Source organism: Cetorhinus maximus, unplaced genomic scaffold, assembly GCF_964194155.1.
Source record: "Cetorhinus maximus unplaced genomic scaffold, sCetMax3.hap1.1 HAP1_SCAFFOLD_622, whole genome shotgun sequence".
NCBI classification, from domain to species: Eukaryota; Metazoa; Chordata; class Chondrichthyes; order Lamniformes; family Cetorhinidae; genus Cetorhinus; species Cetorhinus maximus.
This window is the reverse complement of record NW_027596564.1, coordinates 129,836-201,924: the sequence shown is the minus strand read 5'-3', so window position 1 is coordinate 201,924 and position 72,089 is coordinate 129,836. Positions and strand designations below refer to the sequence as shown.

The following is a 72,089-nucleotide window of genomic DNA, read 5'->3' as shown; positions in this document are numbered from 1 at the left end:
TTCTGTGATTTATCTCTTCTCCCAGATCTCCTGTTATGGAACCCCACTTAGACACTGACCTTCCAACGAGCATGTGGCTTTCTTATTCTTCCCACTAAAATGTACGCTTCACACTCATCTATTATCTGGCACTTACATGCGCATCTTGCAAGTTCATTAATGTCTTCCTGTGATTTGTTGAGGTGCTGCACTGTATTAACTGCAACCCTTGCATCCCTTACAATTTCAAAATTTGCGGAATGCATTACTTTTAATTACCAACCCAAAATGTAATGGTAACAACACCAATCCCATCTTTTGCCAGAGTAACTACCTTTAACTCCTACAATGTTTCCTGTTAGCCAGCTTGCTAATAATTCTATCACTCTCAAACACGTCAAGGAATACTTATTAACGGAAAGATATGAGATTAAGGCAGCATTTAACCATCATATCTCGTGTCTTTCACCCCCATGAACTTCCTTTGGTTCCCTCTTACTACACCCAATCATGGGGTGAAGCTAAAGGAGGCTGAGGGACAACATGTCAACAGGTTCAGAAAAACTGAAATTAATCTATTCAGAAATGAAATGTGCACATGGTTTCAGCTTCTTCAAATCCGAGGATTTGTAAGTGGAAATCTAATGATAAGTATCCAACTGTTTTCAATTGAACCATGCTAAGCCCAGTGTTCTGACAAGTTGTATAATTAGGGCAGTAGAGAGGGCTCTACACTGTATAAGGGGTGGGGGGAGGGGTCATGTGAGAGGACATGTGGTAAATTAAAGGGAAACGACAGGGTAATAGAGCAGGGTAGCAATTTGAGTAATGGTAACCAGTGTGGCAGGAAGGGACAAGGGTGTACCTGCAGATAAGGCCAGAGATTACAAAAATGGTAGAAAAGACAAATTAAAGGCTCTGCATCTGAATGTGCGCAAGATTCAGAACAAAATTGAGGAATTGTGAGAACAAACAGGAGTAAATCTGTATGACCTGATGGCCAGTAGTTGGTTGCAGGGTGCCCAAGGCCTGGACCTGATTATGAAAGGGGATTTGACCCTTCAGAAAGACAAGAAGCTGGGGTCAGGTGGTGAGGTAGCTCTGTTAAATATGGATGATATTCCTACAATAGAGAGAGACACGACCTTAGCTCAATAAATATGATGCAAAATCAATTTGTGTAGAGATAAGAAATAGGAGAACTAAGAGGTCACTTGTGGGACTAGTTTATAGGCCCACTAACAGTTGTCACACTATAGGACAGAGTACATGGTAAAAAAATAAATGGTGTGTGTAAGAAAAGGACTGCAATAATCAAGTAATCTACATGTAGGAAAGATGTCTTGCTGCAATTTAGAGAGCCTTGGCAAGACTGCATCTGGAATATTGTGCACAGTTTTGGTCTCCTTATCGAAGGAAGGATATACTTGCCTTTAGATGGAGGCAACAGAGGTTCACCAGACTAATATAAAAACAAAAAACTTCACATGCTAGAAATCTGAAATCAAAACAGAAAATGCTGGAAATACACAGCAGGTCTGGCAACAACGAGAAGGAAACAGAGTTAACATTTTGAGTCCATGAGACTTCTTCAGAGCTGGAGAGGTAAAAATGTGATGGGTTTTATGCTGTTGAAAAGATGTGGGGGAAGATGGTGTGCAGCAGGTGGAGCAAAGTAGGAGATGAGGAGAGATTAAATGACAAAGAGAGTAGTAATGATAGTATTAGAGACCAAAGCCGATGCTGGTAGCAGCAGAATGATTAGCCCTGTCTGAAGCAAGATGATGCATTAGTAGCAGAACAACGGTCAGCACTTCCTGAAAGCAAAACTTAACAAAAAGATACAGACTGGCATTTGGGGCTGGGTGGGTGGCGTCGAAAAAAAAAATCCAAATGGAGTACAGAGTTCGTGGTCTGAAGTTGTTGAACTCAATGTTCAGTCCAGAAGGCTGTGAAGTGCCTAAATCAGAAGATGAGGTGCTTTTCCTCCAGTTTGCTTGACCTTCACTGGAACATTGTGCAGGCCGAGGACAGAGGATGACAGCAAGATGGCAAATTGATACGGCAAGCGACAGAAAGGTTGGGGTTTATGCTTGTGGACTGAGAAAAGGTGTTCCGCACACCAGTCATCCATTCTGTTTTTGGTCTCCCCAATGTAAGCAGCGAATGCAATAGACTAAAGTGAATCAAAAGCAAGAGAAATGCTGCTTCACCTGGAAGAGGTGATTGCGGAGAGTGGTGGTGAAGGGGCAGATGTTACACCTCCTGCGATTTCATGTGAAGGTGCTGTGGGAAGGGGATGAGGTGTTGGGAGTGACAGAGTGGCCCAGGCTGTCAAATTGCACATTGCTCTCCTGGCCTTTGGATTCCTCTCTACCCCACCCTTGATTTCCCCACTTGGTGGAAGCTCCTCCACAAACAGATGTTGACACTCAGCTAGAGACACAAAAATAAACTACTGAACAATGAGAGAGGGGGGAGGGGGGGCAGAGAGTTAAAAAATGCTGACCAATGAGGGAGGGGGAGAAACCAATCCCAAGGTAAATACAGTAACATTTTCAAATGGCACACGATCAGACCTAAAAGCTGCAGGAATCCCCTCCAGTTTGAACACGATTTGCTCTGTTGCCCCTTTGGGGATACAATAAACTCTGGGCCACCGCCCAGACTCTGGAGCAAAAAGGCAGCAAACAGAACAAGAGTAGAAACGAAAGTCGGAGCTTCAGCCCAGACAAAGCGCAATTTTATTTCAACAATATCTCCAACTCCTGCACAAAAAAAATGTTCTGGTGAACATTTCAATCATGAAGCGGCAGAGCCGCGGTTACATTGCGGAAGGGCTGGAAAATCGGATTTGCAAAAAACATTGGCGAATGGGGCAAAAAATGACGTTTCTCAAGTTAAGCAAAGGCTTGATCGTATGATAATGGCGCAGTGTGTAAGGACAGGGAAACGTCAACAGAAACCGTAACACACACACACACACACAACAAAATAGGTCGAATTAACGTTTCAGATCGAGGTGGGATTTCATCAGAAGTGTTGAAAGATCGAAATGGAGGAGCTATTAAGTCAGTGGAAAGGGCAGGAAGAACAAAAGGAAAGGTCTATGCAGGACAGGGGAGACTAAATACTACAAGATTTCATGATGCAACAGCCAAAGAGAGTGGTAAATGGGTATAGTTAGGAGGAGCAAAACTGTCCAGACGAGACTATGTAACAACCACCTGAATGCAAAGAAGGTATAAAGAGACAAGACTAATCCAGCAAAGCAAAAACTAGAACAAGATGGAGGCAGAGGTTATGATCTAAGATTGTTGAACCCAACAATATCAAAGCCAAATATTGCAGATGCTGAATCTAAGGTTGTTGAACTCAATGTTGATCCCAGAAGGCTGTAACGGACAAATTGAACGATGAGGTGCAGTTACTCGAGTTAATTGAGCAGGCTTACAACGTTCCACAAAACAGTTCACCATGAAGTTATTATCCATATTCCACCATGTTTTAAATAAGTGACCATTGCAAGAAGGAAAACACCAATACCAGCCTTTCCAATGTCTAACACAATCATATTTGTACAACATTTCAAATACCATAAAAGACTGTAATAAAACTAACCAACCCATTTCACAGCTATGTAAAAACATAGCTGTACATGGAAAAAGGGAAACAAGAATAGATGGTATGGTGCAAGCAAGCAGCATGGAAGTCGCACCACCTCTGGACAACATGCTACACAGTGTCATGAAATGCGTTGATCTTTTGTCTCCCTGGGGGCTAAATTTGCAGTCTGTGTAGATTGTAATATTTAAAAGGTGCAGGGTGTTCCAATGCCTGTTACAATGATTCCTGCTGAGTAACAAGGGTGGGACCCTATTGGGAGTGTTTTGATAGGTCCCCAGCTAAGTTCAAGGGTCAGTACACAGCTCTTCTTGAAGCAGTCAGTTTCATGAAGTCAGCTTGCAAGTGTCACAGACACGAGGACAGGAACAGGTCTCAGTCAATTTAAAGAAAGCTGTGGGGAGCAGACCTTAAGTGGGCTGTAGGCAGTGGTACTCTTCTTGGCATGGCCATAGATCTGAAAGTATGTTTGTGAGCTAGTGTTGGACTGTACTGGGGAATCCAATGAGAATGAATCTCAGAAGGCGAGATTGAAACCCTGTAAGGTGGCTATTGTTAAAGTGCCCAAGTGGGAGTGACTTTTGGAGAGAATTCCAAGGAGAGTTCTGCAAAGGTGGAGCTGGGAATCCCTCATGGGGCAGAGTTTTAATGAGATTGTTTGACTGGTGTTTACTGATGTCTGGGTGGGTTCTTGAGAAATCCATGGGCTGTGTCTTGGTTGCCTCTGCCATTTACTCTGTAGTGTGGTGTGTTCGACCACAGTTCATCTGTTAATTCACATGTATCTCATACTTACCCTGAATGTTAGAGTGTAAGACAGATTTGAAAATGTTTTATCTTTCTGAACTTGTGTAGTAATATTTGTTTTTGTTTGTTCAAAATCCAAGGAATCTCGTGGCTTTATTCCAAAAGAAAGTGTCTTGAATCTCAACCTTTATCTACAAAACGTTATTAGTCCCTAACCGGATCTCCCCCCACATCCCGGGTCTGGCCAAGGATTGTCACAACAGCAATGCCCAAATCTTATTCTGAGAAATGGCTGTGAACAGAGTGTGGAAAGAGTCAGAATTATAAATGAAAAGAAGGGACATTAATGAAGATAGAGCAATGTTTGGTTTAGAAACCAGGCCCACTCTTTTCTGTTGCAATGTATCCAACACAAACACACACACAGCCCTCCCTTCTAGCTATTTTCTGGCTCGGACTCACTCTTTAATCTTCTCTCTGCTCTAAATCACAATAAGGTAATAGCAATTATAGTCTCCATTTACACATTCAAATATATTTTACTTCCTCGTCCTCCTCAAGTTACATAGATCTGAACCATTCAGTTTGCTTCCCTTTCCACAGATGCTGACTAAGTGTTTCCAAGAGCTTTCAGTTTTTTTTCAGATTCCCAGCATTTTGCTACATTGTTTGAGTGTATACGTGCGCGCACTTGCACATGGTGATCATGTCATACTGGAGTAATGCAATTCCTTCTGGAGTCTGCAGTCAAGTGAGAAGGATGAGGGTTTGCTATTGATTTTATCTTGTCCATGATCAGTTGCAGGCCATCTGGAGCATGCAGGTTGACTCAGAGTGGCCAGGGCAGGAGTCTTCCAGGATGTTGTGTCTGCAGCTTCCCTTTTTTTCCCGATAAGTTGCTGGATTCCTGACATTCAACATAGGAGTGTCTGGTCATATAGTACATTTCCAATTGCACTACAGCCACCTCCAATGGATGTGCTGCATGGCTATCATCTTACATGTTTAGAAGGATGCCCAGCCGTGACGAATGCTTTAGAGAAGGTGCAAAAAAGATTCACGACCATGATTCCAGGGCTGAGGAACTTGAGGTGGATAGATTAGAGAAGCTGGGACTGTTATTCTAAGTGATGTGAGTCCCACACTTCTGTGCAATCGAACCATTCCTTAGCTGAAGCATTCATTCTTCATTTGGCTTCCCAACATTACAAATATCACTAAACCTCATGTGTCAAACCTGCTGCAGTCTTTGACAGAACCTCTAGCTCGTACATCTGGGATTAACATACGGTGTATGTTAAAGTCACTCACACAACAGCTGGAATAGATCCAGGAACCAACCAACTTCTTCCCAAAAAATATACTTTATTGATAAAAATTTGCAAAAGAAAACAGTTCAAGTTTGACATCATATTTGAGATTGTTATCGTAAATTGGTCATCAGTGTAGTCATTAGCACACTCAATGTTGTTCAGTAAGTGCTGCCCAATCACGGGATCACATCGGACAGTTTTGCAAGTGTGGGCTGGTTGTGTACTCTGCCTATTATGAGCAACCAAAGGAACAGGCTGTTTGATTCCATCAGCTAATCGCTGAGACATATATGGTAGTAAAAATGCTTATTAAGTGAAACATTTTGCTGCCGGTGGGCAGTAGGCATTTTATTTTCAACTGTGTGGTATTTTGAATCATTCATCTCTAGCATAGCTAGAATTTCATTCTGCAATATTCTACAGGTTGAGTATCTGTTATCCGAAATCCTCGGGGCCAATCGCATTTCGGATTTCAGATAATTTTGATTTTCGGGATACCACATATGGAACTGGGCCTACTTACATTACAATAGTCCAAGCCTAAATTGAATAAAATGGCCAGAAAAGTAAGATGTATCACTGAATAATAAATGCAGGGTACCTGTCATACTACCCATCCATTGCAATTCTGCTTGTAGGAGAGGGTTCAGAGTGTTGATGTTCTCTCCTGGGAGGCATTCTTGAATACTTTCCCCAGCTTCATTTGCATCATCAACATTGGCTTTTCTTTCATAAGTTTGTCTTTTGATTGACATTATTTCTTGCTCACTTATAATTGCACATTCTTCGAGTGCATCTATCAACCTGTCACACATCTTAAGAATATCATCCATGGACACTTTCTCTACTGGGTTCACTCATCAACACTGTATTTATCAAGTTGATCTTGATGTAACACCATTCCTGCAATCTCCCTGTCAGTCAAAGAATGCACATTGGGAGCATTGTTAACGGTGTTAAACACTTCTTCGATATCCTCAGCCTCCAGTGTATTCACACATTCCTTTCATATGCATCTAGAATACTCAAGGAGCTAGTTTACCAGAATTTTTTCCCATGTTCACATGAAAATCTTCAAAGTTCTTTGTCAATATTATCGTTTCGATGAACACTGTTGCAGGCCAAAGGTTGTCCCACCGTGGGTCGCTGTCTTTATCAACAAGGCACCACACATTAGCAGATACATAGATGGTGTCAGGGGGAGCTAGTGGTATAGTGGTATTGTCACTGGACTAATACTCTAGTGACCGAAGGCAATGCTCTGGGGACCCAGGTTGAAATCCCACCAATACAGATGGTGAAATTTAAATTCAATCAAAATGGGGAATTTAAAGTCTGATAATAGCCATGGAACCATTGCTTATTGTTGTAAAAACCCATCTGGTTCATTAATGTCCTTTAGGGGAGCAAATCTGCTGTCCTTACCTGGCCTACATGTGACTCTGAACAAGGACAATAAAGGCTGGTCTAATCAGTGATGCCTACGTCACATGAGTGAATTTTTTAAAAACTGTAAACTCCTTTTGGAAGCCTTCCACCCCCCAGGCCTCTGTCATAGTGCCAAATATACTATTCAAGAAGGAGTCTTTATATTTACATTTCATGATCCGAAAATTACCTTGGTCCATTGACTGAGTTAATGACGTTACTTTGGGGGAAAAATAAACAGCGAAAACATTGTTCTTCACCAAGAGTTCAGCAGGAGAATGTGCTTAACCATTGTCCAGGAGCAACATGATTTCACAGCTACCCAACGTGCCTCTGGTACAAAGTGGTTGTGAAATCAATCAGAAAACATGTCCCTGGTTACCCTCATTGGCAGAATAGTGAACAGGTAATGTCCGAATCCTTTTGAAGCATCTAGGACGTTTGCTCTTCCCAATTACAGACAATTTACATTTGCGTGTGCCGGCTGCATTGGCACAACCAAGGACAGTCAGCCTGTCCTTAGCACCCTTAACAACTGTTGGTTGTCTCCTCAGCCGCTGTTATCATTTTCCTCGGGGTGTATCAACAGAGCAGAGGTGTGTGTTGATCACTGAAACAATTGGGAAGGGTGCGGTTACATGGGGCCAGAGAAAGCAGTCACAGATGAGGCTGTGATGGAAGGAGCAGTGGATGGATGCAGAGCCCGGGAGGGGGCAACATTCAGACACAGGCATTCATCATTTCGAGAGGCACTGGCTGAAATTTCCCCACAGTCAGTCCGCCTCTGAGGGACAGTCAGTAGCCCTGAACAAAACTATTCCGCGGGAACACGGGCCTAGCATTTGACATCCTTTCCTTTTGTCCAGGATGCTTCATTTTTGTCACATCATTGTCCCACTGTACATTCTGAAACTGAGATGCATTTCTTCCAAGTAGCAAACTCCGATTTTAAAGAAAGCCTGACTGTATAGATAATTCCACCTCCTCCACCACCATCACCCACCCCCACCCAAGTAATTCAAACCCAAAACATTGAACACTGATCTTGTTGAATTAATGGGTAAAAACGATCAAGTCATGACTCGTAATATTTGATATATGTTGAGCAAGGTGACTTGTGATCCTCAGCAAGAAAACATTGCAGAATCATCGGTGGCATTTTTAATTGCAGAAAAAATGTAAGGTGCATTTGGTGAGCACCCTGGCCAGGAGCCTCTTAGACCTGAGTACCTTTTCCACCCAGTCTCCTCTCTCTGAGGACCCATGTGAAGCTGGTTTGTCAGTCAAAACCCAGCTCCCAGCTTCACATCGCAATGCTGGTTATAATCCAGCATCATTTTGGCAATTGTCCCGGGTTACTAGCTCAAAATGACCTGACGTGGTTCCTCTTAATGTGGACCTGTGCAGAGATTTAGGTGAGAAAGGGATTCAACGTCAGTGTGAAAGGCTGATGAGTCAGATGGGGTTCAGCGTCTGTGTGAACTGGGTCCGGAGGAGATAGGATACTTGGAGTAACTGGTGAGCTAATTTTGGATAAGCGGTATTTGTTGATAGTAGAAATGTCACGTTGTCTCTCCCATTTCTAACAAAACCTTAAATCCGATAATTCTGAAGTATAAAAGGAATTAAAATTGCTAATTCTTTTCTGCAGGACAGGCTCCAAGGAAATGCATAACCAATCTTCCACATTTGAGTTTCCTGTTCATGCTTTTGTTTATTTATATTTTCTTAGAACCTACATACGAATTAGGAGCTGGAGTAGGCCACTCAGCCCCTCGAGCCTGTTCTGCCATTCAATAAGATCATGGTTGATCTGAATGTAACCTCAACCCCATATTCCTGCCTGACCCCCGCTAACCTTTCACCTCCTTGTTAATCAAGAATCAATCCATCTCTGCCTTAAAACTATTCAAAGACTCTGCTTCCACCGTCTTTTGAGGCAGTGAGTTCCAAAGACTCACCACCCTCTGAGAGAAAAAAATTTCTCCTCACCTCTGTCTTAAATGAGAGACACCTTATTTTTAAACATTGACTCCTAGCTCTAGATTCTCCCACAAGAGGAAACATCCTCTCCACATCCACCCTGTCAAGACCCCTCAGGATCTTAAAGGTTTCAATTAATTCACCCCTTATTCTTCTAAATTCCAGTGGATGCAAGCCTAACGTGTCCAGCCTTTCCTCATAAGACAGCCTTCCCTTTCCTGACATTAGTCTAGTAAATCTTCTCTGAAATGCTTCTAACTCTTTTACGACATTATTTAAATAAGGAGACCGGTACTGTGCACAATACTCCAGATATGGTCTCACCAGTGCTCTGTACAAATGAAGCATAACCTCCCTACTTTTGTAATCAATTCTCCTCACAATAAATGATAGCATTCTATTAGCTTTCCTAATTACCTGCTGTAACTGCATATTAACATTTTGTGATTCATGCACAAGGACACCTCTGAATCTTAGCTCTGCAATCTCTCACCATTGAGATAATAAGCTTCTTTTTTATTCTTCCTGCCAAAATGAATAATTTCACAATTTCCCACATCATACTCCATTTGCCAGATCTTTGCCCACTTAACCTATCTGTTTCACTTTGTAGCCTCATTACATCCTCTTCACAATTTAATTTCCTACCTATCTTTGTGTCATCAGCAAATTTACCAACCATTCCTTTGGTCCCTTCATCCAAGTCATTTATATAAATTGTAAACAGTTGAGGCCCCAGCACTGATCCCTGTGGCACACTACCCGTCACATCCTGCCAACCATAAAAAGACCCATTTATGCCTACTCTCTGCTTCCTGTTAGCCAGCCAATCTTCTATCCTTGCCAATATGTCACCACCTGCACCATGAGCTTTTATTTTCTGCAACGACCTTTGATGTGGCACTTTAGCAAATGCTTTCTGGAAATCTAAGTACAGTATATCCACTGGTTCCCCTTTATCCTCAGCACATGTGATTCCTTCAAAAACTCTAATAGATTGGTTAAACATGATTTCCCTTCTGCAAAACCATGTTGACTCTGTATGATTGCCTTGAATTTTTCTAAGTGCCCTCCTATAACATCTTTAGTAATAGCTTCTAATATTTTCCCCATGACAGATACTAGGCTAACTGGCCTATAGTTTTCTGCTTTCTGTCGCCCTCCCTTTTTGAATAAAGGAGTAAAATTCACTATTTTCCAATCTACTGGAACCTTCCCCAAATTTAGGGAATTTTGGAAAATTAAAATCAATGCATCAACTATCTCACTAGCCACTTCTTTCAAGGCCTTAGGTTGAAGTCCATCTGGAACTGGGGATGTGTCAGCCCGCAGCCCCAACAATCTGCTCAATGCCACTTGCCTGGTGATTGTAATTTTCCCAAGTTCCTCCCTTCCTTCCATTTCCGGATTTACAGCTATTTCCAGGATGTTACTTGTGTTCGCTATAGTGAAGACCTAAGCAAAATTGTTTAATTCATCCACCATCTCTCTACTTTCCATTATCAAATCCCCACACTCATTCTCTAGAGGACCAACACTCACATTGTTAACTAATTTATTTAAATATTTATAGAAATTCTAACTACCTGTCTTTATATTACTAGCTAGCTTTCCCTCATACTCTAATGATCTCTCCTTATTAATCTTTTTGTCATTCTTTGCTGTTCTTTATATTCTTTCCAATATTCTGACCTGCCACACGTCTTTGCGTAAGTATATGCTTCCAAGTGAAAATTATTGTTTGCGCCATAAGTTACAAAACCTGTTTTCACAAAAGTGAAATGTTCTTGAGGATACAGCACTTTTGGATTCTGTACAATGGAAGATAATGAACGAAGAGATAAGACAACATTATTAATTTGCACTATGTTAGGCTAGTTAATCAGTGCGCTGTCTTTCACACATATCGATTATGCTCCAACCCGGAAATGAACTGCTGACCCCATGATCGCAAAAACTCCATTCCTGTAACATTGTCCAGCTTTGCCCAGACTTCAGCCCGACTGACACACTCAGCCATCACTCTGACTCCAGTCCTGACTATTACAATGTTCTCATCGCCAGTAACCCGCCCACCGCCCAACATAAACTTCAGTTCATCTGTAACTCTACCGCTTATATCCCATCTCTTGCCAAGTCCCTGTTACACATCATCCCCGTCCTCACTAGTCTACAGGGGAACGAAGCGAGTGGCCTGTCAGATCCTCAGTCAAACGGAATCTCTGTCTCTGCTTCCCGCCACACTTACAGACACTAGTCCTTGTATATGGGAGCTAATGGCAGCGGCCTTCCTTTGCCGGCCTTATCTAAACCTGTCATAATCTTGTCCACCTCTATTAGACCCACCACCTTCGCTCCAGGGAGAACAAGCCTAGCTTCTCCAACCTAACCTCAAAACCAGTGGGGGTTAACCCCAGGGCCACCCAGCAATTCAAAGAGAAATTTGGGCGGCACAGAGGGGTGGGACCAGAAAGAAAGGGAGAAAAAGACTTCTCTTTTAAAAAAAATATTGAAGGAGACAAACTGAGTGAAGCGTTGAGAATGCCTTGGGAACAGGCCGGGACTGTTTCGCAGTGAAGATGCCTGAGTTTTGGAGAGAGCAGAATGAGGGGTCAGCCTGAGAGGTGAGGGAGTGGCGCCACCAAATGGGGAATATCCATACTGCAGGCAGCATTCCCTCAGTGAGTTCGAGCGAGTCCGCCTCACACCCCATCACCCCCACGACCACACCGTGACCTCCAATAAACCCCCTGCCGTGTCCCCACTAACATTATCCTGAACCCCAATAATACCCCGGTGTCCCCAGGAACATTATCCTGAATCCCAATAATACCCCGGTGCCCCCAATACCATTATCCTGAACTCTAATAACCCCCCATCCCAACAACATTACCCTGAACCCCAATAATTCCCCGCCCCCACTAACATTATCTTAAACACCAATAACCCCCGTCCACACTAACATTACCCTGAACCCCAATAATCTACCAGTGCCCCCAAAACATTTTCCTGAACCCCAATAACCCCTGCCCCCAATAACATTACCCTGAACCCCAATAATCCCCCAGTCCCCTCTAACATTACCCGGAACCCCAATAACCACCCCTGTTTCCCAACTAACATTATCCTGAAAGCCAATAACCCCCACATAAACCCCAATAATGGACCTTTTAATTTTCTCCTCGGATACTCCCCAGGGCTCTAATCGCCTCTCCTGGAGACAAAAAACTACATCAGAAACAACAGAAAATGCTGGAAAATCTCAGCAAGCCTGGCAGCATCTGTGGAGAGAAAGACAGAGTTAATGTTTCGAGTCTCTATGACCCTTCTTCAGAGCTGCATTTAGCTTTTACAATAAACAACATCTTTGCGACTCCAAAAACTTCCTCAGCAACCTTACCCCAACCACCAAGTTCTAACTGTTGCTCCAAGCGGGAGAGCCTGGACAAACTGCTATCGCCTGACGAACTGACTAAGGTCCTTGAGTCCTTCGAGAAGTGTAAGACTCCTGGAAGCAATGGCTTACCGGCTGAGTTGTATTCGGCTCTGTGGGACTGGATCAGCCCAGACCTGCTAGAAGTGTACGAGAGTATGCTCCTGGCTGGTAGCATGTCAGAATCCATGAGGAAAGGCATCATCACCCTCATCTACAAGCACAAGGGGGAAAGAGAGGAAATTACAAATTAGCGACTCATCTCACTGTTGAATGTGGACTATAAGATTATGTCCAAAGTCATCGCCAATCGGGTCAAGTCTGCTCTGCAGTTGGTGATCCACCCTGACCAGACCTGCACTGTGCCCGGCAGGAAGATCTCGGACAGCCTTGCACTGCTCAGGGATACGATTACCTATGTACAGGACAGGGGTGTGGATACCTGCCTCATCAGCCTGGATCAGGAGAAGGCCTTTGACAGAATATTGCACACCTACATGGTGGATGTGCTCTGCAAAGTGGGTTTTGGGGAGGGAATCTGCAACTGGATCCAACTGCTCTACACTAACATCAGTAGCGCAGTCTCAAATCAATGGGTGGGAATCAGAAAGTTTTCCAATTAAATCTGGAGTCAGGCAGGGCTTCCCTCTCCTCCCTGTTCTGTTTGTGTGTTGCATAGAACCCTTTGCTGAGTCCATCAGGGCATAAGAGGAGTGACGATCCCAGGCAGTGGAGGCACTCAGGTCAAAGATTCCCTGTACATGGACGATGTCACCGTCTTCTGCTCGGATCTGCTGTCGGTGCACAGGCTGATAAACATCTGCGACCAGTTTGAACTGGCCTGGGGAGCCAAGGTAAATCATGGGAATAGTGAGGCCATGTTCTTTGGGAACTGGGCTGACTGATCCTTTGTCCCCTTCACCGTCAGGTCAGATGGCCTGAAGGTGCTGGGGATATGATTCGGAGGGACCGGGGCATGCGTTAGAAACTGGAAGGAGCGAGTGTCTATGGTGGAAAGAAAACTGGGCATGTGGCAGCGACTCTCCCTCTCCATTGCGGGTAAGAATCTGGTCAACAGGTGTGAGACACTCTCGCTGTTGCTGTACGTGGCGCAGGCCTGGCCCATTCCAGACTCCTGAGCGATGGCGATCACCTGAGCCATCTTTCGCTTTATCTGGAGTTCGAAAATGGATCGTGTCCACAGGGATGCCTCTAGATAATGGGGAGAAAACGTGCCCAACATCGCCCTTATCATGATGGCCACCTTTGTGTGCGGCTGCATCAAGCTGTGTGTAGATCCTGGGTACGCAAACACCAAGTGTCACTACGTGCTGAGGTTCTACCTGTCCCCGGTGTTGCGAAGGATGGGTCTGGCTACGCTGCCGCGGAATGCTCCAAGTAGTTGGACCGTGCCGTACCACCTGTCCCTTGTGGAAAAATTTATGCAGAGAAACTCCTTTGACCACAAGTCCATCAGGCAGTGGTCGGCACGTAATGTTTTAGAGGCCCTGCAGGAAAAGGAGATGTTGGATCCTGTCCAATGGTTCTCCGAGCAGACTGTCAAAGTCATGTGGCAGAATAGTTCATCGCCAGAACTTTCCAAAAGGCACCAAGGTGCCTCCCAATCAGATCCTTCCTACACGCCAGGAGTCTCACCCTCCCTGCACCTTGCCCTCGAGGTGGCTGTGTGTGGTACGGGGGTGGCAAGAGACTTTTGTTCACCTCCTTGTGGATTGTGCCTTTACAAAGAAGGTCTGGAGAGAGATGCAGTGGTTTCTGTCGAGGTTCATCCCGAGCAGAGCTGTGTCACAGGACTCTGTGCTCTAAGGGCTGTTCCCAGGGACACACACCGAGACAAACACCAACTGAAGCTGGAGGATCATCAACTCAGTGAACAACGCTCCTTGGTCTGCAAGAAACTTGTTGGTCTTCCAGTGCAAAGAGTTGTCCCTGACCGAGTGTTGCTGACTGGCACATTCCAAGGTCCAGGACTATGTGCTGAGAGACACACTAAAGCTTGGAGCAGCCGCCGCAAAGGCGCAATAGGGAAAGGTCGCTGTCTAAGACCTTTCTGTCATAGTGCACCGAGAGACTGGGAATTGTATCGACCCCTCGGGCTGTCCGGCTCACATTGAATGTATGCAGTGAATACTAAATGTATCATAATTGTATTGAAGCACCCTCAGAGTGCAACAGGATGTATGTTGATAACTCCAATACCATTGCACTTTCCGACTGTCTGTAATGACCATATTGAAATAACTGTAATATTCATTGATTGTATTGAAGCAGCTCTCGATCCATGTCTAAAAGTTGAATTTGATTGCACTTTTTGTGATGGCGATTTAGAAATGTTTTGTAATGTTCTTCCAGATATTTAATGAATAAAGTATATTTGTCCAAAAAAATATTGTTCTCCCAGGACGAGGTCAGCCCATTGCACTTCGAGTGTGCTGACACCTGCGATGTCCCCAAATGCGGGATTCTCGACTGTAAAATTTGTGGGAGAGGGAGGACTGCATTTGCGCTCTCCTCTGATTAACTAATTAATGTCAGATTTTACTGTAACATATTTGTTCACCAACAGAGACCGTTGTTGCATTTACTACAAAGTACTCGAAAAATTAACACATAAAGGACACATGTATATGGAGAAGCAAATAGTGTTAACGTTTCGAGGTCCAAGATCGCCAACATCCGCAGTGTTTTGCTTTTATTTTAACGCTGGCATTTGTCGTCGCTCTGCACTCACTGCATTTATCATGATTTCCTCCCTGCTTGTGTACTAACGTTCATCGGCCAGCAAAGGGTGGCATAAGCAAGAGAAACGGTTTTGAGGAAGAGACGCTTTTTAAATTCATTCACCCAGAAACAAATGATTCCCCCATTGCAGCAGCGAGCTGCTTCTAAAATGTCTTTAGGCTTTTAACTCCCAATGCCAAATCGGCTCCTGAAATGATCTTTTTCATTTTTCTTTTATTATTTATTCAATTCCCTTTTGAACAGCATCTGGTTCACAGAATGTGAGGGGGCAAGATAATATCATTGTCGTCTACACAGGCTGAACACGTCAGGATCAACAGCAGAAGAGCTAAAGGATCCCCAAAAGATATTGGGCGACTGGTGCAGAATCAGGTTCAACTTCTGTCTTCATCAATTAGAGTTCATGTCATTTCGACAACACCCTCCATGCCCAAATATCCGTCCCTGGCCTGCTGCAATGTTCCAGTGAAGCTCAACGCAAACTGGAGGAACAGCACCTCATCTTCCGATTAGGCACTTATCAACCTTCCGGGCTTAACATTGAGTTCAACAACTTTAGCGCATGACCTCTCTCCCCCATCCTTAGCCCCTTTCCGATCCCCCTTTTTTCTAATAATTTGTCATTTTTAAAATATATATTTTTAAAATATATTTTCCTTTTCCCACCAATTTCTATTAATGTTAAATTTATTCCATCCATTGTTTTATCTCCAGTTTTTAGCCTATTTCGATCCCTTCCCCTCACCCCACACCCACTCGGGCCATTTGTCACTTCTTCGTCTTGCTTTCTACCCTTAATGCCACCATTAGCACATTCCTTAGATAATATCATTACCATAAAAATCCTTTGTCCCTTTGTCTATGACATGTTTGGCAATCTCTTCTTTGCCTCCACCTGTCACTGGCCCTCTATCCAGCTTCACCTGTCCCAGCCCCATCAACCAGCTTATATTTCACCTCATTTCTATTTTTCTTTAGTTCTGATGAAGAGTCATACGGACTCGACACTACAACCATATTCATCTTCGCAGATGCTGTCCGACCTGCTAAGTTTTTCCAGCTATTTTTGGTTTTTTTTACAGAATCCATAGACCACTTCATCAGCAGGTGCAGAGAAAAGGGTACGTTCTGTGATTTTTCAAATGCAGAGCTAGCAGGCAGAATTGCTGAGTTGGTGATCACATCCACTCCCATGGAAGGATTCCAGGAAGATCTGTTAGACAAGCTGAAAAGGTGTAGCATTCAAGAGCGGCTGAAGAGGATGGTTGTAAGTACAAAGCGATCCTCACAGTTTGATTAAACTTACAGGTCCAAGGTACAACCCAGTTGTTGAAGCACTCACTAGGAAACCCAAACCTAGCAGGACATGTGGAGGGTGTGGCCTTTTGCATGCACCAAGGAAATTCCCAGCTTTTCATCGATTCTGTAAGGCATGTGGCAGAAAGGGCCTTTGGCAGAGGCTGTGCACTTGAGCAAAGGCTGATGCAGCTACAAAGAGCCGTGTGCTGATCCAAACAACCCGCTTGCAACAGGTAGTTTTCAGCAATGAGGATGGCCAGCTGGTATCCTGCCAGAAACATATACACGAAGCAATTGACAAACAAGAAAATGACGATGTGCACAATGAGATGGAGTGTGAAGAGCACCTATTTCACACCGTCAATCTTATGGAAAGCATTGATGCCATCTCACCATCTGAAGTGTTTGCCAAGATTCGAATTAGCTGCCCTAAGAAAGTTGGTAAGGATTCATTATTGGTCAAGATTGACACAGGGGCAAGTGCCAACATGCTACTCCTACTAATTCTAAAAGACACATATCTGCAGACATGGCAAAACCCACTGCTGTGAAACACTCAGCATACAACAGCTCACAAATTCCATGTGCAGGATCATACTCCTGGACTGTAAGTACAGTCAATCCTCCTGGTGACACAGATGTTCTACATCATGGAGACTCTAGCCCAGAGTCTCTAGGTGTATCAGCATGTCATGACCTCACACGAGCAACAATCCATGGAATCAATCAGACCTCACAAGGCAGATCAAACTCATAAACGACGCCTGTCACCTCAGTTCATGAACTAAAAGCGAAATATCCAGGATCTTTAGACATAATTGTCAATTAAAAGTGAGCTGCAACATTACGCTTGCAGGAGAATTCAAGTCTGTCAATTGATCCAGAACATTTTGTGCAAAACAAATGCTAGCAGCTACAAGAAGAAATGGTGAAAGGTGACACTACAGAAACTGTGGAAAACGGATGGCCTGATTCAATTCAGTATCTCCACGAGCACATAAGATCATTTTGGCCATATTGGGACAAGTCAGGCACCTCCCGGTAAGTCATTTCTAAAGGCAGGCAGCCGATCAAACTGGAATCTTTATGACCTGATATTAGCTTGATCTAATGGCCCAGATGAATGAATGATTTGCACAGTGAAATCCCTAATTCTCAAATGTAGACAGACCAAGCAAGATCTACCCATTGCAATGTTACATCCAAGAGTGATACCTTTAAGTGGAATTATTCTGTAACTGGCACAGATCTTGTTAGGTCGACCAATGCATACCAATTTACGGACTCTTACCCATTCTACTGTCTCAAAGACTAGAGAGCAAGTTTTAAAACTGCACGAGAAGACGGCCAATGTCTTGATAAAAATGTGGGTACAGAGCTGCCAAGTTTACAGTTGGGACAAGTTCACGTCCAGGGGCCCACAGAAGGGTATGTGGCAACCAGCCGAGGCATCAAAGATTGGTTCAGAACCAGGGTCCTATGAAGTAATGACACAAAAAGGCACAATGGTGAGACGTAAGTGAGGAGAAATCAGATCTATTCCAGCTCCTCAACCACTGGACATTCCTATTGACTTTAGGACAAGATCCCTAATGAAACCAGAAACATTATCCAAGTCTCAGAATCGGGCAGGTCACTGTGAGCAATTAAATACACCTCCAGATAAAGTTACCATCATAGGATCTGGGTGTACCAGCAGATTGCCTTTACCCTTCAGGGACTCATAGATTCATCTGTTCTATACGCTGATGTAATGGTAACTAAACATGAACATGTATTGTAATTAGTTACACTTCTTTGGAAGGGGTTAAAGTATCTTTAAAAAGGAGGAATGCTGTAATATGCCTTTAAGAGATAGCTGCCTATCATCACTAGAAGGGAAATGTGTCATGCTACCTAGCTTTAGTTTCACTTTTGATATTGAGCAGAGCACACAACAGTCAGTTCTGCTGCTGATGCCTTCAAGCTTTCTATCCATGTATATCTGTTCCCATGTTCCTCATCTCAGTAAATGAACCCACAGCATGTTTACACAATCACTTATGTGCAATTGATGCCTTTATATCATTGTAAAATCACCGACATGGAGTGCAAGATAATGTACCTGTACAGGTGAGCAAGGCTCCCCGGTGTCCCTAGGTGGTTCACACAGTGAATGAGGGGGAGAGAGCACTGTGTAAGATAATGTACAGGTGAGTGAGCCTCAGTGCAGCAACTCAGTATCTGGTTTTCTTCAATATTTGTGCATTTTCCCCTCAATTATTTTCTGTTTTATCATTTAATTTTCTTTTCCCCAGACAACGTACCAGGGAATGTTTGATATGAAATGAGAATTGTAAATCTATTTGCAAACTGTTTGTGAGCATACTGAATTGCCTCAGAATGTCATAGCCAGGCATTAAACATCATAGAACAGTGTTGCACTTTATGTGATGTCAAATTGGAACTGTCGTGTAATTTACCTTAACTTTATGAATAAAGTTTATATTTTGAAAACAATAGTATTACAGTTTCTAGTACCTGTCGAACAGGAATTGACGTTTACCTCAGTCTGGGTCATGCCTGCAGACAGACCGAAGGTGTTCTGCAAAGCGATCACCCAGTCTAAGTTTGGTATCTCCAATGTAGATGTGACATCATTGGGAGCAGCGAATGCAGTAGACCAAATTGAGGGAGTGCAAGTGAAGCACTTCTTCACTTGAAAGGAGTATTTGGGCCCTTGGACCGTGAGGAGTAGAGGGGACTAAAGGGACAGGCATTGCACCTTCTGTGATTGTATGTGAAGGTGCCATGGGAGGGGGCTGAGGTGTTGGGAATGATGGAGGACTGGACCAAGGTGTCCCAGAGGGAACAGTCCCTACGGAATGCCGACAGGGGTGGGAGATGGAGTGAGGATGCGTTTGGGGGATGGCATCATGCTGGAGTTTGTGGAAATGGCAGAATTTTTTAAATCCTCTCTGCACCCTCCCCAGTTCCTCTATCCTTTTTAATAATACATTGACCAGAGCCACGTGCAGTACTGTAAGTATGATCTAACCAATGTTTGAAATAAATTTTCAATTTGATCCCTTCAAAAATAAGCCCTCCTGCTTGGTTTGTTTCTCTTCAGCCTTTCCCTCCCCAGTATTGACTGACTGACTGTTTCTCTCTCTCTCTCACACACACACACACACACGCACACACACACACACGCAAGCACACATGCACATATATAGACACATGTCATCCATTTATAAATTGTGTTTCTGATTCTGAAGTTCAAACCATTAATGCAAATTATCAACAACAGTGGGCCCAGTACTGAACCTTGTCAAATACTATTTCCCACTTTCTGCCACTCTGAATAACTACCCTCTGCTTTCTACCTGCTAGCAATCCATTCTTCCCTTCTCCGCTGACTCCATATTCTCTGACTTTATTCAGTAGCCTATTGTAAGAGGCATTGTCAAAGGCCTTTTGAAAATCCAGGTAACTTGCATCTACTACATTACCATTGTCTACTGTCGCTGTTACCTCTTCCAAAAAAATCATAACTTTGGTCAAGAGAGATTTTCCTTTTTGAAATCCATGCTAATGATTTGTTTCTTTTTGTTAGAAGTTCTTCCTCTCTCTAGTAGGGATTGCATTATTTCTTCCAGCACCAACATTAGTTGACTGATCTACTATTCCCTGGGTACATTCTGTTCTGCCTTTTTAAGAACATGAATTACATTTGCTATCTGCCAGTCCTCTAGCACTACACCTTTTCCTCAAAAACATATTTCAAATCTGCAGTAATACCTCTGCTATCTATTCCCTAGATTTATTTTAAATGTGTGGGTGTGAAACTTCTGGGCCAGGGCTTTATCCTCTTTGAGTTTGATTCGATCCCTTTTCTCTTATTTTAATTGCACTTACCTGAAAAGTTAGATCATCATTCAATATCATATCTACCTGTTCTAGCTCCCTGTTAAACACTGTAATTAAGTAATCAATTAATTTATTTAGAAAAATATACTTTATTCATAAAATATCTAAAAGGACATTACAAAACATTTCTAAATTGCCATCACAAAAGGTGCAATCAGATTAAACTTTTAAATAGGGATCATGAGGTGCATCAATACAATTAATGAATATTACAATCATTTCAATCTGTACATGACAGTCAGACAGTGCAATGGTATTGGAGTTATCAACCTACATCATGTTGCACTCTGAGGTGCTTCAATACAATAATGATACATTTAGTATTAACTACATACATTCATTGTGAGCCGTACAGCCAGAGGGGTCGAGTAATCATTTAATATTTCTGCCCTATCTCTATCCTTATCTGTGGCATTATCCTATCTATCCCTTAATGGTCCTATTTCCATCCCAGCCTTCCTATTTTTATTTATGTGCCTGAAAAATATCTTATTTTTTACCTTCCTTTTCAGAGTTTGATGTTTCAGAGTCATATCAAACAGTTGAATTTACATATTAAAGGGAAAATTAAAGGAGAATGAAAAGCTATGTGAGGAGAGGGCCATGTAAGATCTAACAGGAGTGGAAAAACATAGAAAAATAGAAGCAGGAGTAGCTCATTCGCCCTTCGAGCCTCCTCCACCATTCAATATGATCATGCCTGATCCTCCATCTCAGCGCCATAGTCTCGATCTCTCCCCAGCCCCTTTGACAACTTTAGTGTCCAGATATCTACCTAATTCCTTCTTCAACATATTCAGTGAATTGGCCTTCACAGCCCTCGGTGGCAGAGAATTAACCACCCTCTGAGTGAAGAGGATTCTCCTCCTTTCAGTACTGGAGGCCTACTCTGTATCCTAAGATTGAGACCCCTTGTTCTAGACCCTGCAGCCAGAGGAAACATCATCCCTGTATCCAGCCTGTACAGCCCAGTCAGAATTTTACATGTTTCAATGAGATCCCCTCTCATTCTTCTAAACTCGTGTGAATACAGGCCCACTCGACCCAATGTCTTTTCATACGACAATCCCAGGAATCAGTCTGGTGAACCTTCGCTGCACTGCCTGTATGGCAAGTTTTCTTTCTCCGCTCAGGAGATCAAAACTGCACACAATACTCCAGGTGTGGTCTCACCAAGGACCTGTATAGCTGCAGGAAGACATACTTACCCCTGTACTCAAGTCCTCTTGCAACTGCTTGCTGCACTTGCATGCTTGCTTTCAGTGATTGGTATGCAAGGACACCCAGATCCCTTTGTACATCAACAATTCCCAATCTGACATGATTTAAATAATATTCTGTTTTTCCTTGGGAAGTGAATAACTTCACACTTATCCACGTTATACTACATCTGACATGTATTCTCCCACTCACTCAACTCGTCTAAATTGCCTTGAGGCCTCTTAACATCCTACTCCCCGCTCACATTCCTGTCTTCAAGAATCCACCAGCCATTTGTCCATAAGTCTGCTATGTAAAGTAACTGATGTTGGGGAGGCCATTTGGAATTCCACTGTCAAGTGGGTACTGTGTTAACTTGCTGGTTTTTTTTAAATTCTAAAATCTATTTTGTTCTGTTGCCTTAATAGGGGATATGTAGCTGGGAATCAGGTTAATATTAGGAATGTTAGGTGTTGGTATAGGAGTAAGTAATTTATAGTCTGAATTATGTGTTTGAAATCTTTTTTTTTGTTCATAAGTACTCTAACTTAATTTTTAAGATCTCTAAAGTCTTAGTGGACTCATTATTTCTGAATTTAGTGCACACATCTTCTCATAATAAATACAAATTGTAAAACCATTGTGATAGAGCGACCAAATTTCCCGCGGGGATGTGGTCCGCCCAGCACATATCATCTGCCATGTCATAACACCGACCTCTTGGGAACAACACTGTAAAACTACTCCAGTCTGAAAAATAACCATTCACCATACCTGTTTCTGCTGCTGAGGCAAATTCATATTCATACTGTCACTGCCCATTTCATCCCGTGGGCTTCAAATTTTCATGTTAGCCTATTATATGACTTTTTTCAAATGCCTTTTTGGAATTCTATAAATACCACATTAGCCATATTACCCTATCAATCCTACCTGTTACCACATTAGAAAACTCAATCAAGTTGGTTGGACACATTTCTTTTGAAAAATCCGGGCTGGCTTTCCTTAAGTACTCCACACAATTGTCTACGTGTTTTTTAACTGTGCCCAAGGTTATCACTTCTAAAAGCTTTCCCAGCACAGAGGTTAAACTGTCTTACCTGGAGCTGCTGGATTTATTCTTAGACCGTTTCTGAACAAGGATGAAACATTTACAATTCTCCAGTCCTCTGGCTCCTCTCCTGTACCTAAGGGGATTGGAAGATTATGACCAGTGCTTCTGCAGGGAAGTTTAATGGAAAATTTAATAGAGAAGTACAAAATCATGAAAGGTTTGGAGAAAATAGGGAGAAACTGTTTCCAGTGGCAGAGGGTTCAGCAACCAAAGGATACAGGTGTAAGGTATTGTTTAAAAAAAATCCAGAGTGAGATGAATACGGATTTTCCCGCAGCCCATTATTATCTGGAATGTACTGCCTGCCAGTGTGGTGGAAACAATATTCAAAACTAACTTTCAAAAAGGGATTGGCAGTGGGGGAAAAGGAACTGGACTGGGACCAGTTGAATAGCTCTATCAAGGTGCCTCTCCAGACAGAGGGGGCTGATTGACCACAGTCGGTGCATTGTGATTTTACGATTTTGCATTGCTTCCTACCTGAAGCAGGCTGGCATTTCCACTGCCCATCTCAGGTCCCTATCCGCGGGAGTGATGGCTGAAGTACCAGAGTAAACTTCAGGACAATTTACAGGCATCTGTCACTCCATTTACTCCATCCAGAAGCTCTTAAAATCATCCAGGTAAATTTGGAATGGGGGCTGTAAGGACCCAGACTCTGGAGCAATTTGTAAATAAAACAAATAGCATGTTTAGTTTCTGTTTCTTAGATTTAATGATGAACTGTGTCCTTTTTGAGAAAACGGCTTCTATTCCACTCGTTTTCAGATTCTTTTCGTTAAAGAACCAATTTACAAATGTAATCATGGACTCTCAATGTAAATTATAATGCTATATAAAAATGATAATATGAAAAGGTTACATGTACAGAGTTACATATTTTTAATAAAATAGGTAACTACATAATAGTGATTTAAGGACTATTTCACTGACAGGAAAGTGATGAGACAGAGCAGACAAACCAGAGATAAATGATAACTGTGACTCCACATTTTTTTTGCAAAATATACTTTATTCCTAAAATATCTAAAAGAACATTTCAAAATGACCATCACAGAAATTGCAATGATATTCGAATGATCATGTTGCACTCGGAGGAGCTTCAGTACAAGAGAAAGCCCATGACAAACATTCTAATGCAGCAACTGAACTACTTTTCACATGGTTAACACTGCCTGTTAATGGCATACATACCCGATCAGTTCACACATCACGTTCAATACAGACAGACTATCACATCAGTATTCACAACAGTGTCACATCATTTACATGCTCAAACAGTCTCGAAGCACGTTCACATTTTAACGTAAACGAAACCGGAAACACCCCTCCAATTTTATTACAGAGTACCCACTTGGATATGACAGTCTGGGAAATATTTACAGGCGTGTACCAACCCAGTCCAGTTACTCAGTGTTATTGAAACATGGTGAGAGTTTGAAGAAAGTCAAGATGACAGTTTTATCGCGATTACAAGAAACAAACCAATTAGAGATTAATATAAACAGAAAATAATGGAAATACTCAGCAGGCCAGGCAGCATGATAACGGCACTTGCTCACTGTCTGAGCCCAAATTGAAGACAGACGAGTATCACAGCAGCAGCTGGTCTTCCACCTCCCCTCCTACCGAAAGGAAATATCAGACTCACCGCTGAAAACCATGACAGCCGAAATGTCCATGACCGTGAAGAAGGGAGAGAATTCGGGAGGTTTGGGGGTGGAAATCTTGACAGCTGCTCATGCAGGAATAACACTAACTCCTGGGAATTTATACAAAGCGGGGAGCTTGTCATTTCCCCCACTTCACTTCCTCCCCCTCTTGTGCTTTTCTCTCTCTCTCCCACCCTCTGGAGAAATTATTTCCTGGACCCCCCGGGAAAGACTCCCCGGACCCCAGTTTGAGAATCACTAAACTGATTCATCTCAAACAAGCTGATGTCCCACCACCTTCCGCCTGTGGAGCAACATTACAGGCAGGAAGGTCACCGGGTTCCTGCAGTTCACAGCTCATTCTACCCTGTAAGTTCCTCTCTACAATTGAGCTTCTATTTGTTTCTTCTCTCCCCCTCCTTCTTTCCCCCAGCCCTACAGAGGTCCTCGCTGATCTTTCAGTTCCCAGTTCCCACACAGGGTTTATACCCGGAATGTTAACCTGGCTTCTCTCTCCACCTGTGACTGAGACCCACACCCATCAGTTTACAGCTGGCAGGAGGCAGGGAGCCGGTGTGAAATTATGGGATGGATCTGTTAGTGACCTTGAATCCCGCAGATTCTCAGCGGGGCCGAGTTTTTCCCGCCGTCATTCGGTCCCGGGTGGAAGATGGGAAAGATTCTCCCAGTGAAAGTGTGGGTGAAAGTGTGGAGATGGGACATGTTGTCCGCATTGTAAAATGACACCTGTCCACCCTCATAGTCCAGGAAAACCCCGATCTTCCGGGGATTCACACTCGGGGTGAGGGGGGTTTCAGAGGGGGAGGTGGCGGCTAAATAACCAAATCCGGGAACCAGCCCCACAACCCACAATCCGGACTCGAGGATCAGGGAGATTCCCCCTTTCCTGTCCACAGACTCTCGGGCCACTCCGAGCCCCCACCGAGTCTTCTCCCCCACCTCCACCTCCCAGTAATGTCTCCCTGATGTGAATCCCTCTGATCCCAGGACACAGACCCAGGGATCAAACCTCTCCGGGGTGTCAGGGAGCCGCTGCCGTTTGTCTCCGAGTCTCACACTGGTCCGGTCCTCAGACAGGATGAGCCGGGGATTCGCTGTGTTCAGGTCCAGAGTCAGAGAGGCTGGAGCTGGGGGAAAGTTAAAATAACACAGTCAGTGATTTAGAGAGAGGGGCTGGGGAGGGGGAGAGAGTGTGAGGAAGGGGGAGAGAGAGAGAGAGAGAGGGAGAGAGAGAGAGGGAGAGGGAGAGAGGGAGAGGGAGGGAGAGAGAGAGAGAGAGAGGGAGGGAGAGGGAGCTGGAAAGAGATGGAGGGGGGGGGAATGTGAAGTTGAGGAGAGAAAATGGCAGCAGAGGAGGGAGCAGGAACGTGGAGAGGGAGAGTGTGGGTGGACTGATGGAGAGGAAGAGGTGGCAGAGAGTGAGAGCAGGAGGGTTTGAGAACATGGGAGCCGGAGAGAGAGAGAGAGAGAGACCAGCATGACAGAGATTGGGAGAGTGGGTAAGAAAGAGAGGGTGGAGTAAAGAGAGCAGGGGGGGTGGCAGGAAGTGTGTGGGGATGTGAGAGTGAGATGGAGGGGTAGAGAGTGCAGGGGGGCAGGGAGAGTGCGAGGGTGAAAGTGAGATGAAGGGGTAGAGAGTGCAGGGGGGCAGGGAGAGTGCGAGGGTGAAAGTGAGATGAAGGGGTAGAGAGTTCAGGGGGGCAGTGAGAGTGTGATGGTGTGAGAGGGAGAACGAGATGGAGGGGTAGAGAGTGCAGGGGGTCAGGGAGAGTGCGAGGGTGAAAGTGAGATGAAGGGGTAGAGAGTGCAGGGGGGCAGGGAGAGTGTGATGGTGTGAGAGGGAGAACGAGATGGAGGGGTAGAGAGTGCAGGGGAGCAGGGAGAGCTTAAAGGCGTGAGAGAGAGAGCGAGCAAGAACTGGAGGGTGAACGCAAATCGGGCAGAGTGAAAAAGAGAGAAGGGGAGGAGATAATGGCTGATCTGATTGGATATATTCAATGACCCAGCCTCCACTGCTCGCTGGGGAAGAGAATTCCAAACACTAACCACCCTCTGACAGAAAACAAATTCTCCTCATCTCAGTCTTAAATGGGAGACTCCTAATTTTAAAACTGTCCCCTATTTCCAGATGCCTCTCCAAGGTAAATGTCCTCTCGGCATCCACCTTGTCAAATCCCCTCAGCGTCTTACACGATTCAGTAAGATCACCTCTCATCCTTCTAAACTCCAATGAGTAAAGGCCAAACCTGTTCTACCTTTTATCATAAGATAATCCATTCATCCCAAGAATCAGTCGAGCGAATCTTCTCTGAACTGCGTCTTATGTAACTATCTCATTTCTTAAGTAAGGAGATCAAAATGGTACACAGACTTCAGATGCAGTCTCACTAAGACCCTGTACAGCTGTAGCAACAATTGCATAGTTTAGTACTCGATTCCTCTTGCAATAAACATGAACATTCCATTTACCTTCCTAATCACTTGCTGTACCTGCAAAGTAATTTAGTGATTCATGTACCAGATTGTCCAGATCCCACTCTACTGTAGAGTTCTGCTGTCTCCCTTGGTACATTGCAAGGCCAGACCCCAAATTTGTTACAGTCCCAGGCAAGACCCTCAAATTTGGTTATGATCTGCTTAGTGACCATTAACTTTTTTATGTTAGTCGACCAAATTTGAAATCCCAGTTGCTTGCTAAGAGGATAAATCCATAAGATTCCATGTTTTGAAACAAACAGAAGAATTTTACTAACCAAGAGTCAACAATGCAAACAGATAATATTACCTCTTATATTCTAACATAAAGAATTAACATGAGGTAAACATTAATTAACAGGAAAACTGCGGTCGAACACACCACAAACCATATGGTTAATGACAGACACGAGTAAGGCAAATCACATGAACTTGCTCATAATCTGCAAAAATGTCAATTATCACCATTAAAAACCCCCCAGAATAATGGAGGATCAAAGGACAAATATCAACAAGGAACTGCAACACAATATTATTAGGTAAAAAAAGAGTACAAGAGAAATTAATGGGACCTAAAGGAGATAAATCCCCTGGACCTGATGATCTACATCCCAGAATGTTGAATGAGGTGGCTGTAGAGAAAGTCGGTGCATTGGTGGTCATCTTTCAAAATTTGAGTCACTTTGGAATTGTTCCTGCAGATTGGAAGGTGGGAAATGTAACCCCACTATTTAAGAAAGAAGGAAGAGAGAAAACAGGGAATTACAGACCTGTTAGCCTAACATCAGTCGTAGGGGCAATGCAAGAGCCTAAAATAAAGGATGTGATAACGGGACGCTTAGAAATAATGGGAAGCTTGGGCAGAATCAACATGGACTTGATGAAAGGGGAATCACGTTTAACAAACCCCTGTTGGAGTTTTTGGAGGATGTAACTAGGAGAATAGGGAAAGGGTAACTGGAGGATGTCGTTTATTCAGATTTTCAGAAAGCTTTTGATAAGGTCCCACAACAGAGGTGTGCAAACAAAATCAGAGCAAATGCAATTTGGTGGAATGTACTGGCATGGATTGAGAACTGGTTTATGGGCAGAAAACAAAGAGTAGGAATAAATGGGTCATTTTCAGGTGATCAGGCTGTGACTAGTGGGGTATCGCAAGGATAGGTGCTTGGGCCCCAGACATTCACAATCCATATCAATGATTTGAATGTTGGGATCAAATGTAATATTTCCAAGTTTGCAGATGGAAGTGTCAGTTGTGAGCAGGATGCAGAGATGATTGAAGGAGATTTGGAGAGGCTCAGTGAGTGGGCAAAAATGTGGCAGATGGAATTCAAGGTGGAGAAATGTGAGGATATCCACTTTTGTGGGAAAAACCGAAATGTAGGGTATTTCTTAAATGGAGAGAGGCTGGGAAATGTTAAGCATAAAAGGGACTTATGTGTCCATGTTCATGAGTCACTGAAAGCCGGTACAGCAAGGAATTTAGAAGGCAAATGCTATGTTGGCTTTTATTGCAAGATGATTTGGTTACAGGAGTAAAGGTGTCTTACTACAATTATATATCGCCTTGGTGAGACGGCATCTGGACTAATATGTGCAGCTTTGGTCTCCGAACATGAGGAAAGGTATATTTGCCATAGACTGAGTGTAATGAAGGTTCACAAATAAATTCCTGGAATGGAGGGATTGTCCTGAAGATGCAGAAAATTTGGATTTATTTTAAAGTGCCAGCTAGGACCAGCAACTCGGTTGCCAAAGCATACACAGACAATCACAGCCTTACATGAAAAATAAAAACTTGTACAAAGGGCTCAGCTGTAAATTTGCTATTAGGAAATGGGAGACACACATGGGCAGGGACTCAGGATGACTCGATCAAGAGATGGGGAAGGCCATTTAACACCATTTGATAGCCCCGAAACACACCCAGTCAGCCCCCGTAAACCTTTTGTCTAGAACAAACGCATATTCTTTGTTGTCTCCCAAAAGGATAATGCCCAGTCTCTGCAATTACTGTACAAGAACACAATGATCAGATTATTGTGCTGTGGCCTTTATCTAACTAGCACCATTAAGTTGTAACTGGTAGTAAAAAAATATATATTAACTGTGCTCATTTGAACCTCGGTGGAGAAGCGCCTGGATTGCCCAGCGTTAGCTGCCCACATGTGTAATAAAGGAACCACTTGAATATTGCATCTGGACTCCGAGTGTTGAAATTTTGTACCAGAGTATTCCTCGGACCTTTCAGTCCTGTGAGCAAAGATTAAATAGACGGGTCCTTTGCTCTCTGGAGTTTAGAAAAATGAAAGGTGATCTCATTCAAACATACAAAATTCTGACAGGACTTGACAGGATAAATGCAGGAAGGGTGTTTCCCTGGTTGCGGTGGTGGGGCAGTCGAGAACTAGGGGACACAGTTTCAGATTAAGGGGCAGGTCATTTAAGACCAAGATGAGGAGGAATTTCTTCACTCAGAGGGTGATGAATCTTTGTAAGTTTCTGTCCCAGACGGTTGTGGAGGCTCAGTTACTGAGTATGCGCAAGACTGAGATGGATAGTTTTCTACATATTAAAAACATCAATGGATAAGGGGATAGTGCAGGAAAATGATGTTGAAGTAGAGAATAGGCCATGATTTCATTGAATGCCAGAGTGGGCTGGAAGGGCTGGACGATCTACTCCTGCCAAGAGCAGTTCTACTCCAGTATCTGGAAAGGGTTAAACAATTTTAGTTAGAATTGCCTGTTAGTAACAATAAAATATAAGCAGAAAAGCAGAACGGGAGAATAGCAGATGTGTTTCAGACAGAATAAGAAAGGAGATGATGGGCAAGGCAGTAGAACAAAGAACAAGGCCAGGGAGTGAGTGGCTGTTGTAGTCTGGAGGCACAGACTCCTGCACAGTCAGCAGGAGATGGTGGTCTTACGAGGATGAGAACAATGTCGCGTGTCTGTACACACGGGAAATAAGTGACAAAAGCCGAAGGCCTCTTTAAGCATATGATTGTGAATTGACAAGATTAGATTATGAGTCTGTGACTAATTGTGTATAAAAAGATTTCGCTGTAATCTGCACAGCTCGGTCAAGACTGCCCCACGCTGTCTCTCCCTACGTACGCTTGAATCACTAATGAAAGATCGTGGCCTGTACCTGAGTCTCCTGGTAGTTTGTAAGGCAAATTATAACCTGCTGACAGCAGTTCCACTCCAGCATCTCAACACAGGGACGGTCCCAGCACCTCAGCTGAGCTGCTGCACCAGCTGCTGCTCCCAACTCTTTTAACTCAATACAAATGAACACAAATGGTTGTTCACTGACCTTTGAATTCACCTGTTAACCTGTGATCTCCCAGCAGGGTTCAGCCCCCCTTGCCCTGAGACAGGATCTGAATGTATCAACCCTTGGTACATTCTGAACCTTAAATGTTACAATCTCCAGACAACACAAAGGTTATTCCCACAGGTGTGAACTTACAATCGCTCCACACCAAAAATACACAGTCAGAACTCCAACAATATAGTTTTAATCATCCTCTCTATTAAAATAATACGTTGCCTTGATATTCTTCCTGCCAAGTGGACAAGTTCATGAATTTGGACATTATAATCTACCCGATAAATTAACTAACAATTAATCTATCTAAATCCTTTTGTAGACTCTTCATGTGCTCTTAACAAGTTAAATTCCTAATATCTTTGTGTCATGAACAAATTTAACTACCAGACATTCGGTCCCTTCATCCAAGTCATTGATATAGATCGTAAATAGTTGAGTTCCCAGCGCTCATCCCTGTGTCACTCCACTAGTTACAGCTCAGCAACCCAAACACAGGAGCGGGATTGGGAGAGAGAGAGAGAAAAAACGTGTGAATAGAGAGAGGGGAGAGGGAGGGGGAGGGGAGGGAGAAAGGGTGATGAAGGAGTGAGAGATTGGGAGGGGTGGGGGTGTGGTCAATGAGTGGACAGAGTGGAGCCAGAGTTAGCTGAAGGGGACAGTGACAATGGTGGAAGGGGAGGGCTGAGATGGTGGAAGGGGGAGTGGAGAGAGGTTGGGAGGTGGAGCGGAGAGAGAGCAAGGGAGAGGGAGGGGAGAAAGAAAGCTGGAGGGTAAAGAGGGGGGGTTGCGAGGGACAGTGTGCGGGACAGGGAGGACAGGGAGAGTATGGGACCAAGATGAGGGAAGATGTGCGGAATGGGGAGGGAAGACTGACTGGAGGGAAGTGAGTGAGAGAGGGGATGGATGGGGAGTGGAGTATGTGTAGGAATGGACGGAGAGAAAGAACAAAGGCCACGGGACGGGAGGTGGAGGGGAGCAGGGGACCAGGAAAGTGAGATGAGAGAGAAAGCAGGTGAGGAAGGAGGGTTGTGAGGAAAATCTGCAGGGGGGGAGGCAGAGGGCACATGGGAGCAAGAAATCGAGGAAGGGAGGACTGGGGGGGAGGGTAGAGGGAGTGGGTGGTGAGTATAGAGAGTGGGGGAGGGGAGAGAGCAGAGATGCGGGAGGAGCAAGTGCAGATTTGGGTGGGTGATATTGGGGAGACAGTGGGTAGGTGAGCGTAGAGTGTGAAGGGGCCAGGCAGCAGTGGGAGGGGGATGGGCATTGTGTCATACAGTGTGGACAGGAGCATTGAGGAGCTGAGAAAAACACTGCTGCCTCCCCCATCTCCAAATTGTAAACAGGAAAATAAATGTGCTCAGCTTTTCACTGTCGCCCACATCCATGTCCAGGAAACCCAAGGCTCAGGGCTTGAGTCTCAGGACATCCCACTTTTTGGACAGAGTCCAAAACAGCACCAACATTAGCAGATGGATGGCGCCTAACGCCTGTTTTCGGGACTGCCCTAGTCCCTTAAAAACATCCCAGCCCAATTATGAGTTGGACTAGATAATGGAATCTTATGGTGCAGAAGGAGGCCATTCAGCCCATCGTACTTGTGCAGGCTGTCCAATTTAATCTTCTAGTCCAGCTTTTTGCCCGGATCCCTGCATATTAGTCCATTTGAGAACATCTTCAATTCATTTTTGAAAGTTCCTGTGAAATCCACATTTTCAGATAATGAATTGCAGATCATGAACATAGTCTGTGAGATTTCATTTTTGCTCATTACCCCTCTAATTCTTTTGGTGATTATTTTAAATCTTAGCCTTTAGTTACAGACACACTTACCAGAGTAAACAGATTCTCCTGATCTGCTCAATAAAGCCCCCATAATTCATATTCCTGCATTAAATCTCCCTTTAAACTTCTCTGTTCTCGGGAGAGCATTACCAGCTTATCCAACTACCCTGTAAACTGAAGTCCCTCATCAGTGCTATTGTGCTGGTAAGTACCCCCTGTACCCTCTCCAATGTCTTGACATCCTTCCCAAAGTGTGGTGCCCAGAAATGCAGAAATTACTCCTCCAGAGTCCTATTTGACGTGCTCATTGGTGCAAACACTGCACCTGAAACTGCTCCTTTCTATACCCGTGCACTTGCACACGAGGGACATGTTCACCATCCAGATTTTCTCATCCAGAAGGCAATCAAGAGTCAACAGCAGATGCTCCAAGGTGACATGGAGACACAGAGGGAGGGGTTGAAATTTGTCATGGACGGTTGTGTGACTTGGACAACACTGAAGTAGCAGCTTGGAACACATTCCACTCAATATCTGTTTCCATTAACTCCGATGGAGATTGATATTGAGCACGATGTAAGCTGGGTTACTGATTTACTGTCTGATTTTCACATATTGCGTTACCATCCAAACAAGGTTTACTCTTTCTGAAACTCTTTTTCAACTGTTTAAAAATAAAGACAGTTTTAACTAAACACACAGACATTTCAGGACATGTCATTGAGGTGGTGGCTCACCAACAGGCACTCCATCTACAGCAACTTTCATAGACAATGGCCTCTCTGGATATGTGTGAATAGCTTTCTTACTGCCTTATCAAGATACAGATATTACATCCATAGCTGGCATACACCTGGAGATATCCCCTGCTGAGAGCAGGAAATGACCACATGCAGGTGGAGGGATTGATAAAGCATGAAACACAATTGGATGACCCGAATCAAGGTATTAACTTATATATCAAGGGACCAGGGTCAGAAAGGGATATAAAGCCACAGCCACAAGGACAGCCAGGAAAGCGTGACGTGATCAGTCACAGGAAGTCGTGCAGGAGAAGTCATTCAGCAGACTGACCACGTGGGAATGGGCTCCGACAAGCGGATCTCACTGAACAACTGGTGTTGGAAGTGTATATTATTGCATGGTTGGTTAATAAAGGTTTTGAGGGGTTGTTTAGGTTGGGCCTGTACACATCAGATCTCAGGGTCGGGAGGGCATGTGGAGGTGGATCAGAATAATGCCCAGTGGAACGAAGGGAGGTTCAAGCATGACAGAGGGGAGTGGAAAGCTGATATTGGGTGGGTTAATGTGATGGGGGGAAGTTGGTGGGTGGCAGGGGGAAGGGTAGAAGTTGGCGGATGAAGTTTGGAAGGTGACACACACCATTCTTCAAATCTGGCGTTGACCACGCAGTTAGTCAGTAAGTAAGATGCCTCGAAGTGGGAGCAAGGTCTTTTTGGTGGGTGGTGCTCAAGGTCAGCGCAAATGGCCGACTAAAGGCACACCCTAATAATTATGAGGTAACTGGATGTCATCCATGCTCAGTCGTGTTCTCCCCTCTATGGTGAAGCCCACACGTCAGCAGGTTTATGCCCATCTCATCACATCGAGATCCCAGCAAGGTATGGAGCTTCCATTCATTCTGTCCATTCGCCATCAGCTGCAGTCAGAGGCAGGGATGAATGGAGAGAGAGAGGTGGAAGCCTCCAAGGAGCACGGGTGGTGGCCAACTCATGACTCCAAAACTCCATACCCCCAACTGAATGGTCATGCCTGACAAGGGCTCATGTGTTTAGTCTTTCTATGTTACCAAGGCACTGGTCTCTCTGTAGGGTCTCGAGGGTAGTGGAGGGTATTAAAGGAACTATCTCGGTGATTGCCGGGCAGGATCCTCAGGGACAAGGAATACCCCAAGCAAAAATGGCTGATGATGCCAGTTCACCACCCGCAGAGTACTGCTGAGGAGATACAATGATGGCTATACTCCCACCAGGTCCCTGACTGAGCAGATGATTGAGCTCCTAAAGATGAGGTTCAGATGTTTGGATGGCTCAGGCAGTGCTTTCCCATACTGAGAATGTCTCAGATCATCATTGTCTGCTGCACCCTGCACAGCCTCGTGATACAAAATGGGGATGTGTTGCCTGAGCGAGACATGGGGAAGCAAGATGTCTGCTCCCATGAGAAGGACAATGAAGGGGATGGGAGGGCCAGGATGTGGCCAAACCACATGCAGAGGCTATAGCTGGAATATGATGTGGTAGACAGGCCCATACCAATCTGATAGTTACCAGATTCTGGGCAGAGTAAGCTTCCGGGACATTTGTTGAACTTTTTGGTTTTCTATCCTTTGGAGGCTGGAAGGCCCCAGCACCTTCTTGTTTACTGACCATAGGTTTCGCAAATGTACCTTTATTTATGAGAGCAGAATTAAATTGCAGTAGTGACATCTTCCCTGCTGTTGGTTTGAGCCTTGCATGTGCTCAACTATAATAAAATGCTGAACCCTGGCGCCAAATGCGCTTATTAGGATCTGCACCATCTCCTGCAACCTCAGGCACCTGTAAGTAGAATTGTGATTTCAGCAATGCACTGACAAAGTCCTGAACACGACAGATTGGAAGGAATGTCAAATCTAAACTTTCCAGAGATGCACTATCCTGATTGGGCATTCTGAATACACTTGTGTGTCACTGACTGAAAGCTGACGCATTGATCCCAAGTGAAGCCCTAGATGGGTCCATTATTAAAGAAGTTCAAGGCGGGCGTGACCTTCAACGCCACCAGCATTGGATTCCCTCCAAGCCCTTGTGGCCGCAGCTCATTGTGGAGAAGCTGGCAGATAGATCCCGGGATCTACGAAGCCACCTCCAGCATTGCCTTTCACCCATTTGTAGATAAGAGCACCGCCTGTGATACACCTGTGGCCAGGCCAATGGCCGCCATCTTGACTTCCCTGAGGCCGGCTCTTGCTAACCCTGACACCTGCTCTCAAAGGGGAGCCGACCTAGCAGAGAGCTCTTTCAACCATAACCAGACAGGGAGGAGCAACATGAGAACGTTTGACCCCTATAAATCGCTGCTCCATGCATATTGATGAGAAATTTTCATGTTCCTGCGCCCCCCCCCACCCCGCCAGTCACCACTCACACATCATAATCGCATATCCTTTGACATGTTTATCATGCCAACAAGTTTAGGGGTTACTTTGTAGTCCTCTCACTGAGTGCCTCACCTGCACTATGCTTTGCTGAGGTGCAAGGCCCCTGACCATCCAGTCACAGAGACCCCTACAAGTCTGAGTCTCAGATGGACTTTAGCTTAAGTGGAAGACCGTGATCTGTCATTGTGACACCCACAGTCAAGGAAAACCTCTTTCCTGCATGGACCCTGCACAGGACAGTTAAAGCTGCTGATCATTCACATGGATCTCCTCACAGTCCTCAGCACAGGTCCAATCTACACTCCCTCTCCTCGTGCTCTAAACAAGCAACGATCCTTCAATGATATCCAATGCACTTTGGTTAGACACATGGCAGCATGATATCATCGCCATAACAGAAACCTGGCATACGGAGGGGCGAAAATTGCAGATTACCATCCCTGGATATAGAGTTTTCAGGCAGGGTAGAGAGGGGGATAAAAAAGGTGGGGGTGTAGCATTATCGATTCAAGAATCAATGACAGCTGAAAGGAGGGATGACATCCAAAATGAAGCATCAAATAAGGCCCTATGGGTGGAGCTCAGAAATAAAAAAGGGGCAGGCACACTACTAGGAGTGTACTCAGGCCCCCAAATGGTGGAATGGGGCAAATATGTAGGCAAATTTCTAAGTGCAAAAACAATAGGACGGCAATATTTGGATGCTTTAGCTACCCTAATATGAATTGGGATGCAAACAGTGTGAAGGGCACAGAGGGCACAAAATTCTTGAACTGCATTCAAGAGAACTTTCTTAGCCAGCACATAACAAGCCCAACGAGAGGGGGCGCAATTCAAGATTTAGTCTTAGCAAATGAACCTGGGCAAGTGGATGAAGTAGCAGTGGGTGACCATTTTGGAGATACTGACCATAAGACAGTTAGATTTAACACCATTATGGAAAAGGGTAAATAGAAAGCAGGGATAAAAGTTCTAAATTGGGGGGAGACAAATTTTACAAAGCTGAGAGGTTAATTGGCGAAAGTGGACTGGGTAGAGTCATTAGACGGGAAAATGTTGTCAAAAGCAAGATTCTATGGGCACAGTGGAGACATGTCCCCATAAAAAGAATGGTGATACTGACAAATCTAGAGCCCCCAGGTTACACAGAAGCAGACAGGTCAAGATGAAGCAAAAAAAGAAGGCTCATGGCAGTCACAAAAAGCAAGTCTAGAGGAGTATAGAAAGTACATGGGTGAAGTAAATATGTAAATTAGGAAAGCAAAGCGAGGATTTGCAAAAATGTTGGCAGGTAAAATCATATAAAACCCTAAGGAGATTTGCCAGTACATTAAGAGCAAAAGAATAACTAAAGGAAGGGTAGGGCCTATCAGAGATGTACATGGTAACCTGTGCGTTGATGCTGAGGATGTGGGCAGGGTTCTCAATGCGTACTTTGTCTCAGTCTTCACTAAAGAGAGGGATGATGCAAACATTCTAGTTCAAGAGGAGTAGTGTGAAATATTAGATAAAATAAGTATAGTGAGAGAGGAAGTAATGGAGGAACTGACATCCTTGAACGTGGATATATAACCAGGACCACATGGATTGTATCTCGGGTTGTTAAAAGAAGCCAGGGAGGAAATAATGGATGCCCTGAGGATTATGTTCCAATCCTCACTAGAGACAGGTGAGGTACCAGATGGTTGGAGGTCTTTGAACATTGTACCATTATTTAAAAAGGTTGTGAGGGATTGGCAAGAAAATGATAGGCTGGTCAGCCTGACTTCAGTTGTGGACAAATTATTGGAATCAATTCTGAGAGGCAGGATAAAGTGTCACTTAGAAGGGCATTGATTGATCAGGAATAGCCAGCATGGTTGTGTAGGGGAAGATCATGTCTTACTAACTTAATCGAAATTTTTGAGGAACCAACAAGCAGGATTGATGAGGGTAGTGGAGCAGACATTGTCCACATGGATTTTAGTGAGGCATTTGACAAGGTCCCACATGGCAGACTGGTCAGGAAAGTGAGATCACATGGGTCACAGGGAAGGTGGTGAGTTGGATCCAAAATTGGCTCAGCAACAGGAAACAAAAGGTAATGGTCGATAGATATTTTTGCAAATGGAAAATGGTTTCCAGTGGTGATTGACAGGGCTCAGTGTTGGAGTCCTTGCTGCTTGTTGCATATATTCATGGTTTGGGCGTAAATGTGGGAGGTATGATTGGGACATTTGCTGATGACACAAACATTTTCCCTGTAGTTGGAAGTGTAGAGGGTAGCTGTTATCTCCAGAATTATATCAATGGTTTTGTTGAGTGGAAAAATTGAATTCAATCCGGATAAGTGTGTGTAATGCATTTGAGGTGGGGCTGAGGAACGTTGGCGTGCATGCCGCATATCCTGGAAGGTGGCAGTACAAGTGGGTACAGTGGTCTAGACACCATATGGAATGCTTTTCTTTATTGGATGAGGTATTTAAGTCCAAGGCAAAGACGTTGTGATGGAACTGTATCAGATGCTGGTTACCACAGGGCACAGATTTACAGTGATTGGTAAAAGGATTAGAGGGGAAATGAGGAAAATATTTTGCACCCAGAGGGTGATGGGCGTCTGGAAGTCTTGGCCTGGTTGGTGATTTAGGCTGAAATACTCAACTCATTTGAAAGGTACCTGGATCTGCACCTGAAGTGTTGTATCCTGCAAAGATATGTACCAGGAGCTGGAAATTGGGATTAAAATGAGCGGCTAGTTTCTTTTTTCTTTGGCTGGCGCAGGCCTCTTACTGCGCCGTAACTTTTCTATCATTCTATGGTTGCAAACCTTTTATGTGAGGCCTACTGCCACCTTTGATAATGGAGATAAAGTAGACGAGCACGCCACCAAAATCTCCATGTGCGGTCGACAAAGGATTTAGGCAAATGCACAAACATCTCTTTAATATTACACCCAAATCCCTCTTGCAGTCAAGAATAATGTGCAGCCTCTGATTTTCTACTGTTAAGAAGACAGCGTAGAGCTTCAGTCTCTTAGCCTTAAAACTGCATCCGTGCCACTCACACAGCAGATTTAACACTGATTGAGTACTCGTGGCAACCACCACATCTCAAATCAGGGCAACAGCTGCAGGAGAAACAATGACCTCGATGATCCATCTTGGTCTCCTTCCAACGTTACCAATGTCATAGATGCCAGTCTTCAGCTGAGGCAACTGACTGCACATGATCACAAGTAAGGGATGAACTCACTGGAAACAGCAAAGGCAATGGACACTAACAACATCCCAGCTGTAGTACTGAAGATTTTAACTCTGAAATTAGTGACACCCATAGCCAAATTGTTCCAGTCGACTTACAACACAGCCATCTGCTCGACAATGTGGGAAATTGCCCAAGTATATCCTGCCGACAAAAAGCAGGACAAATGCAATGTGGACAATCAATGGTCCAACAGTCTACTCTCAATCTTCAGGCAAGTTGTAGAATGTGATGTTGACAATGCCATCAAGTGGCACTTACACAGCAATAAAATGCTTATAATCCTCTGTTTGCGTTCCACCAGAGCCACTTGAAATCGAATCAGTTAGATAAAAATGAAATAAAGATGGGCAGGTGATGTGTTGCAGTTGCAGCAGGTGGGGACCAGAGGCTACCCGTCTGATTTACGGCAACCACATCTGCAGTAAGTGTCTGCAGCTTGAGGAACCTCAGCTCTGAGCTGATCCACTGGAATCCGTGATTTGGACAGTGCAATGCACTGAAGAGGGGTAAAGTTACCAGAACATTTTGTTCCAGGAGGCAGTGACACCCTTAGGTATTCCGATTTGTTCAGTGGTCAGGGAAAGGGAAGAAAGTCAGGTTAGAAAGTCCAGCCTTTGCAATTGCCCAACAGATTCAAAGCCCTTGCACCTCATGTGGACGAGAGCATGAATGCAGGGAGGATGAGCAAACTGACTATGGCACAGTGGTGCAGGAAGCTATCCAAATGCAAAAAGGAATGTCATTGTAGTAGGGGACAGGTTAGTTAGGGGGATAGAAACTCTTCACTTCAGGCAAGTGCATGCATTCCAAAGGCTGTGTTGCCTGTCCTGTGCCAGAGTCAAAGTAATCCTCTCAGGGCTGGTGAGGAACTTGGAGTGGAAGGAAAAGCATCCAGTTCTTATAGTCCCCGTGGATACTCATATTGATAGGACTAAGAAAGAGGTTCTACTGAAAGAGTATGTGCAGTTAGGCACTAAATTCAAAGGTAATAATCTCAGCCTGAGGCATCAGCTGATTGGCATGGAGTGAATACGATCAGAGAATTGGATGTGTGGCTCAAAGATTGGTGTTGGAAAAATGTGTTTCAATTCATGGGGCACTGGCACTAACGCTGGGGAAAAAGTGAGTGAAACTATTAGAATGGCCTTCACTTGAACCACGCTGGAACCAGTGTCCTGGCAAATTGTACAACTAGGTCTGTGGAGAGGACTTTAACCTAAAGAGTGGGGGAGGGGGAGGAATTGTTCATGTGTGGGGAGGTTTTGAACATCCATGAAGGCCCTGCCTTTTCAACCTCACCCCACACCTGAGGTGTGGTGACCCTCAGGTTAAACTCACCACCAGTCGTCTCTCTCTAATGAGAGCGCAGCCGATGGTCCTCTGGGACAATGTTGACTTTCACTTCACAGTTTTCATTTCCTTACTTAAGGGAGTTATATTTATGTCTTCGAAGCAGTTCAGGGAAGGTTCGCTAGGCTGATTCCTGGATGAAGGAGTTGTCTGATGAAGAAAGTTTGAGACATTTAACCCTATACTCTTGAAGTTTAGAAAAATTAGAGGTGATCTTAGTGAAACATATATGATTCTGAGGGAGCTTGATAGTGTTGATAGTGGGAGGATGATTCCTCTTGTGAGGGTATCTAGAAGCAGTGGACATAGTTTATAAATCAGGGGTCTGTCTCCCTTTTGAGATAGAGATGAGAAGGAATTTCTTCTCTTTGAGGGATGTTAGCCTTTGGAATTCTGTTCCACAGACAGCAATGGAGACCAGGCTGTTGTATAGACTCAGGGCTGAATTAGACAGATTTTTGAATGACAGTGGAGTTAAGGGCTATAGGGAACAGGGAAAAAGGGCAGTTAAAGCCACAGTTAAATGAGCCATGATCTTATCAAATGGCGGGACAGGTTTAATGGGCCAAAAGGCCTCCTGCTGCTCCTATTTCTTATAATCTTATGATGATCATACGACCACAACCCCTCACTGGAGGAACGTTGGATTTCCTGTTTCCCCCACACCCCTGGAACTTTGAAGCTCATTTATTTCCTTCACAACTGGAATTATAGTTAGGAAAATTAATATAAAAGTTTTACCAGGGTCAATGGAATTGATCATTTCCCTCCACGCTCTGTACTGTAAAGGTCCTATGTACTTTCCGAAAGACAGGGCTGCAACATCTGCTACTGAGAGTTTCGGAGTGTCATCACTAATCCTGTAAATATTAAAGAATTAATGCTATAAATTCATCCCATTTGAGCATTTTAGACATGATTTAAATGGTGAAGCTACCCCAAAATGCATATCTTTCAGCATTTTTCATATTAGAACAAATGTGATAGAAAGTGAAATTTCTCTCTATAACTGAGCAAAAGATAACTTGGAAATGCAAGGGCAGAGGATGGAAACACTCATGTCCTGCTAAGGCCCACAGCCTGATAACAAATTAGTTGCTTGTATATCACAGATCACAGGAGAAGATAAACATTTAGCCTGTCCACTTGCTCTATTACAAACAAAGCTTGTAGAATAAAAGCAAAGGCTGAAAACATCAACCCAACTCTCCGAGACACCTGCGCTCCTCTACTTCTGGCCAATTGAATATCCCTGATTTTAATCGCTTCACCATTGGCAGCTGGACCTTCATCTGCCGAGGCCCTGAGCTCTGAAATTCCTTCTCTAAACCTTTCTGCCTCTCTATTTCTCTTTCTTCCTTTAAGGCATTTTAAAATGTACCTCATCTTTGGTATTAATATCTCCTTGTGGTTTGGTGCAAATATTCCTTTATATCTTAAAACACGTTTCTGCTTTTGCGTTGATCTTTTTCATTCATTCACATGGTGTGGGCTTCGCTGGATAGCCCAGCATTTATTTCCAATCACTAACTGTCCCTTTAGAAGGTGGTTGTGAGCTGCCTTCTTGAACCCCTGCAGTCCAAGTGGTCTAGGTACACCCACAGTGCTGTAAGAGAGGGCGTTCCAGGAATTTGATCCAGTGGCAGTGAAGGAATAATGATATAGTTCTAAGTCAGGATGGTGAGTGGCTTGGAGGGGAGCTTCCAATTAGTGGTGCTCCCACTCATCTTCTGCACGTGTCTTTCTAGATGGTAGCAGTCATGGATTTGGAAGGTGTTGTCTAAGGAGGCATGGTGAGTTCCTGCAGTGCATCTATTAGATGGTACACACTGCTGCCACTGTTCGTTGGTGGTGGAGAGAGTTAATGATTGTGGATGGGGTGTCAGTCAAGTGGGCTGCATTGTCCTGGATGATGTCAAACTTTCTGAATGTTATCGGAGCCGCACTCATCCAGGCAAGTGGAAAGTTCATCATGCTCCTGAAATGTGGCTCGTAGGTGATGGGCAGGCTGAGTTACTCATCGCAGGATTCCTAGCCTCTGACCTGTGCTTATAGCCATTGTATTTATATGGTTAGTCCAGTTCAGTTTGTGCTCAATGGTATCCCTCAGGATGTTGATAGTGGGGGATTCTGTAATGGTAATAGCAAGCGACGGAATATCAAGTGGCGATGGTTAGATTCTCTCATGTTGGCGATAGCCATTGCCTGGCACTTGTGTGGGGAAAATGTTACTTGCCAGTTGTCAGCCCAAGCCTGGATATTGTTTACGTCTTGCTGCATTTGGACATGGAGTGCTTCAGTATCTGAGGAGTAACAAATGGTGCTGAACATAATGCAATCATCAGCGAACGTCCCCACTTCTGACCACATATGATGGACGGAAGGTCAATGATGAAGCAGTTGAAGATGGTTGGGCATAAGACAGTGCCCTGAAGAACTCCTACAGTGATTTCCTGGAAATGAGATAATTGACCTCCAACAACCACAACCATCTTCTTTTGAGATAGTTATGACTCGAACCAGTGGAGAGTTTTCCTCCGATTACTATTGACTCCAGTTTTGCTAGGGTTCCTTGATGCCACACTCGGTCAAATGATGTAATGTTCAGTCACTCTCACCTCACCTCTGGAGTTCAGCTCTGCTGTCCATGCTTGAACCAAGATTAAAATGAGGTCAGGAGCTGAGCAACCCTGGCAGAACCCAAACTGAGCGTCAGTGAGAAGGTTATTGCTTAGTAAGTGCCACTTGATAGCAATGTTGAAGACCCCTTCCGTCACTTCACTGATGATCGAGAGTAGACCTACGAGGCAGTACTTGGCCAGGTTAGATTTGTCCTGCTTTTTGTGTACATGATATACCTGAGCAATTTTCCACATTGCCGGGTACATGTCAGTTGTACTGGAACAGCTTCGCTAGGGGTGCGATAAGTCCTGGAGCACAAGCCTTTAGTACTATTGCCAGAATATTGTCAAGCCCCATGGCCTTTGCAGTATCCAGTGCCTTCAGCCATTTCTTAATATTACGTGGAGTGAATCAAATTGGCTGAAGACAGGCATCGGTGATGCTGCGGACTTCTGGAGAAGGGCGAGATGGGTCATCCACTGGGCACATCTTGCTGAAGATGGTTGCAAATACTTCAGCCTTAATCGTTTGCACTGATGCGCTGGGCTCCCCATCATTGAGGGTGGGGTATTTGTGAACTCTTCTCCTTACGTTAGTCGATTAATTGTCCACCGCCATGCAACGCTGGATGTAGCAGGACTGCAAAGCTTTGATATGATCCATTGGTTGTGAGATCACTTATCTCTGTCTATCCATTGCTGCTTACACTGTTTGACATGCAAGGAGCCCTGGGTTGTAGCTTCACCATGTTGACACCTCATTTTTAGGCATGCATAGTCCTGCTTCCGGCATGCCCTCTTGCACTCTTATTCAACCAGGGTTAATTCCCTGCAAGGCTCCTGACCAAACCCATGGAGATAATAGTCGAGTGCAGGATATGCTGAGCCATGAGGTCGCAGAGTGTGGTTTAGTACAAATCTGCTGCTGCTGATGGCCAACAGCGCCTCATGGATGCCCAGTTTTGAATGAGGGTATCCTCAATGTGAAGGCAGGAGTTCATCTCCACAAGGACTGTGCGGTGGTCACTCCTACTGCTGCAGAGATAAACAGATGCATGTGCGGTAGGCAGATTGGTGAGGATGAGATCAAGTACGTTTTTATCCTCGTGTTGGTTACCTCATCACCTGCCACATACCCAGTCTAGCAGCTATGTCCTTTGGGACATAGCCAGCTCGGCCAGTAGTGGCGCTTTATGAAAAAAATCGTTCATGAGATGTGGGCATCGCTGGCTAGGCCAGCATTTACTGCCCATCACTAATTGCCCTTGAAAAGTTGGTGGTGAGCTGCCTTCTTGAACTGCTGCATGCCATGTGGTGTAGGTACAGCCACAGTGCTGTTAGGGAGGGAGTTCCATTAACGAGTCACTCTTGGTGATGGTCATTGAAGTGCCCGATCCAGTGTATATCCTGCACCCTTGCCACTCTCGGTGCTTCTTCCAAGTGGCGTTCAATATGGAAGAGCACTGATTCATCAGCCAAAGAGTATGTGAGGGAGGGGTGGGGGGAGGGTGTTGGCAAACGGGTTGCTACGTGGTCATCATCAGTATGTTTCCTTGCCCATATTTCACCCGATGCCATGAAACTTCATTGGGTTCCGAGTCGATGTTAAGTACTCCCAGGGCAACTCCCTCCAAACTTTATACCACAGTGCCGCCACCTCTGCTGGGTCTGTCTTCTCGGTGTTAAGGATACAGGTCAAGGTTCATTACTGGAATAAAAACAAAACCTGTTCCCACTTAACATGTGACTGTCTGGGTTTGGTCAGGAGCCTTGCAGGGACTTGGATGGTCGACACCATGGAAACATGGACGGTGTGGCTCTCTCAGGGTCAGTCGGAAGGCCACAGCCGCACTAACAGCAGTCTGCAGCCTGCAAGTGAGCACTTCAGGACGGCATGGCATCTTGCAATTTAATACAATCATGTGGACCAGTTATATGAAATCTAATTTAATATCTGCAATAAAACATGTCATAACAATAAAAGACTGGTGCTTAAACCATAAGCAGAGTTATTGTCGCCCGATGAACGGCACTTTAATGTTGCGATGGTAACTAGAAAAGAAATTCATAACAAAACCTTTCTGAGTTATTTTACCAAATTGTGCAGAGTTTCAGCAGAAAACATGTCCTACCTTCTCTTCCGACAAGCTTCCTCCTGAAATAAATGAATCACGAACAGTGAGGAGCACAGTAACAGATTTAGAATCATAGAAAGTTTACGGCACAGAAAGAGGCCAGTCGGCCCATCCTGTCTGCGCCAGATGAAAAACAAGCCACCCAGCCTCATCGCACTTTGCATCATTTGATCACCAGCCCTGCAGTTTACAGCACTTCATGTCAATATCCAGACAGCTTTTAAATGAGCTGAGGGTTTCTGCCTCTACTACTCTTACAGGCAGTGAGTTCCAGATCCCATAACCGTCTGGGTGTAAAGGTTTTTCATCATCTTCCCTCTCAGCTTTCTATGCACTTTAAATCTGTGCCCCCTGGTCACTGACCTCTCTGCTAAGTAAATAGGCCCTTCCCCACCCACTCTATCAGGCCCCTCACAATTCGGTATATCTCAAATCTCCCCTCAGTCTCCTCTGTCCCAGGGAGAACAACCCCAGCCTTTCCAATCTTTCCTCATAGCTGCAATTTTCTAGTCCTAGTAACATCCTTGTAAATCTCCTCTGTACCCTCTCTAATTCAATTACTTTTCTGTCATGAGGTAACCAGAATTGCACACATTTCAGGAGGACATAAACAGGGCGGCTGGTGAAATGAGCAGACTCAGAGCATGTTAGATTCAACACGGAAGTGTAAAGTGATGCATTTTGGCAGGAAGGTTGTGGAGAGTCAAATAAACTGGAACTCAACATCAGTCCCGCTCACAGACACAGTGACTCTCACACACCGTAACAGACACACCCACACACTCACAACATGAACTGGAACTGGATTACAATGGGCGGTCCAGGTGAAAAATAAACTTGGCAACACGGAAATAATCACAAAGCAAGTGTGAAGATCAAGAAAACTCATTCTCTGGAGGTTACAGGTATTCTCGGGAATCTACAGACAATGTGGAAGCCGATTATTTCGGGGAGACCGCAAAACTGCCACGAAACAGACAGAAATGTGCTTAACTCCGTTTTTATTTATTCAGTAAATTCTATATTTATTCCACAGTTATCAGTTACTTTGTGACTGTGTGAAGTTTCATTGAACTGACCCGCAATATATTCCCTCACCTTTAAAAATATCAGCTCGTCCTTTTGCTCCATCTGTTTCTGCAACTTTGAGAGCTTCTCCTCAATAGAATTTAAATTCTCTTCAATCTCTCGAAGGTTTTTCTCCATTCTTTCTAGAATCCTCTCCTCTTCTTCCCTGAGATCTCTGAGTAGTCGCTGCTCTTTCTCAGTGAGAATCTGGTGCATTTTAGTGAACTCGGATGTGATGTGGGTCTGCAGACTGCTCGACTGTTCCTATCAAATGAAATGTGAAACATAATTAATGTCCCGCGATAAAGGGAGCAAAACTGACCGAGATCCCAGAAAACCAGAACAGGGAGACCTTACCCTGACTTCGGAAATCTTCCGCTTCTGTTTCTGTTCCGTTTCTAGAACCGCCGATTTCTTCTGTGTGAGGGAATCTAAGGAAGATTTCAGCTGACCCTGGGATTGGGAGAGAAAATCACAGAATTGAAGTGTTAGACCATGAAAATGTGATAAAACTATCAACTTAGAAAATATATCCCCTTTTACCTTGTAGATTTCAACAGCTTCTTTAATCGGCAGGAAGTTGTGAGATTTGTGTTCCCGCGAAACTACACAAGTGACACAGATCAATTTCTTGTCAGTTTCACAAAACAGCTTCACTTCTTCCTGATGTTCCTCACAGTGAAGTTTGCTTTCCTTCTCTTTCGGATCCAGCATTAATTTTCGAGTTTTCTCGGCCAGATTCGCTAAGGCCCTATTTACCCTGAGGTTTCTTTCCGGAAAATCCTCTCTACATTCCGGGCAGGAGTTTTTCTCCTTCTTTTCCCAACACTGGGTGATACAGGAGCGGCAGAAGTTGTGTCCACATTCCAGTGAAACCGGATCAGTGAAGAAATCAAGGCAAATGGAACAAATTGTCTCCTCGGTCAAACTCTGGACCTGTTCTCTGAAAGCCATGTTCACACTCAGCACTTCCTGACTCAAACCGCTTTCAGTTTCGATGTTGCTGCCGCACACCCTCAGTTCAGCTTTTTTCTTATAACGTTCACTTCGATCCTCAGGCAATTATTATTCCATCGTGGTCTATGTCCTCGCGACTTTCACACAGGACAGTAAAAATAACACGCCCAGTCTAAAGGGGGAAAAGCAAAGTTAAAGCACGGAGGGGAATAATTGAAACCTGTCGAGGGCGGGTTGGGCTCCAGGGAATGTTGACAGTGGAGAGAAAGAGAGAGAGAGGGAGGGAGAGAGGAGGGGGAGATCGGTGGGATCGAGATTCTATTGCACTTTTCTCCAGTCTGAACTCGCTGCCGATTACAAACCCTCTGGTGAAACAAGGTGTGAGATCCAGATCCTTAAAATGCGTTCCTGATTGCAGTCGCTCACACTAAGGCAAAAAGTACCATAACTTCAAGAAAGTATTTCGAGAGATAGATACAGAGAATTTAGACGGTTCACAGACCTCTGTGCTTCATGGATCCTTCCCAGGGACACCTCAACTGATGCAGGAAAGCTTTGGGGTGACATATTTCCCCCAATATTGGGGAGAATGTCTCCATCTGGCGATTGGTCACAATGTGGAACTCGCTGCCACATGATGTGGCTGAGGTCGAGAGCATTAATGCATTGAAAAGGAGGCTTGACATATGTTTTTATGCAGAATGTATTTGGAGTTTCTTTGTAAATGCTTGAGAAAATAAGATTTAGTTTCACAAATAGAAAAAAAAATTCAGAGAAAATCAAACTCCGCCTCGGGGATTTTGAGCTCTGTGCATTCATGTCTCAGGCAGTGCTGCCCTCCCAGTCCTTGATAAAGAGGAAGGCCATCACAGGGTGTGGGGGGCAGAACTGTGGGACAGGCCAATGGAAAATGGGAGAGGATCAAACGGCATCCTATTGGGGTTAAACTTGAAGAGCTTCCCCCGACACTTGTGCTCCGGCAGAAAGGAAAACCACAGGCTATTGAAGTTTTGAGATACATCAGGATTATAAACAGATAATTCAGTAAAGTTGGAAAAATATAGGGCAGAATTTAGCCCTCGATGGGCGAGCGGGACCCGCCCCCAACTCGCCGACGGAAAAATTCTGGCCAAAGAGTTAAGGCGGCAGAGGGGAAGTGGAGAAATCAATGTCGATTGGAGAAAAAAAATGTCTTGTTTTATTGCAGAGATATTGTCTGATATTCTAGCGCAAAATGTTTCATACATTTGACAGTATTGAACATTGGATTTTAATGTCACTGTCTGGGTGCTGAACAGCTCCTGTGTGGGGCACAGAAATGACAATCTGGCCTGGGGGACATGAACACCCCTTACACAGCCCACCGGAATTTACTGACATTCATTTCAATGGAGGGAAAACCTGGGAAGTTCCTGTCATTGGAAACATTCCTCCCCAACGGTCGGAATTCTACTCGATTTTGGAAAATACTGTCACCCATCATCAACATGAGGAGAGTTCTGTCATCATCATTAAAATTTGACCGAGCCCATTCGGAGTGAAATCTCGAAGCAACTTTTCGCCTCCAAGTGTCGGAGAAATGTGGAATTGTCTCTCCTTTAAGGGGGAATACTGGGAATAATGTAATTTTCCAGGGTATCAAAACATACGGAGCTGAGGCGGATAAATGGAGTTGAGGGACATGTCAGTCATATCTAATCGAAAGGTGGAAGGCATTCAGGCGACTGAACGTTCCAATCCTTTTCCTGTCCCCGTCCGACAGTCTGAGACCTTCCAATGAGATATTCAACCAAGGCCTCAAGTGGGAGTTTCAGATCCCACGGTAAAGTGGAGCAGGGGAATTCTCCCGGTGTCCTGGACAACATTCCTCCCTCAACCAACACCATCAAGGACAGATTAACCCGTAATTCATCTAATTTCCTTTCTGCAGGGTCGTGCTGGGTGTAATATGACTCATTCATTTCCCTGAAAAACGGCGGTTACTGCACTTGCGCGTAATGAATTTCGGGTGCAGTCAGTTTCTGGGATGGGTTCAGACTCTATGTGATCGTCTCTTTTATTCATACAAAGTGCATCACTGCCACCTGCTGACAGAATATCAGTTCCGAAGAAGAGCCTAATAAACAAAGAAACATAGAAACTAGGAGCAGGTGTAGGCCATTCGACCCTTCGAGCCTGCTCCGCCATTTATTATGATCATGGCTGATCATCCAACTCAATAGCCTGCTCCCGCTTTCTCCCCATGCCCTTGGATCCCTTTCGGGTATTGAGCTATATCTTACTCCTTCTAGAAAACATACAATGTTTTGGCCTCAACTGCTTTCTGTGGTAGCGAATTCCACAGGCTGACCACTCCCTGAGTGAAGCAATTCATCCTCATCTCAGTCCTAAATGGTCTACCCGGTATCCTCAGACTGTGACCCCTGGTCCTGGACTCCCCCACGATCGGGAACATCCTTCCTGCATCTAGTCTGTCTCGTCCTCCATTATTTTTAAATGTATTTCCATCCATTATTTTACCTCTACCTTTTAGCCTATTTCAATCCCTTACCCCCGCCCCACCCCCACTAGAGTTTTCTGTCACTTGATCGCCCTGCTTTCTACCCTTAATTTAACCATTCGCACATTTCTTAGCTAATATCACCACCGTCAACACCCCTTTGTTCTTTTGTCTAAGACATCTTTTGGTTATCTCCACCTATCACTGGTCCTCTATCCAGCTCTACCTGTCCCACCCCTCTTCCCCCACCCCCAAACCAGCTTATATTTCACCTCTTTTCTATTTTGCCTTAGTTCTGATGAAGAGCCATGCGGACTTGAAGCGTTAACTGTGTTCCTCTCCGCAGATGCTGTCAGACCTGCTGAGTTTTTCCAGGTATTTTTGTATTTGTTTAGGAATAAAAAATTCTTGCAGTTCACCCATGCGCTCTTTGAATGTTTGCCATTACCTATCCACCATCATCCATTTAAGTAAGTTTTCTCAATCCATCGGAGCCAACTCGTGTCTCATACCATCGTAGTTTCCTTTATTGAGATTCAGGACCCTAGTCTCAGACTCAACTACATCACTCTCCACCTTGATGAGGAATTCTATCATATTATGGTCATGCATCCCCAAGGGGCATCGCACAACTAGATTGCCAATAATTCCTTTCTCATTACAGAATACCCTGCCTAGGATGGCCTGTTCTCTAGTTGGTTCCTCAACGTATTGATCTAGAAAACCATCCAATATACACGCCAGGAATTCCTCCTCTATGGTATTCTTTCTAATTTGGTTTGCCCAATCTAAATGCAGATTAAAGTCATCCATAATTACAAACGTTCCTTTATAGCATGCCTCTTTAATTTCCTGTTTAATGCTATTCCCAACATCACCGCTACAATTTGGGGATCTATATAAAAACCCTACCAACGTTCTTTGCCCCTTAGTGTTTCTCAGCTCTACCCATACAGGTTCCACATCGTTGGAGCTAATATCTCCCCTCGCTATTGCGTTAATTTCCTCTTTAACCAGCAATGCAACTCCACCATCTTTTTCTTATTGTCTGTCTTTCCTAAACACTGAATACCCCTGGATGTTCAGCTCCCGTCCCTGGCCACCTTGCAACCATGTCTCCGAAATCACGACTATATCATACCTGTTTACATCTATTAATTAATTCATCCACTTTATTGCGAATGCTTCTTGTGTTAAGGCACAAAACCTTAAGGCTTATCTTTTTAATATTACTTGTCCCATTCCCATTATTTTTAACCAAGGCCTTGATTGATTCTTGCCATTGATTTCTCTGCCTATCTCTTTTCTTATTCCCCTTTCTGTCTTTTGTTCTTGTCCATAATCCCCCCTCCTCTGACTCCTTGCATAGGTTCCCATCCCCTTGATATTTTAGTTTAAACACTACCCAACCACTCTTGCCAATATTCCCCCCAGGACATCAGTCCCGGTCCTGCCCAGGTGTTACCTGTCCAGTTTGTACTGGTCCCACCTGCCCCAGAACTGGACCCAATGTCCCAAGAATGTGAAACAATCCTCCTCACACCATCACCTCAGCTACGTATTCATTCGAAATATCCTGCTATTTCTACACTGGCTAGCACGTGGCACTGGTAGTAATCCTAAGATACAAACTTTGAGTCCGACTTTTCAACTTACTTCCGAACTCCCTATATCTACTTTTAGGACCTCAACCTTTTTTTTTACCTATGTCATTTGTACCAATGTTTATCATGACCACCGGCTGTTCACCCTCCCCCTTCAGAATGTCCTGTAGCCATTCTGAGACATCCTTCACCCTAGGACCAGGGAGGCAACAAACCGTCCTGGAGTCTCATTTGTGGCCACAGAAACGCCTGTCCATTCCCCTCACTATTGAATCGCCTAAAATTATTGCACTCCCACACTTTTTCCTCCTCCCCTGTGCAGCAGAGTCAAGTGTGGTGCAACGAATTTGGCTATTGCTGCTTTCCTGTGAGAGGCCATTCCACCAACAGTATCCAAAGTTGTATATATGTTTTGCAGAGGAATAGCCACAGGACATTCCTGCACTGCCTGCCTAGTCGTCTTGCTCCACCTGGTGGTCAACCAGTCCCTTCCTGCCTGTGGACTCTTAGCCTGCGGTGTGACCACCTCTCTATATATGCTATCTACAATACTCTCCACCTTGCAGATGCTCCAAAGTGTCCCCAGCCGCCGCTCGAGCTCCGAAACCCGGGCTTCCAGGAGCTGCATCTGGAAACACCTCACATACACATGCTGGCCCCGGGCACAGGAAATGTTCCCAGCTTCCCACATGGAGCAGGAGGAGCAACCACGGCTCTGAGCTCTCCTGCCATGACTTACCACTTTAAATTAAATTGTACCTTATACTTAATACCAGATATATCAATTACTCTCGGTTACTTATTCTCTGCTCCTCATTGTTACAGAATATAGCCCGTACAAACGATGAACCACAAAATAAAACCTTGAAAACTATAAGTGTTAAAAGTAGTAAATACTTACCTGAATGTACACACAGTCCTCAAAGGATCACCACATTCCCTTGCTCACCGCTCTCCCTCAGTCACCAAACTCCAACTTAAGCAATCTACTGCAGCCCAAAGCAGCACCAAAGTGCAATTTGGAAATGTTAACTCTCCTTCTCTCTCTACAAATACTGCCAGACCTGCTGAGTTTTTCCAGGAACTTTCTGCTTTTATTTTCTGACAGAATTTCAGTGCTGAATGAAAGAATTGAGCATTCAAAGCGGCCCAAGAATTGCTGAGTATGGTTTTTGAAGGTTCATAGGTTCGAAAGGCTGAGTGGTCTCCTTCTGTGTTGTATGAGGCTGCAACTTTCAAGCATTCTTAGACTTGGATCCGATCAAATTCAGATTCACAAAGTCGATTCAATCAATCCCATTGTTTCGTGATTTGTTCCCAGGGGTGTTAGTGGGAAAGATTAGTTGGAGAATCTCACATTAATATCCACAATTATCCGGGAAATATTTACAAATTAAGATTCTGCATTAATGTGATATATGCTGCAGTATTTAGCTGGTTTTGAAATCCGCTATATAAACCAACATGATTGTCATCCTGGCATTGCTGTGCTAACAGAGGGATTTAAAAACAGTAATGGTGGGAAACAAGTGATTGGAGATCTCTGGAACTGAACAACATCGGAGTCAGTCTTGATATCAATACTCTGGTTTGTGCAGATCAACCCCAATCTACTGAACTCCTGGTTTGTCGGTTCATCTGGTGAATATCACAATGGGATCCATTCTGCGGGATGAAATGTTGGACATTAAACTCTCTCTACGGAACTTGTTAGACTCCACAGAGGACCATAGGGTCGCTTTACCCAGTAAAATCGTCTATGAACCTCATATTTTCCATCTAAAGTGTGTTCTTATGTAATTATTACTCCTCTTTTACTGACTCCACTGTTAACTGTTGTCTTTGTTTCTGAAATGACACCTACAAGTCTCCCTTTCAAACAGCCGCAGGGAATGTAGTGTTATTTGTTCCTGACAGGAATTAGGAATGTTGCCATCCTGCCCTTTACAGCCTTTCAGCCTCAGCATTGAATTCAGGAACTTCAGATTCTAAGCACCGTTCACATTCTGCTGTAACCATTAACACCTGCTCTGGAACCAGTTTATGAGCCTAAGAACACAGGAACAGGAGGAGGCCATTCGGCTTGTCGAGCATGCTCTGCCATTCAATTAGATCATGGCTGATCATCTATTTCAATGCCACTCCCCCGCAATAACTCCATATTCTTTGATGACATCGGTCTCAAGAAATCTGTCGATCTCTGTCTTGCACATGCTTGATGATTGAGTTTCCACAGTCCTCTGGGGTAGAGAATTCCAAAGATTTACCACCCTCTGAATGAAGAAATTCCTCCTCATCTCAGCCTTAAATGGTCTACCTCTTATCTTGAGATTATCTCCCCTGGATCTAGACTCACCAGTCAGGGGGAGCATTTTATCTACATCCACCCTATCACATTGTAAGAATTTTGTAAGTTTCAATGAGGTCACCCCTTATTCTTTGAACCTCTAGAGAATACAGACCGTCTGCTCAATCTCTCCTCATAAAACAATCCCTCCAGGATTAATCTAGTGAAGCTCCGCTGCACTACTTCTGTAGCGAGTATATTCCTCTTTAGATGAGAAGACCAAAACTGTGCACATTACTACAGGTGAAGTCTCAGCAAGTCTCTGCATGACTGCAGCAAGATATCCTTACTCCTGTATTCCTCGCGATGAAGGCCAGCATGCATTTACCTTCCCAATTTCTTGCTGCATCTGCATGCTAGTTTTTTGTCAAGAGTGTGAAGGAATATTCTCCACTTGCCTGGTAAAACAAACAACACTCACGAAACTCGGCATCATCCAGAACAACGCAGCCCGCCTTATCGGCTGCCCATCCACTATCTTATACATTCACCCCCCTTCACCACCAGTGTTCGGTGGCAGCAGTATTTGCCATATGCACTTTGCACCTTGCTACGAGCCATTTAAGAGCTTGTTGTGAATTTATGGTGTCAGATTTTTTTATTTGCAGGATTACTGAAGATTATCATTGAGTATCGTTATCAGAGGGCATTTTGTGGGATTTTACTGTGACGGGTGAATGTGCGCTTGTGAGTAATTCACTGTGGACCGCATTAGTTTGTGGGATGGGTTGAGACTCTGAATGGACGCAAGTTTTTCATTGATACAAAGTGCACCGCTGCCACCTGCTGAATGAAGCTCAGTGCTGCATGAAAGAAAAAGGACCCGAGAAGTGGGGGCTAACTTTGAAGGTTCACAGGCACCACGGATCATAGAAACATAGAAAATGGGAGCAGGAGTAGGCCATTCGGCCCTTGAGCCTTCTCCGTCATTCATTATGATCATGGCTGATCATCCAACTATAAAGAACAGGAGTGCATCGTAATTTTGCTTTCTTCTTTTGTAGGAAGTCTGATAATGTGACTTTGCAAAGGAAGGCTACAAGTGAAGAAAAGTAAGCAAAAGCTTCAATAAAATAAAATATCCAAATTACAAGGTTAAAATACAGAAGTTAGGTCTCAGAAGGTGTAGCAGCTTTATTACTTCTAACTTGTAAATGGACTATTGCTGGTATGTAATTGCAGTACAGCAGGGTTAATCCAGCCACAGTATTTTAAATTATAACAGCTCCAATTAATAAAAATTGAAACACTCTCCCAGCCAAATCTCACATAAATTTTCAGTATTATACATCAAAGTATCAGTAGAAAACTGTACAAAAACTCCCTGGACAAGAAAGATGCTTTATAGGCATTTAGAATTATTTAAGGATGGACCTTAGTCAGAAGGCCTCAAGCTTACAAGTTTACAAAGTTGGCAAATGGAAGTGCTCGAAATTTTAATGGCAACATAGCAATATCATAAAATTATATTAGTACCAATTTATTGGTTTGTGTGTGCGTGGAAATTATGTGCCATATCGATCGATTGGGCTCCTTCTGTGCTGGATCATACAATGATTATCATGTATTCTGCTACTCAAATCTAATCGATACCACTTTCTCAAATTGAATTCATCCAATCCCCTTGTTTGGTTATATGTTCCGTGATCATCATTGGGAAAGTTTAACTGGGCAGCCCCACACTAAAATCCACAATTATGTGGGATAGATATAATCAGCATGATTTTCCATTAATGTCTAACCTTTGATATAAACTGTAGTATTTAACTGGCTTTAACTTCAGCCTCAAGAACATGGTTGACGTCAAGACGGTGTAGTTCTAACAGAACGATTTGAGTTCAGTAATGGTGGTACCAACTGATTGAAGAACTCAGGAAATAGACACAATCACTGTCAGTATGGTGTCAAACTTCTTGTTTAGGTGTCAGTTTCTTTAATTCAATCATGCGATGTGCGGTTCTCTGGCTAGGCCGGCATTTATTGCCCACCCCTAATTACCCTTGAGAAGATGGTGGTGATGAACTCCCAATCTTCTACACTTCTGGTTTGTATGGTACTCAAGTGAATATCGCAATGGGGTTCACTCTACGGAGCAAATTATGTGACGGTCAACTCTCTGTACAGACATCCTTAGACTCTACAGACAAGCACAGAGACACGTGTGCCAATAAAAGTCATTATGAGCCTCGTGTTTTCCACCTAAAGCTTTTCCTTATATTTTTTAATCCCCGAATCAGGTCACTGTTAACCCCTGCCTTTCACTCTATTCCAAAGGGATTAGAGTATAAGGGTAAAGCAGTCTTACAGTAATTATACAGGGGCTAGGCGAGTCGTCAACTGGTACTGTGTACAGTCTTGGTCTCCTTAACTATCGTAGGATATGCTTATTATAGAGGGAGTGGAAAGAAGTTTCATGAAACTAATTGATGGGGGATTTCTATGCGGAGAGTTTGTGTAAATCTAGCATGTAATCCGTAGAGATGAGGAGAATGAAAGGTTGTCTCATTGCAGCATTTAAAATTGTTAAGAGCTTTGTCATGGTAGATGCTGGAAGGATGTTTCATCTGATTTAAGAGTTTAGAACTGGGCACCATGGTGATTCAGCTGAAAACATCTGGAAAATTCAATCTGGACGCGACAAGGAAATTAAACATGAGGATCATCGGGAAGAAGTGAAGCTGTTTTGTGAAACTGACAAGACATGTCCTGCTGGGAGAGACCAACAGAATCACGAGTCGCACCATCTCCTGCTGATCAATGAAGCTGTTGAGATCTACAAGGTACAATCAACAAGAGATTCACTCACATGTTTTCAGAAACACTTTCATTCTGTGATTGTCTTTCTCAATCCGAGGATCGGTTGAAGTCTTCATTAGAATCACACACAAAAAAATACATTGGCCATTCTGTAAGCTACAACAAAACAGAAAGTGAAGATTTCCGAAGTTAAGATGAGGTCTCCTTGTAATAAAAACAGAAAGTGCTGGAAAAACCCAGCAGCTCTCGCAGCAGTGAAAGTGAGTAGGAGGTATTTAAAGTGTGAGTGTAGGGTGGGAGTGGGGTTGGTTGGGAAGGTGGTGAATGCAGTATATCGGGGTTGTGGAAAGGTGAGGAGCAGCCAGCAGCAGGCAGGATAATTCATGCAGCCTCCCGGGCACAAATTGTCAATAAAGAGAACAAAAAGAAATAACTTTACATTTCTATAGCGCCATTCACGACCACATGACATCCCAGAGCACTTTACAGCCAGTGAGTTGTTTACAAAGTCTGTTAACTGTTTCAATATAGGAAACACATCAGGCATTCTATAATCTACAGATGTGATAATGACCAGATAATCTGTTTCTGTGATGTTGTTTGAGAGATAAATATTGATTGAACAGGACACTCAGCGTCATTCACTTCAACCTAGACTGTCACCCACTTTCACTGATCTGGTTTCTGTTATTTACAGTTCTTAGTTCACCAATTAAATACACATCTATCTCTGTTCTGATATTTTAAACCAATATCCCTATTGGAAAAAAGCGGCATAATTCGGATCAATCTTTTGATATTTTTATTTTATTCTCGCTCCACTCTTCTCTTTGCAAAGCATATTGTCACAAGTTGATATCCAATCAGAATCCGGGCTGCAGAATGGAGCCCCAGTCTCCTTTCCTGCACTGTTTAAGATTCATGTCCCTAATTGTTGGTACAGTTTAGTTCAGGCTACAAAGCCTAAACTACAATGTAAATCTAGGTACAGAACACATTGTCCATCCTATCCTCTGTCTGTTCTGCGTTTGAACCTCTGTTCTTTTCAATGGCTGGAACGCTGCTCCCATTAGACTTTCTGAACTCAGGAATCCCTGAGCCATTAGGACTGTGCTACTCTGCTGAGAAATGCTCCAGCCATATAATTGGACTTAGGTCGGTGGTCAATACAGACCGTATCCAATTGGTTAGCTGTTCTGCTCTCCGCCCCATATTCACTTTCATTGACTTGAACAAAACATAATATCCACCCTGTCAGTGGGAAGGAGGAGGGGAGGGGAGTGGAGAAGGCAGATAGGAAGGGAGTGAAAGGTGGCATCGTGGTACTGTAACTGGACTAGTATTCCAGAGACCCAGGGTTATGCTCTGGGGAGTCAGTTTCGAATCCCACCATGTCAGCTGGTGAAATTTAAATTCAATAAAAATCTGGAATTAAAAGTCTGATGATGACTATTACATTGCCCCATTGCCGATTGTTTTAAAAACTCATCTGATTCACTAATGCCCCTTTAGGGAAGGAAATCTGCCGTCCTTACCTGGTCTGGCCTACATGTGACTCCAGATCCACATCCCATGAACAATTGAAAAAATGTGATTCTACTGTTTTGCGTCCTCACCAATTTCCAATATCACCCCCAGTGTTCACTGGCTACCATGATTCTGCTCTTCCACTCAATCGCTTCAAGTTTAATGTCATTTGTTATAAATTCCTGGTCAGAACAATACTTCGCTGCATAGCTGATCTCTGAGCTTCACTCTGCTACTTTGCTGGGTTCTGGTCAGGAATTGGCTTTCGTCTGAGCTGAATTCCAGTTGTACTGTGATCTCTGTATTTGCTGCAGCTTTTTACTGAGATTGTATCCTCTTCTGGACCCTCCTCCGAGCTCCATTAAGCACATTCCCACTGAACTGCTGCTATCCAACTTCCCGTCCTGTTCCCATGTTAGCTCACATTGTAAATGGGGGCATCTCCTCACTTCCTGTCCAGCTAATTTTCAAATTCCCCCACTTTCATAAGGCCCATTTCAAAAATACCGACCATCAATCGCTGTTCTTGCACTTGATCTCCAACCTTACCTTAACAAAGTCCTTGAATGTGTGCTCACTTCTGAAATCCATGTCCATTTTCCAGCAGTTACATGTTTAAACCAACAACAGGATTTTCATCCATCAGAGCGTCAGTGGGTCTAATAATTGTCACAAATAACATGTACTATGACAGCGAGTATAGCGCATTAACCCTCATCATCCTCTTGGACCATCCTGTAACCATTGACATGGTCATCAGTACCATTCTCCTCCAATTTCTCTCCTCAATTGTCAGTGTGACTGTATTGATTTGGTTCCACATTTGCCAATTTGATCAACAGAAGTGTTTCTGCAGCAATAGTTTCTCTTCCCCCCTCAGCACTGTATCCGGAATCTCCCCAGGATTTATTCTTTACATCTCTCTATTACTGATCCAGATGTTGCACAGGTCAACCTCATCCACAGAAACAGGGTCAGTTTTCAGATGTACACCAATGACAACCAACTCTACCTCTCTTCGAACTGTCTTGGACCTTCCACCACCAGTTTGTTTTCAAGCAGCTTATTTGGAATTCAGTTATGTAGGAACCGGAATTTCTTTCAAATGAGTATTGAGAAGATTTAAGTTATTACCTTACAAAGTTATTACCGATTCTCCATCCGCTCCTTGTCCACGGTGTCTGACTCCGACTCTGTCTCTGACTGAACCAGACTTTTCCCTGCACCATCCTCATTACCCCTGCTCACTCACCCCTTGCCGCAATGTACTTTCCCCTTACCCCACCATCATTCAGTTTGTCTTCCCCACTGAGCACTCTTGCTCTCCAACCACACTCTCCCACACTCCGCAGCCCTCCCCTCCACCCAATGTTTCCAGTGAATTTCAGGTCTTTATCTCCAGACACCCAGGGTGTAAACTCTCAGGTAACAGCAAATTCCAAGAATTTAAACTACAACCTGAGTGAGATCTTTAAAAGGAAAGCATTCAAATTAAACAGAGCAGAATATTAAATCACTGACTGTGTTATTTTAACTTTCCCCCAGATCCAGCCTCTCTGACTCTGGATCTGAACACAGCGAATCCCCGGCTTATCCTGTCTGAGAACCGGACCAGTGTGAGGCTCGGAGACAAACGGCAGCCCGGAGAGGTTTGACATCTGGGGCTGCGTCCTGCGATTAGGGCAATTTATAAAAGGGAGACATTGCTGGAAGGTGAAGGTGGGAAACAAGACTTGTTGGGTCTGACAATGGTCCAAGGGTCTGCCAACAGTAAAAAGATGATCAACCAGAGACCTGAAACTGGATACTGGATAGTGTGGCTCGAACCAGGAACAGGTTATTCTGGCAGAACCACCCCTTCATCGACCCCCCGAGTGTGAATCCCCCGAAGATCGGGTTTTTCCTGGGCTATGAGGGTGGACAGGTGTCGTTTTACAATGCGGACAACATGTCCCATCTCCACACTTCCACCCACACTTTCACTGACAGAATCTTTCCCTTCTACAAGCCGGGATGGAATAACAACAGGAAAATTCTGCACCGCTGGCATTCCGTGGTATTTAAGGTCACTAACAGATCCATCCCATAATTTCACACTGTCTCCCTGCCTTCTGCCTGCAGTAAACTGATGGGTGTGGGTCTCTATCACAGGTGGAGAGAGAAGCCAGGTTAACATTCCGGGTGTAAACCCTGTATGGGAACTGGGAACTGAAAGATCAGCGAGGACCTCTGTAGGGCTGGGGGAAAGAAGGAGGGGGAGAGAAGAAACAAATAGAAGCTCAATTGTAGAGAGGAACTTACTGGGTAGAATGAGCTGTGAACTGCAGGAACCCGGTGACCTTCCTGCCTGTAATGTTGCTCCACAGGCGGAAGGTGGTGGGACATCAGCGTGTTTGAGATGAATCAGTGCAAAACCTTTGCTGCCAAGCACTGTTGTTAAAATATACAGTAAAAGCAGCACTTGATCTAAAAAGAGGACTTGATGTTTAATTATATTCCAGAAGCCTCTCCAAGGCTCCACAGTGATAAAGGACAGGCGTTGGGAAACTCCACCGTTGAGCACTTGACCGTAATCCCTCCTTTTGTGAAAATGTATCAGTCAACCTCTTACGTCACATTGATGGGAAAATTATAGTTTAACATCTCTGATCTCTCTCTCCTATAGGTTTTAAAAACACATTCTACACATGAACCATTACTTTCTGATTTTCCTCATTTTGTTGTCAAATGTTTTCAACTTTCCTCAAATTCCACACCCTTCATATCCGTTTCTTACTCTTTAATAATATAAGTGCAAATATTTCATGTTATAAGTTTTTTTCTCTATTATCACTCAAACGTTATTTGACAAATCAGTTGTGAACATCTGTCTCTTTTAATTTTCCAGTCTTAAGCCATTTAAGAACCCACTGTGACAAGCTTACTGATTGAGATCAGTGTTTCTTATTAATGAATTGATTTGATTAGACCAGAAGAACACAAGAACCATGAGCAGGGGTAGACGATCGGGCCCAGACACTGCTCCATCATTCAATATGATCATCGCTGATATTCTGCATCATCTCCACTTTCCTGCCCACTCCCCCTATGCCGTGATTCCTGGAGAGATCAAAAATCTGTCCTTAGTATTAAATACATTCACTGATTCCACAACCTTCTGGTGTAGAGAATTGCAAATCATCACAATCCTATGAGCGAAGAAATTTCTCATGGTGTCGGGCGTAACATATTAGCAAGGGTAGAAGATTAGATAGCTAACAGGAAGCAGAGAGCAGGCATAGTGGGTCACTTTTGAGTTGGCAAGATGTGGCGAGTGGAGTGTCATAGGGATCAGTGCTGGGGCATCCACTGTTTACAATTTATATCAATGACTTGGATGAAAGGACTGAAAGTGTGATTGCTAAATTTGCTGATAACACAAAGTTGGGAAAGTGAGTTGTGAAGATGACATAAGAAGCCAGCAAAGACACATAGAAGAGGTAAGTGTGTGAGCTGTTTTCTTGAACCGCTGCTGTCCATTTGGTGCAAGTACAGCCACAGTGTTTTTAGGGAGGGTGCTCTAGGATTTTGACCCACCAAGAGTTAAAGAATGGCGATATATTTCCAAAACATGATGGTGAGTGAATTGGAGGGGAACTTCCAGGTGGTGGTGTTCCAAACTTTCTGCTGCCCTTGCCCTTCTAGATAGTAGTGTTCATGGGTTTGGATGGTGCAGTCTAAGGAGCCTTGGTGAATTCCTGCAGTACATCTTGTAGTTGGTTCTCACTGCTGCTGATGTGCATCGGTGATGGAAAGAGTGAATGTTTATGGATGTGGGGCCAATCAAGCGGGCCACTTTGTCCTGGATGGTGTCAAGCTTCTTGAGTGTTGTGAGAGCTGCACTCATCCAGGCAAGTGGGTCGCACTCCATCAAACTCCTGACTTGTGCCGTGAAGATGGTGGAAAGGCTTTGGGGAGTCAGGAGGTGAGTTACTCATCGCAGGATTCCTAGTCTCTTAACTGCTCTTCTAGCCACAGTATTTATATGGCTGGTCCAATTAAGTTTCTGGTTAATGGTAAACCCCAGGGGGTTGATAGTGGAGAATTCAGTGATGGTAATGCCATTGAACGTTAGGGGGTGATGGTTCGATTCTCTCTTGTTAGAGATGGTTATTGCCTGACATTTGTGTGGTGCAAATGTTACTAGCCAGTTGTCAGCCCAAGCCTGGATATTATCCACGCCTTGCTGCATTTGGACATGGGCTTCTCCAGTGTCTGAGAAGTCACGAATGGTGCTGAACATTGTGCAATCATCAGCAAACAAACCCACTTCTGACCTTATGATGGAAGGAAGTATATTGATGAAGCTGAAGATGGTTTGGCCTAGGACACTATCTGAAGGAACTCCTGCAATGATGCCCTGAAGCTGAGATGTCAAGGGCAGTCACCCTCACCTCACCTATACCTGCTATTTGGTAGATGTGCACACTTGAGGAGTTTGTGGGTTAAATAAGTAAACAGCAAAATATCTCCACACCAGTTCTGAGAAGGTCTATTACATCACTCCATTCTCCATCCTGGGTGCATCCATTAAATGCTCCCAGTGACAGACGGCTTTCTGCTTTGATTGGCTGATAAACATTTTAACTAATTATGCAAATGTGATATATTTAATAGCAGAAACTGAAACAAACACTTCATAATGTTACTCAGTAATTTTTCGAGAACATGTCATCAGATGTACTGTCCTGGAATATACAAAATTCAAATGTTAACACATTGTAGCCTGATGAAAGTCCAAAAATAGACTCAAAAAGCTTTGATTTTCCAGCATGAAAGAGCACAAGAGTCAATAGTAAAATGATGAGCAAATTGCTGATCTCAGCTGCAAAGAACATGAAGGGAGAGCCTTTGGGTCTTGGACAGGAGTGGACATGAACTAATGGAAGGAAGCGATTGAAAAGCTAATTAGAAAAGCAGAGTGAATAATATAGGACTAATTGGCTAAACGGTCAGTGGACGGGCTGGTATTCAATATTGAGGGGGGAATCACTGGAGAACTGTGTCAGGGATTTTTACCAACAGACAGAGTCAGCAGGAAACAGAAATAAGTGCGGGGGGAAACCAAACACATAAAATAATAGAGGATGCACTGACAACAGGGAGAACACTTGTAAAGACACTGATAAAGCCACAACAATGGGAAGCTACTGGAACAGGAGTAGGACATTAAGCCTATTGAACCTCCCCACCATTTCATTCAATCAAACACTAAAGCCTAATACAGAAGATCCAGTAGATCAGAAGCCAGAGAACGTGGTTAGGACAAACATGCTGTTGGGAAGGTGCAGGGAGATTCTGGCTGTGAGTAGTGATGAGTGTGGGAATGATGATGAGTTGAGTATCTAGAGAAAGATATGTGTACGGTGAGGATGAATAAGAAAAGGTACTAGAGGAGCGGGAAGGACAAAATAACAAAGTAAGAAATGATGGAAGTTATTCCGGAAAATAGAGCCAGACGTTACAGGAGTGAAACGAGGAAATACTTCAAGATGAAAAGACTGGTAGAAGTCTGCAACTCTCTTCCCCAAATGGCAATCGATGCTAGATCAATTTTGAATTTCAAGTCAGACATAGATTGATATTTGTCAGCCAAGGGATAAAGGAAAAGGCAGGTATATGGAGTTAGATCGAAGCTCAGCTATGATCTCACTGAATGACAGAACAGCTTCAAGGGGCTAAATACCCCTTCTGCTGTTCCTATGTTCCTTTAGGAAAATGCTGGCCTGGACAAATGTGTATTTTGATGCCCTTTGAGTTGTATGTAGTGGTATTTAGTGAAAGTTTCAGAAAGAAAACTGCAATCTTGGAAGTTTTTCTTCGATTGACTATTATTTAAGTTATAAGAATAACATTGCATTTAAGTGGCAAATAATCTACACGTTAAACACTGAACTAATAAATAATAATGCCGATTTTAAAAAAACCTTATTCACCAAGACATTTTGAATCACATCATTTTCGATAGACAGGGTCACAAGTGAAGATAGTCTGTCCTCTCCCACATTCGATCACTAATGTGATTTTCTAAGCTACAACTGTTGACTGCTCACCACTGATGTGAGTTAACAGGGTCTTGAGTGTTATCCATGTGTTCAGAAACCAGAAATTTGTTCTATTTAACTAGCACTAGTGTTAGTTCGAAACAGATTTTGGAGTTCGCCAAATTCTTTGCAGAGGTTGTTTTCAGTATTATCAGGCTCTCCCCAGGCAGTCAATCAACATTAAGACCGGCCCTGTCTAAATAAGTCCATTTAGGTTATGATGTCTCTACATCTTTCCACTATGGAAGTGCATCACTTCACACTTATCCGCATTAAATCTCCTTTGCCTTGAGCCTGTCCATTTCACCAGTCCATATGCTCCTGAAGTCAGCTACTCTTCTCTTCACTATTCAGCTCGCTGCCAAGTTTAGTATCATCTGCAAATTTTAAAAGTGTAATTTTTATAACCAAGTCTAACTTATTATATACAAAATAGTTTCTTGTCAATTGCCTTGTATTTCTCAAAACAAAAACAGAATTACCTGGAAAAAATCAGCAGGTCTGGCAGCATCGGCAGAGAAGAAAAGAGTTGATGTTTCGAGTCCTCATGACCCTTTTTGGTTTTTATCTTTGTTTTTGCCTTGTATTTCTCGCTGATTTTCCTGAATTTGTCTCCTCAACACCCCAACTCACCTCCTCCTCAGCCCCATACCCCTCCTCCTAAGCCACCATTCGCCCCTCCTCCTTTCCCCATCCCCCTCCTCACGCCATCCTCCCTCCACCTCAACCCATCCCCCTTTTCGCCATCCCCCTCCTCCCTCCTCCTCACCACATCTCCCCCTTCTCAGCCTCCAGATTCCCCCTCTCCCTCAGCTCCCCATCGCACTCTCCTCCTTACCCTCACCATGCCCCTTTCTCTTCATCTCCCATTCCCTTCCTTCTTACCCCATATGCCTCCTTCTCACCCACCCATCCCCATCCTCCTCACCTGCCCATTCCCCCTCCTCCTCAAACACCCATTCGCCCTCCTCACGCCATCCAAGGGTACAGGGAAAAGGCAGGGCAATGGCACTAGGTCATAATGCTCATTTGAGCCAGTGCAGACATGATGAGGGCTTCCTTCTGTGCCATTAAAATTCTGAGTCTGTGATTATGTCCTTCTCTATCATCATCTTATGGTCACTATTGCCTTGGTGTGTTCTCTTTCTTTTCCTTCTCTTATCTGCACTGGTTCATTCTCATTACTCGGTCCAATAGAGAATCTTCCCTCTCCCAGATCTAGTGCCAATATGCCATGAAAAGGAACCCCTCTTTCTCTTTCTAGCCCTTTAATTGTGGAGGGTGATGGAATATGGTGGAGCCACTACATAAATATTTGTCACCTTTTTCATACAAGTGGTGTGGAAATAAATGTTTAGGCATGGTCGAGAAGAATATGGAAAAAGAAATAATGGTAACAACTGTGGAAAAATAGAAATTTTATAAGAAAATCATAGCAGAGCTCAAGGTGACTAAGTCACCAGATCCGATGTCATGTAACCTGGACTATGAAAGGAAGTCAGAGAGGAGCTAACAGAGGCTCTGCCTCCAATATTCCAAATGTCCTTATATATGAAAATTGTTCCAGGGCTCTTTGGGAATGAGAGAAGAATTACTTGGGTGATTATGGACCACCCGGACGAATGTGGTGTGAGCGAATTCATAATTTTAGAGAATACTTGTAAATGTCTGGAATTGCACAAGTTGACGAAGAAACACAGATTAATGGGCGTTATTCAATCAACTCTTTGTTCTACGTCAGTCTGATATTCCATTTCATTCTCTTCTGAATTTTCTGTTTGTCGAGTGGGCGGGCCCGACCCAATCGGCAGCGGGCACGGAGACGATCGCCGCCGGGGAAACGGGCAGCGCTGCCATTTTGCACGGGCGGGCCAGTTAAGGCCCACCCAACACGTTTCGGACTCCCGTGTCCAGCTGGAAATTCTAATCTGCAGCGGCATGTTCAGACCACCGGTTCCAATGGGGAATCGACACTCTGTATAAAGAAAGGCCAGGCAGCCTCCTTTAGGCTGTTTACCATGGCCAGCGACCGGGCACCAGAAGAGGTGAGGGCAGAGGAGCAGGGGGGCAGGCTGCAGGGTAGGCCAGCAGGGGTCCAATGTGCCACTCGGTTCTCCGATGCCTACCTTGCTGCCCTCCTGGAAGAGGTGTCAAAACGTCGGGAGGTGTTGTTTCCAGAGGATGGGAGGAAGAGAGCCCCCCACATGACCAGGCAGGCATGGCAGGAGGTGGCAGAGGCTGTTAGCTCTCAAGATGTTGTGTGGCACACAGGAACACAGTGCTGCAAGCGCTTCAATGATTTGTGCTCTGGAAGGGTGAGTACCATGTCCGCCATGGCCATTTTACCCAGCAGGTAGCCTTAGCCCTTTGAGGCCCTCCCAACCCTTGTGGTTCCCAGGGTTATCTGTCTGTTGGCCTCTGCGCCACACCTAGTTGCGCCTCCTTGCCATGGGCGCTAAGATCCGTGTGTTATTCAAAATGATGGACGCCGAATGTGTCCAAGGTGGCCATTAGGGGAGGGGGTTGGGAGCAGCCGTACTATCTACTGGTGACTGATCACCAGTAATGTGGACAGGAGCCGCTGGAGACCTCAGATGGGCCACTGTGTTTGGGGTGCATGGTGCATGTGCAGAGTACATGAGCGATCAGCCCCAATAAATGCTCTTCTCTGCCCTGCAGGCAAAGACCGAGAACAATAGCCGGGAGCATCAGCGGACTGGTGGTGGGCACACCATGCTGCAGCACATCACCACTTATGAGGAGCAGGCAATGGAGCTGGGGAGGAGGCAGGTGGCCAGGTCGGCAGGTGTCGGCGACGCTGGGGTTCAGCGGCCAGGTATTTGAGGGCCACAGTCCCATCCACTCTTTCTCCCCACCATCCAAAGCACTGATGGTTGCTGCAATCGTTAATGCAGCAACACTGCTCATTCACAGACTGATACAGTCAGACAAGTGGGTCATACACAAAGGTCCCTCGGCCCCTTGAGGATGCACGTCTCTAGCTCCTTCCAATGTCGCCTTATCCCACTTGTGACCACTATCGCATCGCTGCTGCACATCCAAAGACTTATTGCATCTTAGGAGGGTTTGTACCTCCACCACTCTTTCAGCCAGTGCGTCCCACATTACTCTGTCCAAAAGGTCCTCAGCACCTCACCTGTCAACCTCATGGCACTCAACTTAAATAAATGCCACCACATTAGTCATCCCTGCGCCAAAGTGAAATGTTGCCTTCTGTCCACCTGGTCTATGCTCCTCATAACAGTATGAAGGTCAATAATGTGACCTGTCAATCTCCTGTGCTCCACAGCAAATGTCGCAAGTGTATGAAATGTTTCCTCATAACTCCAACTCTCCAGGCCAGCATGCATCCAGGTCAGGAACCTCTGCACTCTCCCCACTCAATTACCATCCCTCCCATGAAGCGCAGATCACAAGTGAATGCAGAAGTGTAGATGTGGCCTCGACAGCGTTTTCTGCACCTGCAACATGACCTCTAATTTCATACATTCTATTTCTCGGCTAATAAAGGCAAGTCTGGCTTTGACCTTGTTAAACGCCTTATGCTCCTCTTCTGCTACCCGAACGGTTCTGCCCAACAAGGTCCCTGTAATTGTCGTGACTTCCCACGGTCCTACCATTACTCATGTATTCCTGTGCCTTGTTTGTCTTGCCCAAGTGCTTAACTGCACACTTATCCACATCACATTCCACGTGGCATTCCTTAGGTCATCTGACCAGCCTGTCTGTATGTGCGTGTAATGTTTGGGCCTCCTCTTGACTATTTACCACCCCACCAATGTTCATCTCCATAGGTTCTTGAAGGTTGAGCGCATTATGAGGCTGGAGGGGAAAGGGATGAAAGGTGTTACTGACTGAATGCTAACTGATGCACTGTCCTTGTTGTTAATTTCAGCATCATCAACAACAAGTCCAGAGCCCCCCCCTCCACACCTGAGGGCCAAGACTTGCAACTTGTGTCACATCATTTCAGCGAGCCAGGCACCAGCGCAGCGACAAACACATCGGTAGGGATTATGACATCGGCTAGCGTCCCGGGGCACAGTGGAGAGGGCACTTCACAATCGCTGGAGGAGATGGCATGGACAGAGAGTGCCTATGGTGCCAGCAGCTGGGGGACTGCAGGGGACCAGGCATATGCTGAGTTGGGCAGTGATGATTTGCCTCTGGAGATGTCAGCTATGCAGCAGCTGCAGGAGAAGTGGCAGGGTGCGTGGGAGCATCTGGCAGGGTTGCACAAGGGTGTGCTTCACTTGGTCTGTGTGGTGGAGGAATCCAGGCAGAGTGTCAGCGATGGCATGAACCTCAGGACAGAGCTGCAGGCTTGCTCCATTGAGAGATTGGTGACTATCATGGAGAGGGGCTTCCAGCAGATTGAGAATCTTCTGATTGGGTTACGCTCTGACCTACAAGCCCTCACATCGCTAGTGGCCACAGGTAGTCATTGGCAATTTGGGAGATGTTCTGGGCGCCAAGTGTTGCAGCTCAGTACCCGTTCATTTGCGGTGAGCAGGGAGGTCCAATGTGACCTCACGTCAGTGCAGCAGCTGCCTGTCATCGCTGCGGGCTCCTCTCAGGGCGCTCCGGATGAGGGCAGCAGCTCCTCCGACCCTCTGCCAGTGACCATTGCATGCGTTGAGGCTGGGACAACTGGGGAGTTCTGGAACTGGCCACTCCCTCCCAGGCAGGGCCAGCACAAGCTCCACGGGCCAGAGGATGCCCGCCAAGGTCATCGAGGCCAACAGGACAGCAGAGTCAGCAGGCTGTCTCACAAGCCACTCGGAGCAATGGGGCGGCACCAAGACGTAGCAACCCGCAAATGTAAGTATAAGGAACGTTTGGCACTCCACAGGTTTGTCACTGGTGATTTTGTGTTGGCCCTAGATTCGGGAATATATCATTATCTGCATCAGAGCGACGTTTGTAATTTATTTTGGTGGCAATAAAGTCCACTTTTCTCACCATGGCTGAGGGTGTTTCCTTTGTGCTGCATTTGTATGTTTCACAGACATATCATGAGTGTTTGAATGGACACTGATGTTTCTGTACTAAGCCCTTAGTTGCAGCTGATGAGGTAAAAGATGTAGCACCAAAGTGCTACATGTGGAAGCGCCAGGCAATGCTGGTCCTGCAGACCCACGTGTGTGGCGCTAGCTGAAGGTTCGTTGGATTAAAGTGTCCCGGGTGTCCCTGCCTCCTTTGTGTAGTAGCGTGTTGGAGTCCTGCCCCTCATTGTCCCGTGCTCCCTCATCCTCTGAGCCACTGCTGGATTCGGCATGTGCAGCCTCATCCACTGCGTCAAGGTCTTCATCGTCAATTGCATCCCCCCCTTTCCAGTGCAAGATTGTGCAGAGCGCAGCATGCTACCACATTCACAGAGACCCCGATCTGGGGGGTACTGGAATGCACCCCCTGAGCGTTCCAGGCAACGGAAGCGCCTCTTGGGAAGACTGATGTTTATCTCTGCTTGGTGGAGAGAGCTATCAGCTTGTTATTCTTCATGAGGTAGTTGCTGAAGAAATATTGTAACCACATTTAAGGGCAAGTTGTCAGGTACAGCATGCAATTAACTCTTACGCTTTGAAATATATTTTGTGATGATTGAAACACCTTGGCACAGGGATACGGAGCTTTACGGTAAGACGGAGAGGGGGTGGGGGATGAGGATCCGAAAGAGGGTGATGGGGGAATGCGGACCCGAAAGAGGGTGAGGGGGGAATGCGGACCCGAAAGAGGGAGGAGGGGGGAATGCGGACCGGAAAGAGCAGAGGGGCGTGTGCGGACCCGAAAGAGCAGAGGGGCGGGTGCGGACCCGAAAGAGCAGAGGGGCGGGTGCGGACCCGAAAGAGCAGAGGGGCGGGTGCGGACCCGAAAGAGCAGAGGGGCGGGTGCGGACCCGAAAGAGCAGAGGGGCGGGTGCGGACCCGAAAGAGCAGAAGGGCGGGTGCGGACCCGAAAGAGTGGGGAGTGAGGGATTATCGCTTCCAGTTCATCAATTCAGCCGGAGTGCGTTCCAGGATCAAAACTACTTACATGCAGGGCAGACACACGGTAGTGAAGGAAGTTCATGCCGGGAACAGCAAAAGAAGAAATCGGGTGCAAAACAAGTGCATACAAGGCAGCACTGAGGAAGGCCTCTTTTTATGCTCCCTGATTACTGATTCAAGCTTCTGATAACCAGTTTAGGCCAGCTATCTAATTAACTAGCTGCAACTGCTCTCAGAGAGCTTCTATATCACTGTTTTATGGATGGAATAAAGCTTAAATTCTCTTAACTTAAAGAGTAATTTTTAGTTCATTGCTAAATTAAAGAAATAACTAGACTTTAGTTAGAAATTAACCCTTAAAACTCTCTCACCCACCAACTCTCAGTGCAGACAACTCTTTCAGGACAGCCCTGGAAAAGGTGGCATGGTTGGTCACCTTGCCCGGAGTGCACCTGGATTATCCATCCAAAAAATCTGAAACTAGATCATTAAAAAAAAATCCTTCAAAGCAAAAGTATAAAAGTGACCATACCTGAAAAAACAGGCCCTAAGGAAACTGGGGTTGCTTGCGAATGTGGAGATCATGGGCAGAATTAAGCTCAAGGGCCACAGAATCCACCACCACAGGTTGGAGAACCAATGGGAGCCTCACACCACATCAAAAGTTTACCATACAAGAGGTCATGGTGTACAGGGTAATGCATTAGCACGGATAGAGGACTGATTAGTTTACAGGATGCAGAGAGCAGGCATAAATTGGTCATCTTTGGGTTGGCAAGATGTAACTAGTGGAATGTCACAGGGATCAGGGCTGGGGCCTCAACCATTTACAATCTACATCAATGTCTTTAATGGAGGGACCAAATGTACGGTTGCTAAATTTGCTGATGACACAAAGATAGATCGGAAAGTAAGTTGCGAAGAGAACATAATGATTCTGAAAAGGGATATAGATAGGTTAAGTGAGTGGGCAAAAAAAATGGCAGATAGAGTATATTGTGGGAAAATGTGAACTTGACAACTTTGGCAGGAAGAATACAAAAGCAGCAAATTAATGAAATAGAGAGAGATTACAGAGCTGTGATGTACAAAGAAAGTGGGGCGTCTGGTACTTGAATCACAAAAGGTTGTTGTGGAAGTACAGCAAATGAATAGGAAGGCAGATGGAACGTTGGTATTTATTGCAAGGGAAATAGACGAATATTTTGCTACAGTTGTACAGAGTGTCAGTGAGACCACACCTAGAGTACCGTGTAGTTTTGGTCTCCTTATTTAAGCAAGGGCATAATTGCATTAGGTTCACTCGACTGATTTATGGGATCAAGGGGTTATCTTATGAGGAAAGGTTGGACAGGTTGGGTCTATATTTACTGGAATTTAGAAGAATGAGATGTGATCTTGTTGATCACCTGATATAAGGTCCTGAGAGGCCTTCACAGAGTGGATGCTGAGCGGGTTTTTCCCCTTTTGAGAGAGACTAGAGCTCGAGGACACAATTTAATACTAAAGGGGTTTCCCATTTAAGATGGAGATGAGAAGTTTTTTTCTCTCAAGAGGGTCCTGAGTCTGTGGAATTCCCTTCCCCAGAGAGCAGTAGGGACAGGGGCATTGAATATTTTTAAGGCAGAAGTAGATAGATTCTTGAGTAACAAGGGAGTCAAAGGTTATCAGGAGTAGCTGGAATGTGAAGTTGAGGTCACAATCAGATCAGCCGTGATCTTATCGAATGAAAGAGAAGGCTCGAGGGGTCGAATGGCCTTCTTCTAATCTGTATGTTTATACACAGTAGTAGTTCAAGTACACTCAGGCAATTATAAGCGTAGGGCCTCCCATGGGATCAAGGACCTCGGAAGGTGAAAATCCTGCCCTCGAGTTGGACTGATGCTGGATCCCATCTTCAGCTGCTTCATCAATGACTTTCTTTCCATCATAAGGTCAGAAGTGGGGTTGTTCACTGATGATTGTACAATGTTCAACACCATTTGTGATTTCTCAGATACTGAAGTAGTTCATGTCCACTTTCAGCAAGACTGGACAACATTCAGGCTTGGCCTGATAAGTGGCAGGTAATACTCATGCCACACAAGTATCAGGCAATGACAATCTCCAACGAGACATAATCTAAACATCTCCTCTTGACATTCAATGGCATTACCATTACTTAATCCCTCACTGTCAACATCCTGTGGATTAGCATTGGCCAGAAACTGAACTGGAGTAGCAGCTACAAGAACAGGACAGAGGCTGGGTATCCTGCAGCGAGTAACTCAATTCCTGACTCCGCAAAGCCTGTCCACCATCTACAAGTCACAAGCCAGGAGTGTGATGGAATACGCTCCATTTGCCTGGATAAGCTCCAACAACACTCAAGAAGCTCAACACCATCAAGGACAAAGTGGCCCATTTGATTGGCACCCCATCCACCACCGACACACTAGTGCAGTAGTGTGTACCATCTACAAGATGCACTTCAGTAACTCACCAAGGCTCCTTCAAAACCACCTTCCAAACCCACGACCTCTACCAGCCAGAAGGACAAGGGCAGCAGATGCGTGGGAACCTGCAAATTCCCTTCCAACTCACTCACCAACCTGTCTTGGAACGATATCGCTGTTCCTTAACCGTTGCTGGTTCAAATTCCTGGGACTCCCTCCCGAAGAGC

The 72,089-nt window shown here is 44.6% G+C and overlaps 1 protein-coding gene and 1 non-coding gene across 2 annotated transcripts; one reads left to right on the top strand and one right to left on the bottom strand.

Moving 5' to 3' along the window:
- The first annotated feature begins 14,880 nt into the window (after nucleotides 1-14,880).
- On the top strand, nucleotides 14,881-15,042 carry LOC144674306 (U1 spliceosomal RNA). Its single transcript, XR_013574502.1, has one exon. It is a non-coding gene; the product is annotated as a U1 spliceosomal RNA (small nuclear RNA).
- Nucleotides 15,043-25,041: 9,999 nt separating this feature from the next.
- On the bottom strand, nucleotides 25,042-46,613 carry LOC144674305 (zinc-binding protein A33-like). The gene is made up of 8 exons (XM_078535727.1): nucleotides 46,188-46,613; nucleotides 46,002-46,097; nucleotides 45,675-45,908; nucleotides 45,414-45,495; nucleotides 44,940-44,941; nucleotides 44,574-44,596; nucleotides 40,562-40,680; nucleotides 25,042-25,592 (listed from the first exon to the last, which is right to left on the bottom strand). The coding sequence occupies exons 1-8, from the start codon at nucleotides 46,596-46,598 to the stop codon at nucleotides 25,042-25,044; spliced, it is 1,518 nt and encodes a 505-aa protein (XP_078391853.1). The 5' UTR covers nucleotides 46,599-46,613.
- Nucleotides 46,614-72,089: the final 25,476 nt, after the last annotated feature.

Coding starts and splice junctions, on each gene's coding strand:
- LOC144674305 (XM_078535727.1), bottom strand. CDS start 46,598: ATGGCTTTCAGAGAACAGGTCCAGAGTTTGACCGAGGAGACAATTTGT. Junction 45,496..45,674: donor ACGAGCTGATATTTTTAAAG/GTGAGGGAATAT, acceptor CATTGTCTGTAG/ATTCCCGAGAATACCTGTAA. Junction 40,681..44,573: donor GAAGCTTGTCGGAAGAGAAG/GTAGGACATGTT, acceptor TAATATTTACAG/GATTAGTGATGACACTCCGA.